Source organism: Phaethon aethereus, assembly GCF_964289735.1.
Source record: "Phaethon aethereus genome assembly, chromosome: 5".
In the NCBI taxonomy this organism is placed as follows: domain Eukaryota; kingdom Metazoa; phylum Chordata; class Aves; order Phaethontiformes; family Phaethontidae; genus Phaethon; species Phaethon aethereus.
In genome coordinates this window covers 40,435,580-40,507,668 of record NC_138579.1, presented here as the reverse complement: position 1 = coordinate 40,507,668, position 72,089 = coordinate 40,435,580, and positions in this window count along the sequence as shown.

Genomic DNA, 72,089 nt, shown 5'->3' with positions numbered 1-72,089 from the left:
GGAGGAACAGAAACAAGACTTCAATTTTTCAGGGTACTGCTTACCTGTAATACCAAACCACCATCCGTAATTTAAGTTTACAGACATTTTCAATAGACTTTACTGTATCCTAAAGATTTTAAGAATGTGTGTATGCCTTCCAAGTTAGAGCAGAAAACGCAAGATATAACACATGTATACAGAAAACTCACGGCTCAACTGAATTGAAATTAGCCTGCATCACAACACTCAAAGGTACGTCTCCTTGTGAGGGTAAAATACATCTAAGGGTCAACTTACCCCACAAATTCCTATTGTGCAGCTATTTGTGAAGCTGTTTATTTCCCTGAAAACTTATGTCTCTAAATTGGGGAGGAAACTCTCACAATTCCTTTTACTCAAGCTGAAGCAAGCTTTGGTATAAGCATGCATAGTCCATAGCCACTGACTACTGCTGACCTTACACAATGGGTTTCAGACCAAAGTTAAGACAAAACACAATGTTTAAGGAACTGATTAACATATATAGATATACATACATACATATACACATTTTTACGCATCCAGAGTGTAAAAAGTAGAAGAGAGAAGCTTTGAAGACTGGCCTTCACAATATTCGTATCTAAAGAAGCACACAGCTCTTCAGCAATCCCAGCAAATCCCTCCTTGCACAATTCGATGTTAATAATGGATCTAAATGCAAATTAAGATCTCACTGGGTGCCTAACTTCATCTTCATACACCTCAATATTTGCACAGATCTGGTTAGCTGTACTCCTATGATATTTAACTAGTTCTGAGACTGCTGGCAAACCAAGTTAAGTAGGCAGCTCAAGTCCCTCCCTTTATCCTCCTGCTCAAAATTCATAAACCAGAAAAATAAATCAATCCCTTAACTCTTCTCCAATATGGTTCTTACAATCCAGAGGGGAGCTTCTGGCTTCCATTCTAATACTTATTCCCAAAACACAGCTGTAAAGTATAAAAATCGATTAATAATGTTTTGATATAAGACAGCTCACCCAGACACTACAACAGGACAGATTTACTATTCTCATCATTAAATAAAACATTCAGAATCTCCAGAGACTTTTTTTGCATAAATGTTGACAGAGATGAGTACTGCTTTTATTATCACTGTCTAAGCTTGTAACAGAAGTATACTATTCATTTCAAATGACCAAAGCCAAAAAAAAGGAGCTTCCCCCGAGCATCAATCATTATTCTCAATTATGAATCACGAAAACTATGTTACGTACTAAAACCATCCTGTTTTCAAACTGTTCAGACTTCTCTGCACACACACATTCCTATTAATTCATTCAACTAATTGATATTATGAAATTTTTGTTCATAGAAAAGACCTCCACTTACAGAAAGATGGTTCCTCTTGGAAATATCACAGACATTTGAAGAAGGGCACAGAAAATTTCTCTTCAGAGATGCAGCAGCTGGTAGAATAGAGACAAAACTAAACAAAATACGCAGATAAAGTGTTCTTGTTCAGAGTTAACTAATTCAAGACCTAGATAGCAAATGAGTTGTTGGCGGGGGGGGACACGACACCTTCCACTGAGAGCATCTGCCACAAAATCTCAGCAGTTTTGAACAGCAGTACTTTCATCTCTCTGCTCATAAATCAACTCCTCCCACCTTCCCTTGTGCTGTTCCCTCCCTCCTCTTTACCCTTTTTTTCTTTTAAACAGTCTCCAGCTCTTACAGTCTGTCCTTCCTCCCATCCAAGTGCCCAGCCCTGTCTCCCAGCCTAGCATCTTCTTCCTCTCTGTTCTTCAGCCCTACATTTGAATTACAATCATTTCCTCCCTCCACCCTGCAGTGGATGCCAAGGCAGACAGCACTACCAGTACCGAACAGATTGTCCCTGTGCTCTCATTTTGGAGACCCACAGCTCACGAAGGCTGGTATTTCAGAGGTAAGTGATGGGAGAAGACATGCTCGGGCACTGCAGCCACACATCAGGGTAAGCTCGGGCCCCTGCGAAGTCCAGCCAGCGTTACAAACGGCGAGTGAAGCAAAATGAGGGTCCTTCTGCAAACTGACCTGCCAGAACAGTAAACCTAAACTGAGCGCATGAAGTCTGTCCAAGCTAAAAGTCTTTCACAAGAAGAGCTTAAATTGGGACAACTTTTCACAGTACAGCCACCTCCCTCCAAGTTCCAAGTGACGGGACTGCTAGAGCTACCCATCTAAATAACTGCAAATTAAGCTAAACAAAATAACGTGGTTTTTTTCTTGCACTGTAAGTCCCAGTGCTCTGACCAGTAAGTCAAGATAGCACTAACAGTTCCAGAATGGTGTTAAAGGCAAACCATCACCACTGCAGACTTGCCTTACGGTGCCAGGCTGTGAACCTCAGCAGATGAAGGACTGACTGATGAGCAACTCCACCTCCTGTCCAGCAGGGCAAGAGAGGGCACGCAGCTGTAGGCAGCCAACTCGGGATACGCTACCCTCATTCATCAGGCAGAGTCACTCAGAAAAGGATCATTTTCAAGTAGTACATCTCAGGCAAACCCCAACATAAAGAGTTTCAAGAACTAGACTGTACAGTTTTATCCAAATATATCAGAACCTGTGCTGCAACACCACCCACCATAGAATATTTGATCAGCTGAACTAAGCAAGACATCCAAGAGATGCCCCCTGTGCTTAACAAGGCAATACAAGCGCATGTGCTGTGCACTGGCGTTCAGATTTCACATACCCATCCTCTCGCACTATTCCTGGGTGAAAAACCCTCAACCAACCATCAAATCAGCAGATGAGGGGAGCCAGGGGCACCTGCTTAAAAGCCTTCAGTGAATTAACATGCAGGCCAAACTCAAGGATGTTCTGTTTAACTCCATAATTATTTTCATTTGCAACTTCTATTGTGTAAGATGCCTACTTTGTCCTCTGATGGCTTTACCAGCTGAGGTTTTTGGGTTTGCTTTTTAAATCTGCTTGGGACTTCCAAGAAAACAGAACAACTATAACTACACTTTAAGTAGCAGGATTTATTATTTTAACAGTTGTTCACAAGTGAGATTAATTCCACTAACGATGGGCAAAAGAACATAAACAGAAAAGAAAAAAAAAAATCAACCTTCACTCAAAAGTGTAACATTTTCCTAAGGTTAGTAATGTAATTCTGTTGGTTTAAATCTTGCAATTTTTATTTTTAGCAAATATCCTTAAATTTTCTTTCCGATTAGAAAAAGCAAACGAATGTAAAACTCCGCTGTGCAACTACATTTTCAGTTCTCCAGGCGTTTGGAATTATTTTCTACTTGTTTTGTACTTAAAATGCCTTCCCAGACATGACAGATTAAACAGAAGCCCATGCATCAAGTAGAAGTTATCAGAATACCTACATGGAAAAAAAAATACTAAACCACATTGAATTTGCATCTGTTTGTCTTCTGCTGCACTTTAATGTCTGGATTTTACCAGTATAGTCTATTTCATAGAATTAAATAAAGGAAGAGGTACAGCATCTCCCTGGAGTAGGGGTTTTAGTGTGCCGTTTTAGCGGCGTAATTGTCAGGACCAGCAAAGAATGTTCAATACTGGTTCAGTAATTCACAGAGGAAATTTGTCAAACAGCAGCCATTTAGGAAAAGAGCCATTAGAGATTTCTGGATAGTCTCCAGTTGCCACGGCTTCAGCTTTCAGCACATGTAGCTGTGTTATGGCTATTTGAACAGAGTTTTTGAACCGTGGTCCTGTACTACGTTGTTCTGGTCCTCACGGGAGGAGACCTCCCAGCCAGGCATTCCCGAGATCCGTATTGCAGCATACGTTTAGAAGATACTGAGCAATACTGAATGTTGCTGAAGCTACAGCAAGTCTGCTCAAATGACAGTTATGGTACAACAAAAATAGTCACATAGGCCACTCATTTGTCTGCCTTTTTACATCTTTGCAAGCCAAGAACCTCCTTCTCTGCACTCTTTTATACTGTTCTGACTCAGGCAAGAAGACCTTTAAGTCAGTCCTAGTCTTGCCCAGATAGGAAGTGCAGAAAAACATCATACATGCAAGTAGGTGGTTAGCGATTCCAACACAGAATTAGTTATTCCCTCCAAGGCTTCCTGAGGGAAACACCAGTCCAGCAAAGCTCTGCAAGATAGTTTTGGGGGTGGTGGGCTACAAATCACACTCGCATACAACAAGAACAACAAAAAAAAAAAAGGTGGAGAGTTATCTTTTTCATTTTGAAAAGTACCAACTCTGCTCTTAAATTCAATAAGAACGAGTGACTTAATGGTGGCTTTTCAATAGCATGCTGGCTTGGACAGCCGGCATTGATTCTGGATCTCACCCAGGCCAAAGCCTATAGGGAAGAATAAACCTGTGGCACACAGCATCATCAGCCAATTTTAGAATGCGGTCTAGATAATGAGGGGTCCTGATACTCCAGGGCTCCACAAGGAAGCGGCCAAACACATTAGCAAAAGTAACACCCAAAATACATTCTCCTTTACGAAAAGAAAATGATCTTTGAATTAGAAAAATTAACACATAGTTTAATCCAGCTATTTACAATAATGTATACTAGAGTATATAAATAACTAGTCTAAATAACTTCTAAACTATTACTGATGTGCTTTAAGAACTAGTAAAACACAGGAGATCCCAGAGCAACATGACAAGAGTACATGTCCTTTAACAATAGAGAAGTGGTAAAAGTCTTAAGAAGTGGTAAGACAAACAACATAATTCTGACACTTAGTAAGATTTGGATATATTGATGGGGGAAAGAAAAGGAGAGGAAAAAAATAAATTTAAGTTAGACAAGAAAGATAAATTACAGTCATGAAGCCACATCAAACTAATATAATATTCTCCCTTGGGTAAATATCTTAGTGAAGCAGCAGGTGTAGGTTATGGAAATGATGCTTCTGACACTGTTCAACATGACCTGGAGACCATAGGTCCAAAATAATCGGAGTAGATAAGCATAACTCCTGGAAAACTTGCTGTCAGAGGACTAACGCAGTGGCTCAGTATAAAAAATGGAAAGCATTTCAGGTCAGTCCAGCTAGAACTTGAGCTGCAGCAAATTTTGCTTAGTATTTTCATTATTAATTTGAGTGACCAAACAGAAGTCCACTTAAAGAATCTGAAAACGCCACCAAACTGGGGGGGTGGGAGTTGCAAGGAGTATGGAGGAGACTATCCTGATTCCAGGTGAGCTCGGGAAATCAGGTAATTCTAAAGTGAACCAGATAAAAGTCCATGCAGATGAAAGCAAAACAAAATGCTGCAACTCTGAAAGAGATAATTGAAGGAATAACACCACCACCCACCCCCAATTAGCCAACTAAAGAGAAATAAAGCAGAAAAGACACTGGGGAGCTGTACTGGATCACAGACTAAGTAAGAGTCATAAGCCTGATGTTGTTCCATAAAGGCAAATATCATTCTGAAAGGCATTAAAGACTACTGAGCACAAGAAGTTTTTCAAGTCTGCCCAACACCATTGTCCTAGCTTGGAAATATCATGTAGATAATTCTTATTATTCTTAAAATCTGGTTCTAAGGTTACTAGCAACAGACTGATAGTGACTGAAAACAAAACCTCATCTTCTTAATACAGTTATGAACATTTGGTTTTCCAAGAGTTGTTTACAGTAAATGGAAAAAAAATGAGTGCTTTTTATGTATAAATTCATTTTTGTGACTTATTTTAAGTGACAGTGTACATGAACAGATTTCTCTTCCCTTCCACCACCCCTCCTCAGATAGAAAAATTCCTTACAGCTTTAGTTTCCTCTTTTCTTGGTCTTCTTGTAAAACTAGCATTAAATACTTTAAATAGAATTAATCAGTGTAGTTACCAAAAAAGTTACACATATACACTCTACACTAATGCTGATACCAGTACTAATTCTACTGCTTTTTCACGTTTGGCAATTCACCTTTAGGCAGTCACAATTTTAAACCGTGTTTCAGTACGAGGGGTTGGGGGTTTTTTTGTTTAGGAAGTAGGTACATTTGGACTCTGGCCGTTATTATATGCTGCGTTTACACCTTCAATATAAAACAATTTAGACTTTACCTATAGTTCTATATGTACACATGTATTTTAGCTCTGATTTTATTTTTGAGCTTTGCTGTGAAACAGCGATAATATTCCAAGTCACACTTTGCCAAAAGCCAACACATATTTACACTGGTACAAGGACACTCAGACCATCTATCAGACCTGAAGTGTCAACAGCACATACCAAAGTATGACACCATCCTTCAGCCTTTTAAAGAATTCTGACTTTCAGCAACGCTTGTTTAGATTTTACACACACCTCCCCCCTCCAATTCTTTCATCAACATTCCTTTCTGCCAGAAATTTCATAATAGTAAGTTATTCACATACACAAGTTAGTTTCCACAAACTGGTAGATCAAAACAAAGTGGCACACGCACTTATAAGGCCATAAAACTAGAAATGGACAACATTCCCCTTTTCCGTTTAAAATATGTGTGCACATTTACTAGTTGAGCGATCTAAAAGCCAGAATAACATAAAAAAAGCAGTCTGAAAACCCAAGACTCCTTATATATCATGTGAAAATATTTGCTGAAGGACAGAACAAGACTTTGTTTACCTCTCCAGGACTATTCTAAATTATCTGTGAAACTAGACCATGAAGTCTGAGACACACATGAGAAGGAATGCAAAACTCCTCGGCTTACAGAAGAGTACCTGCAGCACTGCAAGAGGAAAGGTGGTAACTGCTGGCATAGGTACAAAAGCAGCTCTATTTCTCTGACACTATGAACAGAATGCACTGTTTTCAGGTACACTAGCACCCATTTTCAGAAAGAATCCAAACCACCCCAATTATCTATTTGGTACGTACAATAAATTTTGTAAAGTTTTTAAAACAAATCTTCTCAACAGCTCTTTTTCCTTACATCTGCATTAACAGAGAAAACATTGAGAATCTGGCAAGGAAGCTGGAGGAAAACATAAAACAACATGGTAAAAGGAAACAATTTACCAACATCCGCGTGAACAGGGCAGCACCATTACACCTGAAGGGAGGGAGGTGCTACAGAATATTAAGAATAGTGATAACGTTATCATTACGCTACAGAAGACTGATCTCTCTCCTAATGTAGTATTTTCCATCAGAAAAAACATCTCAAAGTATTCGTCTCCTACATTTTGTTACTGTTTGGGAAGTCTGTACAGTGGTGAGCTCTTAAGTGTCACCACACCAATCTTATATACCAAAAAGTCTTCACAACCACCAACTCCGAAGTATGAGAAAGAAATCTGCGGAGTCTTAAAGCCTCTAGAAGAGGGGAAAAAAACCCCACCACTTTATACAGAGAGACCAAAGATTAAGAGACAGTAGTATTATTAATCTGTGGCAAATCAGCAGTATAATTCCAAGCTCATGGCTCCTACTCCAACATTTCCATTTTTAGACAGCAGTTTTTCTACATATAAGGTAGATCCACCTGATTCATCACAGAGAATAAACACCTGCCTAAACATCTACTGAAGTCCAGAAAAGAAATCCTACATCATTGTGGGGGATTTCAGTCTTGAAAAGATTAGCCAGAGGCCTCAAAGTATCATCAGTAAAACTCGCTAGGATTGGGACTTGCTTTTTGTTTTGGGGGATGGGGGTAGGGGTAGTTAAGCTGCTTTTTCAAAGTATTTTGTCAGAATAGAGATGCTTTTACATTAGACCCCATTCTGACAAATAAAAGCTAGTTTATTACTGTATTTAGATGTCTGTACCTGTCCAAATGCAAGAAAGAGCCATCTGGTTTATATAAAAAACACAAAATATTGGTCTGGTGTGTTACATTTTGTATTGATTGTACTGTTATGATAAACGATGCTGAACTTTCTCCTGTCCTTGCCTGCGACAGGTCTATCATTACCTTGTATACTCTTACCAATATAATTCATGCACTAAACACACACGCTGCAAACACTTTCAGACTAGTAAAATGGACTTAAAATCCTTACTAAATCTAGGTGATAATACAAAATAACTTTCCCTGACTAATAAAGGAATTTATAGCGCTATTTTACACTCACAGTCACCTTTGATTCATTTAAACACACAAGAGTGTTATTGTTAAAGACAAGCAAAACTCTTGCTTTTGTTTAAAAAAAGCACCCGGTCTGTGTAACATGCAGAGGCAGAAAAGGCATGTAAGTAGCTTTCTAAATATTCTCTAAATTTCTCTACTACCTGACAAATCCATAGCCTCTGCATCTTCAACACAATTTGAATTTCTTTGAATGTGTTTTTCTTCAAATCAATACCCAATCTGACACTCATCTCCAAAATTTGAGGGCACTTTATCTGTTAAAGAGTATCCTATATGACCAAAGCATCTCCAAGATCATCCACATGCACATTTGTCACTCAAAAATACTAACTGCAGAACCTTCCTAGAGCAATGCTAGATTACAAGCAGAGGCAAATTATTTGGTGAACATGAGGTAAGAGTAAAAATAAAGTAACAAAAATGAGTCTATCATGACTAAGACTAGCAAAACTCAGTTTCTTACTGGTTTGTGCTGTATGCTCCAAAGCATGTTCCATCTCCACAATTTAATACTTTTGGGTCCATTCCCTGAGAAGGGCTCACACTGCACACCCCATCAGGGCAATACATTGGATTTCTCTCCTATTAAGCTATCACTCTGCACAAACTATTTGGAACTTACCATCATTGAGACTTGTATCTATCCATCAAACTGACGGAAATCAGCAGGTTCAAAAGCTATTAGGAAAGGCTAGACATCATTAAAGCAGGTTTAAAAAACAGTACAAACCTACAGCGTATTTCTGTATGGTATAGAAACTAGGTTTTTTGTTTAAGCTCCCCCTATCAAAGATACCTCAACCAAACAAGAGAAAAATCAAAGCATGTTTTACTTGTTCCTTTGTGGCAAACCTTTGTGACAATGCACTCCCAAGCCCTGAGGCTACAAAAGGAAGCATTTTTTTTCCTTCCAATTTGAATTTTCCGTATTTACAAAGCCAAATAATGCATACTGGACTTCCATCCTGAATATAGACTAAAACACAGATACACTTTTATGTGTGCAACCAATGATTTTGCAGGAAAAACACATTTTACAGAGTTACTTTCTCATAAATTCTTAAATGGCTGTAAGAGTTGAATTAGAGATGCACAGAAGTCAGTAGCAGGGCAAACAAGATACTTTCATGATGAAGACCTACATGGAAAAATGCAGGAATGTGGGGTTATTGTTTCCCTGAATAAGAGCTACTGTAAAACGATGAGACAGGGTACAAGACGTATTCTGCAAAGCAAAGACTGAAGGGGCAAGCTGTGCCTGGCAGTAACTGAACTGCAGCAGCAAAGAAGTACTAACAGCAGCACGGATTTTCACAAACACGTAACAGCACTGACAAGACATGACCACCACCACCAAACTTAACACCTGCCACGCTGCTTCATAAGACACACGTCGCAAAAAAACCCAACACACAAAAACCTCCACAATATTTTAAGTCCAGTTAAAAACCAGTTAAAAGAGATGCCCTTCCTCCCTCCCCTTTCAGAAACACTGCCTCATTGAAAGGAATTCTTTGTTATTTTAAATAAAAAATAAAACACTTGATTCAGAAAAAAAATCAACCACAAGAATAAAAGCTCCAGACTCAAAATCTCAAAGCTTAAGCTTACCTAAAGTACATTACCTCCAGTGTTTTCATCATTATTTCAAAATGCTAGGAGGTTCCCCTCCTTCTGAGCAGCAAAGAAAAACAGAAGGGGAAAAAGGGGGGGGGGGAGGATTAGAGATTTAAATGAGCTTATCAGCTGCTCAAATCAGGAACAAGACTTCTCCAAACATCATGTCCTTTATGTAATTCAAAGTATACTATTTTAGGAACATAAAATATAACGTAACATCTCTGTGCGCTCTATGCTTTAATATACTTTACATTTTGATACTATAAAACTGAAAAGAAACCAAATGTACTCATGTATGCTCCTCTACCACAAAGTACAAAAACATTTTGACACAGCTGTTTCTGATTTTTGATAATACTTACTACTAAAAACTTTTCAATATTATTCTGCAATTCCTTGTCAGAAGTACTTCCGGTACAAACACTGTTTTTCAAACACAAAATCTGAAATTGCAGGTCTAGTGCGCTTCTGCTAAAAATAAACTAATACTGTAAGCCACAAAGCTAAACTGTAAAAAAGCAACCAAATACAGATGGAATAAGAAAAAGACAACAATTATGTTTTATGCCTAGACAAATCAGCTCAAATAAAAAGCATGAAAGAAAGATATTTTTAAATTCATATTTGCCATGATTAGGATGATACTGAGCTGCACTGACAATCCAAATGCCAAGCAAGAGGTACTATTCCAATGCCTCACTGGTCAATTTAGAACTGGAGCATAATCACAGCATAGGTATTAACACGGAATAAAATTGTCTTACAGGTAAATTGTATTTGCAGTTGAGATGACAGAACAGGCAGCAGTCTCTATAAGGCTCAGAGCTAGAATATCAGTTCCAAACCTCAGCCTGAAAGGTTGGTTGTATTGAAAAAGGGAAGAGAAAGGTGTCAGTTCTCTACAGCTTACTCAAGGACAAGGAAGAAAATTTCTCGTATTTTTGCAATAACGGAATTATGGCCCAAAAAGTTTCTCACAGGAAACAATAAAACCAGTAACTGTACTTCTTCAGTTATAAAAGACTAAGCAGCTTTTGTAGGACCTTAAAATTTTGTCTAATGGTGATATTTGTTGACACCTTCCATACTAGAATTTCAAAGAATGTATTAATACACTCGTGCAATTTCTCACATGCACGTTAAAGCTCTAAGGGTCTCAGAAGGTTTCTTACATTGATTTGCTTCAGAATTCACTCATCTAAGGGAAAGGATAAACCTCCATTTTCATTTAATAGGCAAAATTAGGAAACAGCTTAAATCCTGATTATATAAAAATGTTGAAAGAAGGTCAACCACAATCCTCTTTGCTCTGTAGATGAACAATTCCAGAAGTGACATTAGAGGACCGAGACCATTTTGTTCATCATCTGGCAGCTCCTATGGACTGAAGGTATGTAACTGCACAGCTATCCTAGAAAAATGCAGAGCCGTATTATTTGGTGAGCATGGAGTAACAGTAAAAATCGGTAATAAAAATGCAGTGGGGATGCCTTTGGACAAGCCAGTAGAAGTATTATTCATCTGGCATAAGCGTAAGAAAGTTTAAGCCCTAACCATAAATACAGGGGTCCAAATCCTAGAAAATGTATATGCTGCAATGATTCGTGGCTCTGAAGCACCCACTGTTAGGCAACTGCACCGAACAGATAATCAAATATGATAAGCAGACCCATACTACCTGACATTTCTCAGTTCACTGCAGTATTCAGGACACTGAAGGCTATGAAGACACCTGTATCCATTAATTTATACTCCAATGCTTACCGTGGGACAAAAAAACCACAACCACCACCCACAGACAGTATTAGGAATTATTCTGAAAACAACATTGGTCCTTTGTCATGCCACTGTATAAAATTTCAACCTTCAGTACCGAACACAATTCTGCTCTTCCCAAGGCGGGGGGGGGCTATAGCAGAATTAGAAAGTGTAAGAGGACAGCAACAAAGCACAAAAGTTACTGGATTTCCTGAACCAGAAAGTCCTGCACCAGAAGTCACCAGATATTAAGTAAGCCTACAGCTACAAACCTGTCTCATATTCCTCCATTTGCATCTGTTGCAGTGCTCTGCCAGAGGCAGCACCACTAGCCTAGAGGGTTGATTTGACCAAATACAGTAAGCTAACTGTAACAGTAGATTTCTGGACAAAAGACCACAGTTAAGGTTTTAATGTATGAGAAAATATATCCAACTTGTCCAAATATTTAACCTGCTCTTCTGAGTATCTTTTAAGTATCTATAAAAATGGTCATGAGCCTCCACATTCCTTTCTACATCCAAGTCATTTTAATAAAAGCAAAGCTAAAAAACCCCACATTAGCCTTGACTAATGAAGAAATTACAACTGCCTTGCAGAATAAACCAAGAGGGAGTGCTTGGCCCACAACTTCATTCCACAGCAAAAATATTAAACAGCTGCTGCCTTACCTGCTCTTCTCTCTCAAATTTCAGTCTTAACAAATCAACCCCTGCTTCCCTTTTGAATCAAGGACAGATGCAAGGAGCAAAAGTTTGCAAGGAACACACATCTGTCCCCCTTCACTCCCTCATAGGCACACATGTAAATGTTTAAAGAATGCTATAAACTTCTGATTCTAAATTAATCCCAGCTGGGAAGGCACTCAGTCATTTTGGAGCTCATCCTCTTTCCAAACCACCTCTTCCCAACAGCTAAAGCAGCAGTTACTCCTTCTCTGAAGCAGGCAGGGTATGCTGGTTCTCAGCTTCAACCTTACTCCTCAGCCAGCCTCTGCAAAGAGTTCTAGCATGGGTGCTAGAAGGGAGGAAAAGAAAAGTAAAAAGGGAAAGCTATGTTGAAGAAAATAAATGCCTAAAGCAGTAGAGAAATTAAAGGAAAGAACAGAGTAAGAGCACAAAGAAAAAATATTAAACTTAAATTGGAGTTTAAACAATGACTATTCAGTGCATCCTCATATCTATACTACTACACATACATACACACACTTACAGCACCTCTGGGCTATGGGCTTTACAAACACATTACTAAGAGCACAGCAGCATGAGGAAGCAAAAACAGCAGCGGCTGTTCCCCTAAGGTATGACTGTCACAAAGAAATCAAGGTCTTTAGGAGCCATGCTACACCAATACTGACAAGGCTGGTTAAAAAAAAAGCAAAGAAGAAAAAAGATGTTGTCCTCTCCAGAATTTCTTGGGTCACAGTTACACAACTAGAAGCTTCCAAACAATTCCAGCTGTGTGGGACCACGTAAACAGGTTGGCCAAACAACCACATGAGGAAGCAGCTTTCCTACCTTTATTTTGTGTGCATACAGAGTGGAGGAACTGAAGGCACTAACTAAAGGCTGGCCAGGCCAGCACTGCTCTACACACAGCCTAGAGTAGCTGACACGTCCAGACGCTCAGCCTCACAAATGACAGGACACCAATAGGGATGAAGGAGAGGACCATCCTCACACAATCTCGGAAGGTCCACACACACAGAAAACTCCCAACAGCAATAAAATTTTAAAAATCCACCACACCACATCCCTATTTCACAGAATCAGAATCACAGAATCACTAAGGTTGGAAAGGACCTTCAAGATCATCAAGTCCAACCATTAATCCAACACCACCATGTCCCCTAAACCATGTCCTGAAGCGCCACATCCACGCGTTTTATTGAACACTTCCAGTGATGGTGACTCCACCACCTCCTTGGGCAGCCTGTTCCAATGCCTGACCACCCTCTCGGTGAAGAAATTTTTGCTAGTATCCAGTCTAAACCTCCCCTGGCACAACCTGAGGCCATAATTTAATTCCATCCAACCAATTTCTCAACTTTAAAGAAGTCTGCCACCCTGGACTTCACAGTTTAGAGAAAATTCTCCTCTTTTATATTTTTTTAATACACATAAGATGTAAAAGTTTAACTTAATGAGAAATCTTGCTCCTCCCCCCTTCTATTCCTATTGGAAATGTAGAGGCATGGAAGAGCTTGCAGCTCAAACACATGTTAAGACACTCAGCTTACTTCTGTAAAAATACCATACATAAAGCCAAAGCTGAGTTTTCAACTACCCTGACAAGTCAGAAAATTGTTTGTAACTTTTGCAACTTATAACCTTCCTTTGTTTAAAAAAGTATGATTAATTATATAAGTTGAAAAAACCTCAGTGAAATGAAGCAGTACTGGTATTACAGGTCACTAAATAGCATAGCTTCAAGGTACTGAAGAACCATACCAAGCCTTCGCATATGGAAATGACGGAATGAACCAGTGACTGATGACAAATTCACCTAACATATACAAGGCATAAGACTAGAGAGACCAACATGCTAAAAAACCTACACAAATTAACAGGAAGCACTATCTATTAACTGCATTACTACTAACACAAAAGCTATACAGCATCATTCACATTATGATGTGTATATACATATATGCTATGTTATATACATAAAAAGACATGACTAATGCCTCATGCTGATGGGCTCTGTACAGCTAGCATCATACTGTCTAGTAGACACTGATCTTTATCTTTCATCAAATGGAGTAGAGTTAGGTTGTGGTCTTGCATTATGCATAAGCAGTGAATACAATTAGACTGAAAAGCAAGCTGATCTTCTCTGATCTCAGGTGGGAAGTGTGAACTCTGATCTTCACAGGTGACAGCTCTGTGCATTACTCCAAATTACTAGTTAGCTTCCTTGAATCTGTGTACACAATAGAAAACTCACAACACAGTTGTGGCTAATCTAATGCAATCCACTAATGTTTAAACAAACAAGAATATCAAATAAGAGAGCAAAGCAGTTATGTTACTTTGTGTGGCACAGAGAAACTGCAATTAGTTCTTGATTTTACAGTTCCAGAAGGATACTCTAAAACTGGAGGAAAAAAATTAAAATGTCTATAGGAAGAACACAGAACAAGAGAAGGAAAGAATTTGATCTCTCATCAAGGAAAGATATAAAAGAACCACCAGTGACTGAAACACACACCTAAACAAATACAGGCTTCTGTATTTGAAATGAAAATTCAAATACAGAAAATAGAGATGAGGCTTCTTTTCTTTTCAGATAGATGGAATCATGTAAGAATTGCTCTTTTCCAAACTCCCAGAAATGTTTTCATTGAAACTGGATGCTTTCCAAATAAATGCTGCATTTCACCTTGGTGTATCTGGTCAACACAGTTACAGCAGTAGCAGTTGCATGTGTTCTCAAAACATTTTACAAAGGAACAAAGCATTTTCCCTCTACAAGTGTAAAACAAAGCAGAGAAGTAACTCTAATAGTCAACAGTAGCACAGGAATGAGGTCCACAGTTCCAAATTCCAGTTTTACTACTCTATGGTCCTTTCCATTGGGTTTTGGGGGTGTTTTGAGAGGTTGGGATTTTGGGGTTTCATGAGTTTGGTTTTTTTAACTCAGTCCATGAACTTACTTTTTTCCCCCGTTTCACAGATTCCACTTCTGTTCAATGTCTCAGATTTAACTGCCGATTCTTATTACTAACCTGCAAAATGAGAAATATTTTAACTGCAGAAATCCGTTCCTATGAAGTTTAAGCAGCACAGCACATTATACTTAGCAATACGCAAGCGGAGCCATGCAGAAACTCAAAATACCAGCCAGGCCCACAAAATGTTAATATAGCAGGATCAACAAGATATTTTCTGATCAGTGTACACTTGTAATCATACATAACACTAAGTACGTAGTTACCAGTTCTAACTTAATACATTCCACATTTTAAATGTAAAACTAGGAAACGTTCATGCATAGAATGATATATGTATTTAATCTATCAACAGCTCTTCACATTTATGCAAGCTACAGAGATCAATAATATGAGTTTTACTAAATCCACTCAATTTCCAGGGCATAGGATTGCAGTGATTAAGCACACAGACTCCCTCACAGCCTCAAACAGGCTATGCTAAAATCCATTGGTGTTAAATCCTTGCAATCTTTTTTAATCCAGGCTAGCTAGATTAAAGCTAACTTGGGCATACCTAACCCTTTTGAAATCAGGAAGTTTGCAGACATAGCACATGCACCCTCATTCTGGGCCTGCCTAGCCAACAGGTGCCCACAGCAGAAAAAAGCGTGGATCATTACAATCCATACCACTAAGACTTCAGTCATCGCAGACTAAGAAAACAGCGATCAAAGCATAAAATCCTTGCCAGCTTACAGGTAGCCAAAAAATGAATGGGATCCAGGCTTTTCTCTTTTCATTCACTCACACACACTTAATTCTTTCAGTCTCACACACAATGAGATGAAGGTGAAACATTTCTCATGAACACCCATTTCCGATTATAATGGACATATTTAGCTATTAAGAATATTATCCAGTTTTGTTGAATGGGCAACTGCAACTCTCCAGTTCTAGAGTATATTAAATAATCTCCCAACTATCGCATGCCAACTTCTGGAAATTCACCGCACTGTTTTTAAACATAAAAGCAGGAAAAAACATACTAAGCACTTTATTATTTTAAAGATATTAACTGTAGTTATTATTGCAATACCGCCATATAAAAGCATTATGGAAGGCAGTTGCTAACCTGGGAACATACATGCATCAGCAAGATTATCCAATACCCCTTCTGAGGGGTACAGAGGGCCCAATATGTCGACCAGACCCAACTCACAGGGAAGTCTGCTGCCTCCCCGGAGCCCGGGCGAGAGACGTCACCAAGAAACTCCCTGGTCTGGTTCGGCCCACTGATTACTACCCACTGTTGGTCATGCAGGTTGGCAGCGACGAGGTTGCACTAAGAAGCCCAAAAAGGCAGTCAAAAAGGACTTGCGAGCACTGGGGCGACCGGTCAATGGAGCGGGAGCACAGGCAGTGTTTTCATCAATCCCTTCAGTGACAGGGAAGAACGCTAAAAGGAACAGGAAAGCACATCTGATCAACACATGGCTCAGGGGCTGGTGCCGTCGTCAGAATTTTGGGTTTTTTGACCACGGGGCGGTTTACACAGCACCGGGCCTCGTCGCAGCAGATGGAGTGCAACTGACTCCAAGGGGCAAAAGGATTCTTGCTTAGGAGCTGGCAGGCCTCATCGAGAGGGCTTTAAACTAGATTTGAAGGGGGAAGGAGATAAAACCAGGCTCACTAGAGTTGAGCCTAGGGGTGGCATGCCAGAGTTGAAATCGATAGCCCAGCTCAGGTGCATCTACACCAATGCACGCAGCATGGGCACCAAACAGGAGGACCTGGAAGCCACTGTGCAGCGGGACAGCTATGATGTAGTTGTCATCACAGAAACATGGTGGGATGCTTCTCATGACTGGAGTGTTGCAATGGATGGCTGTAAGTTCTTCAGAAGGGAGAGGCAAGGAAGGAGAGGTGGTGGGGTGGCTCTGTATGTTAGGGAGAGTTTTGATTGTGAAGACCAAGTCAAGTACTTATGGGTAAGGATGAGGGGGAAGGCCAGCAAGGCAGATAGCCTGCTGGGAGTCTGTTATAGACCACCCAACCAGGACAAAGAAGCAGATGAGACATTCTATAAGCGACTGGCAGAAGTCTCGCATTCGCTGGCCCTTGTTCTTGTGGGGGACTTCAATCTACCGGACATCTGCTGGAAGTATAACATGGCAGAGAGGAAACAATCTGGGAGGTTTCTGGAGTGTGTGGAGGAGAACTTCCTGACACAGCTGGTGAGTGAGCCCACCAGGGGAGGTGCCTTGCTGGACCTGCTGTTTACAAACAGGGAAGGACTGGTGAGAGATGTGGTGGCTGGAGGCTGTCTTGGGCTTAGCAACCACGACATGATAGAATTCTCGTTTGTGAGCGAAGTAAGGAGAGGGGTCAGCAAAACTGCTACCATGGACTGCCGAAGGGCAGACTTTGGCCTATTCAGGTCACTGGTTGAGAGAGTCCTTTGGGAGACAGTCCTGAAGGGCAGAGGGGTCCAGGAAGGCTGGCCATTCTTCAAGAAGCAAATCTTAAAGGCGCAGGAGCAGACTGTCCCATGTGCTGTAAGAAGAGCTGGCAGGTAAGGCGACCAGCCTGGCTGAACAGGGAGATTTTGCTGGGACTCAGGGAAAAGAGGAGACTTTATCACCTCTGGAAGAAGGGTGATACTCACGAAGAGTACAAGGATCTTGTTAGGTCAAGCAGGGGCAAAATTAGAAAGGCAGAAGCCCACCTAGAGCTCAGTCTGGCCACAGTTGTAAAGGATAACAAAAAAGGAGAATCTCCATCCCTTACTGGATATGGCAGGGAACATTGTCTCCAAGGACGAGGGCAAGGTTGAGGTACTTAATGCCTTCTTTGCCTCAGTCTTTAATAGCCAGACCAGGTATCCGCAGGGTATTCAGCCCCCTGAACTGGAAGACGGGGATGGAGAGCACAATAACCCACCCATAATCCAGGAGGAAGCAGTTAAGGACATGTTAAACCACCTGGACACCCACAAGTCTATGGGACCTGATGGGATCCACCCGAGAGTACTGAGGGAGCTGGCAGAGGAGCTTGCCAAGCCACTCTCCATCATATATCAGCAGTCCTGGTTAACAGGGGAGGTCCCAGAAGACTGGAGGCTTGCCAATGTGACACCCGTCTACAAGAAAGGCCGGAAGGAAGATCCTGGGAACTACAGGCCTGTCAGCCTGACCTCCGTACCGGGGAAGATTATGGAGCGGTTTGTCTTGAGAGTGCTCACAGGGCATCTGCAGGACAACCAAGTGATCAGGCCCAGCCAGCATGAGTTCATGAAAGGCAGGTCCCGCTCGAGCAACCTTATCTCCTTCTATGACCAGGTGACCCACCTAGTGGATGAGGGAAAGGCTGTGGATGTTGTCTACCTGAACTTTAGTAAAGCCTTTGACAGCGTCTCCCACAGCATTCTCCTGGAGAAACTGGTGGCTCGTGGCTTAGACAGGTTCACTCTTTGCTGGGTGAGGAACCGGCTGGACGGCCGAACCCAGAGAGTTGTGGTGAACGGCGTTAAATCCAGCTGGCAGCCAGTCACAAGCGGTGTTCCCCAGGGCTCGGTTCTGGGGCCAGTCTTGTTCTATATCTTTATTGATGACCTGGATGAGGGAATTGAGTGCTCCCTCAGTAAGTTTGCAGATGACACCAAGCTGGGTGGGAGTGTTGATCTGCTGGAGGGTAGGAGGGCTCTGCAGAGGGATCTGGACAGGCTGGATCGATGGGCAGAGGTCAACTGTATGAGGTTTAATAAGGCCAGGTGCAGGGTCCTGCACTTGGGTCACAACAACCCCAGGCAACGTTACAGGCTTGGGAGCTGCCCAGCAGAAAAGGACCTGGGGGTGCTGGTTGACAGCCGGCTGAACATGAGCCAGCAGTGTGCCCAGGTGGCCAAGAAGGTCAACAGCATCCTGGCCTGTATCACAAATAGTGTGGTCAGCAGGAGTAGGGAAGTGATCGTGCCCCTGTACTTGGCACTGGTGAGGCCACACCTTGAATACTGTGTTCAGTTTTGGGCCCCTCACTACAAAATGGATGTTGAGGTGCTGGAGCATGTCCAAAGAAGGGCAACAAAGCTGGTGAGGGGTCTGGAGCACAAATCTTATGAGGAGCGGCTGAGGGAACTGGGGTTGTTTAGTCTGGAGAAGAGGAGGCTGAGGGGAGACCTCATTGCTCTCTAAAACTACCTGAAAGGGGGTTGTGGCGACGAGGGTGTTGGTCTCTTCTCCCAAGTAACCAGCGATAGGACGAGAGGAAATGGCCTCAAGTTACGCCAGGGGAGGTTTAGATTGGATATTAGGAAAAATTTCTTCACTGAGAGGGTGGTCAAGCATTGGAACAGGCTGCCCAGGGAGGTGGTGGAGTCGCCATCTCTGGAAGTGTTCAAAAAACATGTGGATGTGGCACTTCAGGACATGGTTTAGGGAACGTGGCGGCGCTGGATTAATGGTTGGACTTGATGATCTTGAAGGTCCTTTCCAACCTTAGGGAATCACAGAATCACTTTCTCAGGTGCATGCATGCACAGGTATATGGATGCATACAAAACGCATGCACTGCTCAAGCAACACCCTTCCTTTCTTTATAAAGAGGCCAAGACTGCAAGCACTAATTGCAGGGGTTTTTCCTAAGTTTCTTCAGATTCCTCATGGAAACAGCTTGAAGTACAGAGCTATGCAATCCTAATACCAGAAACGCTTTGTACAATCACCAAGTAGACATTGAGGAAATATTTGAAAAAAATGAAAAGCTGGAAAATGAAAGAAAGGAACAGAACTCCATAGATCTCCTGGGTGATCCTCCAGAGAAACGGTACCCATACAGCTGCTGTCTCCCGTTACAGGGAACACAGCACTATGTACTCTTAAACGCGGCCCTGTGAAAGAGCAAGGATCATTGAGGCAAAACCTTTCCCACCCCAACCCACACAACCAGGCCTTATTAGCAGTGATAAATGAAGCCACAGGGCTTCAACCTGTCAACAGGAGAAAACTAGTAGAGATAAAACCAGCAGTTTTAAACACTACTCTAAAAAATACAACCTCAGGTCAACATCAGCCACCTGGGCACAGTGACCATCCCTTCCTCTTCCCTCTCCCTAGTCTTCCTCTTTAAGTGCAGGTCAAGCAGAAATAAGCAGTCTCAGGTTAAGTTGTATGCAGAATTTTACAAGTTTTATTCTGACCATATTAACAAAAGGATGTGGGGAATCTAACAAAACTAAGTTTATGCTGCTGAATGTCTTGCACCTAAATACCTTCACAAATCCAATTAGATTCCATAGTTGAAACATAAGCAAAAGTCAGCTTTATTGGAGCATATTTCTAAAAAAGCTACCTGTTAACATGCGTACGCTTTACTAAAACGTGTAACTCCAACTGTAAAACTTGTCCATGAATTTCAGTAAACAAAACTAGGTCTATAGAACCATAAGTTTAAGAGCTCATGAACAACCAGAACTGCTACTAGTGAAACAAATTAAGTTTTAAATACAACTTTGTATATATAGATTTGTTACGAGCTGGAATTTAATAATTTAAAAAAAATTCTACTGGGAAACAATTTCCATAAGTGTACAAAAATTGCATGTGTATAATGGAAAGGAACTTTCCACCTTCAGTAATTAATACAGTGGTATAACATGGTGACACCATCACTGACAAAAGTAGTTTAATTACTTGGGCATTCTTTATGGAAAGTATATGACAAAAAACCAAACTGGAATCCAAATTTGGAAGGGAGAGAAACTGTTCACTTACTTTCCACTAGTAAGTTAAATTAATAGCTAAGAGACTGCTTTTACTTCATCACTCAAGACAGCCCTTTTTCACTGCCCATGCCCCACTACACAGTGTTTAGGATCAAAATGTGTTCCTTGGGACCACAAACTTCAAAAACAAAAGGAACTTTTTATAGTGTAGTGGAAAAGCAATGGACATGTTTTCTCCTCTGTCTGTAACTTCAAGAGCTACATATCAAAGAAAACCACAGTAATGATGGCATGTAAAAATCAACACTAAAGATGGTGCCAAGTAAAAAGGTAGGATGATTCAAAGGGAAAGATAAAATAATCAAACCAGCCTTTTCCAAGGGTTCCTCTAGATCCACAAACAAACAGGTTTGTTTCCAGTATATACGTCCTCTGAAGGAACGGTTTTGTTGCTACAGTAAATCAAGCCTCAGAGGCTAAGCAGTCCTCTGCCGACACAACACAGCTTTGCTGACAGTATTTTGGAAGAACAGATTTAAACTGACACTTTCGATACAACAACATTGTCCAAAACAACTGCAACAACTACAGGGCAGAATCTCTCAAATAAGAAACCTATTTGTTTTGTTAGGCATCCCACCAACTGATGAACTGATGCTACAAGGGAGGGGTTCTTCTTTAGTAGCAGTGTTTATTACACTGCTTGTCAGTTCCAGACTGGACTTCCTTTGCACATCCTACATCTATAGCTTTCAACATTCATTAATAAACAGATCATTAAAATCTGTTCAGTGGAGGGGGCTGTGTTTTTACTGTCTGGTTGCAAATCAGCTTAAACTGATCTAAGTTCAGATCTCAGTGCTGTTCTCTCTGTGGTTCATAGTAAGTATTCTGGTCACCTCCCTTCAGGCAGCACTACGGCTTGTGCAACATGTTGAGTTAATTCAGGAACACGATCCATCTGAAAACTAATCCACCCCTGCCCATCTTTGCAAAACCAATACCCCTGCTCCCCATCCCTCCTCCCCCAAACCCCCAAAACCACACACTGCAGCCTTCCAACCTTCTCAAACCAGGTCATTACACACCCAGAAAGCACTTGCATTTGATACAAGGCAGAGGGCAAGACTGCACGGGCAGAACTGCAGCATCTCATGCTTGCAGCATCCTTTTTATCTTTTCCACAAACTCCCTAAAAGTATATTGTATTTCTCTGTGAAAGGATAGATCATATACTAAAAGTCAGTCCTTTTCAAGAATGAGGCACAATCAGAATAATCATCCCTTTCTTTCTTACAACATGAGTTTAGTTTCACACGTAGATTAAAAGAAACCACCTACAAGAACTACTGTGTTTTAGAAAGTGTGACAAAACCAGGCATTCTGTCACAGCCTGAACAGAGTCCAACCTGCTTTTAGGAACACTTCTACAAATACCTAGTAGAAAGGGGGAAGGGAGTAGCCATCTAGTCCCCTTGCCTCTCCCTCATGAAAAAAGCTCTCACATATAGAGGATGCATTCAGTGACAGACTGGGATACAGTCTGGCACTCGGTGGCAGCCAGCCTACCCAGGTAAACCATCCTGCTGGCAGACCACCCCTTCTGTATTGCATAAAACAGCACGAGCCATCAGCTGTCACAAAGCCAACACTGATTTTCTGGCAACTAGCACTACTCCAGAGGGTGACTGGCAGGCGGTACAAAGTGGAGCATGCACTCTTACCTATCCGACTTCCTGAGAAGACAGGCACATGCAGCTTCAACAAAAACTCCCAGTAGCTGTCACCACCAGCTTCAGACCAATCATGGCACGGTGAAACCTAGAAGCAGAAAGACCATGGGTATGAACAGACTTTGAATGGGAGGTGAATGGGTGAAATCTTTTTCAAAAGGTAAATGGTAGTATGGAAATTGTGCTTGTAAGAAGCCAGAAGCAACAGTGCAGACTTACAAAACCGTGAACGTACTAAGCTTTTGTAGCTAAACTTATTTACCTCAGAGAGTCTGCATGAGAAGTTTCTCACTATAACAATCTCAACCTTTCTTTTATCACCCTCTCTCTGAACCAAGCTTTTTTCTTCCAGAACACACTCCACCAGGGATTTGGAGACCAAACAAACATTTGGTCACAACACCTGAAAGGAGACATTTAGCAGTACCATGGCCTGCTTTTTTCCTCACTATTCAACATAAGCCTATCACACACGTCAAACAAGGGAGAGCAGGAGTGAGTTTATCTAAGACATCAGATGCAGTCCTCTAAGAAGTCTCCAAGAGTAGCAAGAAAAAAGTTTCAAAGCTGGTCCTTCCTATTTACCAGGACCTGTAATAAAGTCTGTATTGTTTCAGCATTAGCCTTAAGATCTGACCTCTACCTATTGCTACAAAAGGCTTGCATCTGTAGGTGATAGGAGCCCTCTAAAATTAGACTGGGCAAACATATGTAACCATGGAGATTTATGCTGCAGTCCCAAGAACTCCGCAGAGGCACAAGCTGGAGGTAGAAGCACAAACCGCCAATGAATTTTTGTCCTCCTCTACTCCCACCAAGCTCACATGTTACAGGAGATGTGCGGTGAATCATATCAAAGAGACAGATTAAAGTCTAACTCTAAATAAGGAGACTGGAGGGGAAGACCTAGATCACTTCTCCAACCTTGTTTTCCCCAAGCTAGTTCACTGCATGGCTACATGAAGCCCTCATGCTGCCATGAGGCCGAAAAGGCCCGGGACAGGATAAGCAGACAAGGACAGCTGCTTTCAGCTGCAACGCCCACGTCAGCGGCATATAAAACCATGGTACAGGCGCTATTTATTTCATTATAATGACCGCTGAAACTTGATAGATTGATGAGCAGAAAAAATTTTAAGTCATCCATTGCTACTCTCCCAATGGTTACTTCTAGACAGTGCTGAACAAAGTTTGAATACTTGGTGGCCAGAACATTAGATTCGACCAAAACTCTTTAAGAAGTGCCAGACAGCATTATCAACAGAGATCAAGAAAGTAATTTTTGCTATCTTCCTTTAAGCAATTAATAATACAGCTTTCATGGTTAAGATTTTTTTACTGCAAGTTCAGTTCAGGCTTCTTTACAAAATAGTGTGTGAAATTAAGACCTTGGAAAAACAAGAAGCATCATCGAAAGAGCTGTAGTACAAAACAAACAAAAAAAAAAAGCCGTTTCCAAGAGGTACAGAACACCAAACTCAACTTTAAAAACAACACAACATTCCAGGAAGAACTGCATTTTATCTTTATTACCAACAAACTGAGCCCGTCTCTTTCAAGTAGAATCACATTCTAATTTTGGAGTAGAAAAGTTCATTTATAACTCAGACTAATGGAGCAAGTAAAAGGTTTAAAACCTATCTGCCTGTGATTGCTACTGATATTTTGGCAAGTCATTTGAGCAGCAGGTAAATAAATAATGTCCACAGGCAGTAGCCTTCTGGTCAAGAATAATTTTCCCGGTTTTATTTAGGGCAAAATTCTTCACCTATCCCAGCATTACTAAGATGCACCATAATTCTAACCCATAACTCTCCATTTTCTCTGCTGTTAAATTATAGACCTGCTGTGTAAAGACAATTTTTTTTTGTAAAAGATTGCCTGTGAAGCTCAATTGTGATTGGGAAGGCCGCCTACACAGCAGAGTGAGTGAGAAAAAACACACTTGCAGAGCTGAAAAAACATTGGTGTAGGCGTACGTAAGGGGGGAGGGAAGAAAAAACATTGGTTCTACTGAAAATGGCTATTTTCTTACATCACCCTTGGAAGAACTAAAATGTGTTAGCTGAAGAGAATTCAAAGGTTTGCTATATTCCAGATGTCAATATGCAAGATGAGGAATCCTTGCAGATTCTTTCCCCGGTTTCAGAATCTGCCACCTACCCAAGGAATGCTTCACTTCCACCACTTCTCTGCCACATCCTGCAAAAGCTGTTTTCACAGCACAGCAAGTCACCTGCAGAACAGCAGTTCAAAGCTTTAGAAGCTTTATATAATTAATAACACTAGGAAGTATTGAAATTGTAGCCAAAGCCTTTTCAAAAAAAAAAAAAAGGAGAAACTCTAAGAATAACTCCCATCTATTCTCAGCAGAATCTAACAGTATTTGAAACTGCTGAAAAAATAACTACAAGAAGGTCAGATGTTTCTTCCTCATAGACAGTTTAAAAAAAAATCTTCCCCCGAGCCTACACAGCCTTCAGTCCATTCATCTCCCAAGAAAAGCAGGCCTTTCAGGATGTCCCAACTAATTCAGATTTGCAAAAGAAAGAAGGAACAAGCATCAGTGGAAAACACCCTTCTCACTTGTCCTTAGGAAGGCACCACCAATACACCTTGTAATTTCCAAACAAAGAATTATACGTAAAGTGTTCTTGTGCCATCATAAAGCTATGAAAATATTTAAGAGGTCTGTCTTTCTCTTCATAATAAAAACAAAAGGCTTTTGACATACATGTGTTGCTGATTATTACTTTAATTACTACCAGAGGAATGAAGACAGCCAGGGCAAGTTTCACCAATGAACTTCAAACATTAGATGATGCATTGCAGGGAAAAGAAGATGATGCTGCTCCCATGGCACTGGACACTAGCCTGCAACCTCTTTTGCGAACCCCAGTCACAAGGAGACAGGATTTCAGCACCTAATTCCCTTGAGTGTTTGGACTGGTATTTTCAAAGTCCTGTGCCTAGCAGATGACTGAATTCCTGCACCCACAGTACACAGCCTACAGAGCAGTACTGCTGGAAGGCCACCTCCAACCAAAGCTTCCGCAGGGCTCTAAGTTTCACCTCCAGCCAAACATATGCCATCACTGAAGATGCTGAATGCCAGAAACTGATAAATAACATTACTAACTCATTTTTTTATACATCTTTTTACTCTATGATTGCTGAGCACTACTGGCTATTACTCATACACATCAAACACAGGTAAGACAGGGTTTTAAAAAGCACCAGCAGTAGAGCCTACAGAAAAAAGGAGGATCTACTGAAACAATGTATATGAAATGGTGAAAAACACAGAAGCAAGAGAAGTAGTATGGCAATGCGGAAACAAGTATAAAAAAATAAAGTTGCATAAGAAGTATTAAGAATTTAAATCTAAGGGATTTAAAGGTATATATACTGCTACTGAACTTCTAAAGTATAGCCATCTTGACTTTCACCTTGATGAATAGTGAAATGCTATTTCTGACACATTAATAAAGCCTCTCTACATACTAATAACACATATAATTCCAATAAACCAAAAATGCATGAAAATACGATACAACAAATGAATCACATACATAGAATTTGCATCCTAATAAAGCGTATCCTTTCATGCTCGGCTTGTCAAGCTAAAGAACATTTGGCCTCAAGAGTCACTGCCAGAATAAATCTCATCTCTTGTATTCTTCCATAAATTTCACTTTTAGCTAAAATGAAATTTTATTTCTCAGTGAGAACAAAACAGCTCAGGATAGTTTGGAAGGCTGCCTCTTACCGTCAGGCTTTAAGATCTCATCAGACTAAGACTATTAAGAAAGAAAAAAATCCTAGAAGAGCACAGAAGGCTGTCAGGGGATTCGTTGCTGCTGCTGACATCGAATATTTACCTTTTGCTTTTCAGACACTAAGACCTTCAGGAATTTCTCAGAGATATGCTACTAACAAGGAAGAAAGCTGAACTAGTGAAACCTTTTTACCTTCTCTTACCTTCCTGTAAAACAGCAGTATAGAAAAAGAGATTTGAAATTTAATTATACTTCAATTTTTGAATTGAAGGGAGATTCAACTCAGGTGGGGGGAGTGCCTGGATTTTCTCATTTTGTGTGTTGTTTTTTTCCTCTCATCAAGGGTAAACTAGAAGTCTGATGCAGATTTACAGCTTCATAGAAATTCAAATACCTTTGGCATGATAATTATATAGTATCAATCAAAATTAGTAACATTGCATTTAATTCATTAACTCCTTTGCTGCCCTGTCAATAGGAGTCAATTACTGTAATTCTTAACGTTTTTCTCAAAAGGCGCAATGGAACAAAATTTCATTTAATTTCATTTCACCTGAAAAGGCTTCTTCTAATGTTCACACAACATAATTTTAGTGGAGTAAGTCATAACCTTTCCTGATTATTCACAGTCACCATGGCTTACACACTTTCACACTGAGGACAGTTTTTCTAATCTATATGGCTGTAATAGCATATAAACGGCTTTATGTTTACCTTTAATGTAACTGCACATCCTACAAGTGAAACACCTGTACCAAGAAGACACTGCTGACTCCTCATCTATGAGCTAACGCTTTTGTCCAGTACTGAACTAACCAAACTGAAACATCAAGGAATTTATAGAGCACAACCATGAGAACGTGAACAAACTTTGGAGTTATTCCTGACAACAGTAAGCACTTTGAAGAATGTAAATACTTAAGTTTGAAATGGAGAAAACCAACAACAAATGCAAACAGAGTCTGCTTTCCCTTTGCTGCCCAATATTCCTTCTTTAAAAGTTAGTTTTTCTCTTCAGAAAAGTTGTCCTATTGCTTGTTTTTCAGTCTAGCTTTGTGTCACAGCTAAGCTATAGAAGGACAGGATTTTCCACTTTAGGAGGAGCTACTGCTGCCAAGTAAAGAACTAGTAATCGGTCTATGGCAGACAATGCTGGAGGAGCAAGGTTAACGGGCAAATTCAGCAAGGAATTTGCAAATTCGCCATTTGAAAGCTCACTCCATTTCCATTTTGCTCCCCCCCTCTTCTTTCATATGCAATTTCAATCCATTCAGCTGCTGTTAAATGAAAAACTGAGCTGGTATCTCAACTGACGTCTGTATTTGGAATTTTAAAGCTGTTTGTCTATGAAAACAGAGGAAGCACCATAGAGAATATGCTACTGTTAGGAAGCTTTCCACTGATAAGGGTTCAAAATGCTTTGTAGATAAGGTAAATATCATTAAGCCAAATACAAAGAAAGGGAAATCAAGGGAAGAGAAAGAAAAGGGGTTGCTCAAGGTCATCCAGTAGCCAATTGGCAGTCAGAAATACTAGTCTTCCATCTTCTAGCACCCACAGCAAAGGACCATAATGACTTTCCTTATATGAAGGCTTTCATCAGCACTTGATGAACTGATAATACACATATAATGTAAGCAACAGTACATTAGCTAGATAAATTGGATGCCCCAAACAAGAAGGCGGAGAACTGCCTAAAAGCGAACAAACTAAAAGCCATGAGGCACTGCTACTGAACAGCATCCGTGCACACCGCTCAACCAGTGGGTTTCCATTGGCATGTACTAACATCTGTTAGCAAAGAAAATATGAAATCACATTTCCCCAACCTTTCACAACACACTGTCATATTGCATAAACTCCACTACTTTACCACAAAAGGTGTTTAAGCCAGGAATATTCAAATGCAGATTTTGGTTAACTGCATACATGCCGTGAGCACCACTTCCATCAGCCTCCAGCCCCCTGCACAGCACACCAGAAATGTACACCATACATCTGTTACAGAAGAAAGGTTCACAATAAGAGTTGTATAGCTGTATATGGCCCGCAAAATTCATTAAAAGAGGCATTAACTACATCAATAGTTTCAAAATATCCAAAAGAATATGAAAAATTCCACTTTGCAGAATTTATTCAGTCTTCAAAAGCTTTGAATCCGTGTCAAACTGAAAATCCTAGTAATCTCTAAGAAGTTTCACACTCCATAAATCATATCTTCTATCCCTAATTCAAAATCCAACTATAATAAAACGACAATTCTTTACCTAGGAAATTTTTTGCATATGTAACCAAACTTCTGGTTTCCTACATTCATCCACACTGCCTGTCAGATAGAAATAATGAGTTCTGCTGTATCTATTCAAGGTATTCTGTCCTTCCGCACCCAAGATTTCCATTTGCAGTGGAGAAGCCCCTTTTACACTTCCATTTCATGAGAACCAATAATCCGCTATTCCATAAAACACAAGCACCTTATGTTTCCATCCCTATTTGACTCGATTGGCAGACTTGGTAATTTCCATTAGAGTGGAGGCTCCTCTGCCCATTCAAGGACCTTCATGCTCTTTGCCAGGTTAAGATCAAATTTAAAGGGTTCTTTGCCTGTTTTCCCAGGAAAATGACAAACAATTTTGTACTCTTCTCAGTAGATAGCTCATTTATCCGCATTTCAAGATATACTGTTCTATAAACAATAGTTCATAGTTATCCTCTTGGTTATGCAACTCCTCAGGAAACAGAAAAAGCATTTTTCTGTCTGCTTAGATGGCATCAGTATTAGTACAGCTTACATGAAAAAGTTTTGTAAAGAATTTATTGAAAACAGGCACAGTCTAGCAATTTGACCACATGTCTAAGAGTTCTGCATAATTTAAACAAGCAATTTTACTTGTCTGTTCTGCAATTTTCCCATTAATGAAAATACTATTTACTTCACAGGGGTCAGAATGATTAATTTCCATGAGGAGCTTGAATCTAAAACAGAGGCTAATTTGATAGATCTCTGAGGAGAGAGGGTGAAGGGAAAACAAATTAGATTTTATATTCATTTTCAAATGAGAAAATATTTGAGTTGCAGAAGAACCAGCTACTTTTGCATTTCCAAGAATATTAGCAAATTACACACAATAAAGAAAATTCAATGCTAGTATAATTTCTCTCAAACTACATGCCCAGCCATGAACAGCAGCAGACTCTTCAACACCAGAGTTTTATCTGAACAGACAAGTTTTGGAATCTGCCTTGATTCTTGTCCATTCCAAAGTTTCTGCAGTTTCACTAATAAAATGAGATATAACATTTTGAGAACGTGCTCATTTATCCGTGGGAAGAAAGGGAAGAGAGTTACAGAACACTCTGAACATATTACTTTTAATAAACCCAAACCAAAAAAGAAATGTAAGAACGTACCTCATGAATCCAGGGACTATTAATATAGCTAACTATTAAGGATTCATGAAAGTCTATTCCTAGCTTCAACTGCTCAACACAAGGCCAGAAAAATTAACCAGTCCACATCAGTGTACTACATAATTATTCAAACACTATTCTTAAAGTGGTCTCCCTATTACAGAACCATTTGTGCCCAGGCTGACCAGGCATAGCTGAGAATCTGATCCACACTTTTTCTTCTTTTGTTAAGAATAAAGTGATTTTGAATGTATGTCTGTCTGCACAAGATTCTCTTATTTGTCAGTAAATATGCAGAGCATGAATTCACAAATACATACATTTCCTGCTTTTTTTAGTACAAGCAGCACCAAGGAATTAGGCTACTTCAGGTAGATTACTTTAGGTATTTTGAATTAGTTTCTGGAATAGGTTTGATATAGACTCAAGAAAAACTGGCTTTGTCAAAGCAAGTATCTGACACATTGACGGACAGCATGTCATATGATACACACCACCTTTGACAGAGCCCCCGACACTGGATGCATCATTAAAAGTACGATGGCCAGAAAGTAAATGAGTAATTACAAGATACAAAATTGAACTGAAATTAGGGGATGGATATAGAGGGGAGACAAGGGATTTTTTTTTTGCCATGGGAGGGGGGGTGGGCACTAAAATAGCGTATTTGTTTACCTACAAGCACTTTAAAACATTTTGTAATTAACACCCATGGATCCAGAGAAAAATCCACTGTTGAACAACTTCACAATTTAATAGGAATACCAAAAAAAAAAAAAAGACACCCTTGTTTCTAAAGAAACTGCAATTCTAGGAAAGAAACTAAAATAAGAAAATTTTTCATATGGGAAATGAGATTATGTAGAAAGAAAATGGCAAGGTTATCCATTCTTAATGAAGTACAAGAACATTTCCATGTTGCCACAAATTGAGATTCTACACTTCAGTAAGTATTCATTAGTGTTGGGGAAAAACATATCCTAGAAGTACAAGAGCAGAAAAAAGTGACTTAAAAGAATGCTGTAGCATAAAGGCGATAATGTAGGTATTGCTATGGTTTTTGTTTGTTTAGCTGCAGAAAACAGAGTTTACTCTTACTTTACAAAAAGATACTCTTTACGGAAAGGTTCATGAATGGTAGTAACTGTGATCCTGCAGCACCCGGCCAATATAATCAAACAGCAATTACAGCAGCTGCAGAAGCTACAGACATTACAGAATATAAAACTAAAAGGGTGTGTGTGGGGCATAACACTGACAATTAGAGAGGCCAGTAAATAAGGATTGGGGTCCCGTCCCCCCCCAAGCCACCGAACCTCGGTGGCAGAGGCACGACACCTCCGCCAGCAGCAGCGCTCCTCCAGAAGGCAGCCACGCTGCCCTTGGCAGCTCATCTCCCCCACAGCAGAAGCACCCCCCTGACCCACCAACCAAAGGCACCCACCAGCAAATACACCCTGTATGCCAGAGATTTCCGTCAAAGAGAAGGAAAATCTCTCATCTTATGCCAGGTTAAAAAAATTCAAATATAAAAGGAGAATTAGTAACAGAAGCACAAAAAAAACCTGTACCCATACTAACGAACACTGTTTCTTCAGCAATTTCACAATCCAATAGCATCCGGTGCTCTAGTCCATTGGAGTCATTCTCCATCAGTCAAGAATACACAGGAACAAATCAATTCTTCATCCGCTTTCCTGTACCCTTTAGGGCAGAACATGACTACTCTAAATAAAAGCCTTGATAAAAGCCTGTTCCAGTGATTCATTCAAATAAACATGCCAAGAAAGGTTTACATTCCACCAGTTGAATGTAAAAATAAAAAGTGACTATAAATCTTGAGGGGAAAAGATTAACACACTATTCTTTAGAGTTTTTCATAAAAATATCTGTCCTTTCGTATCAGACAACAGAATGTTGCACAGCTCAGCGAGCTATACTAACAGGAGAGCTAGAAATCAGCACTATTAGGTAGAAGTTATTGACTCCACATGACATGTCATTCCTTTGACTACGTAGATATAGGTACAAGTCTTTAAAAAAAAACGGTTATTCTCTTACATTAAATAAGAACAAGCTCGGTGACAAGTAATCATTCTGAGATACTGTCCACATTATTGCTATCTAAAAAAGCCTGTCTGCATGCCTGCAGTGAAACCCAGCAAGCCCTACTGAAAATTTTTCAATTTCAATATTAGCTTCAAAATGCTCTGTCTTGAGAACACACAAAGCAAGCTTCAAACTGTTTCACAAATAGGAAAATACTTCACTGGAAAGACCATCTCAGTTGTATTGCGGCCATTTGAATTAACCAACAGCAGATCGATCCCCCCATATATTGAGACTCATTTTGAAAATCTATAGGATTATTACATGATCCTTAACCTCCACTGACAGTGTCCACAAAGAGCCTAAGGCAGGCCTTAAATGATTTTATCCAATCCTAACAACACGGCAGCACCAATACTGCAAACGCACGATGGTTAGCTTCTGACGGGATTAGGAAAAGCATGGGAAAGAAAACATTAGTAATCCATCACAAGGAATTCTAACAATCTAGAGCAAGGACATGGGGCACAAGCACAACTTTAATAAATCCTGCTTATAAAAAAACCAGACATACCGTGACAGCTGATTTCAGAAACATCCTATTAAGGCCATACAGGGCCAGTCGAACCCATTACAAAGCATGTGCACGCTCATGGTGGGGGAGAGCTCTCTTCCCCTCCTTCTTTGGAAGTGTTGGCTTTCAGCAGGATCAAGCCTTCACTTCAGCCCATGCTGAGGCTGCGCACATCTCTAGGTGGAAGGTGTAAGGAAGGAACAGCCAAATGGGAGCAGGGGGGGGGACAGAAGCAAGATGTACCCTTCCAGGGGCTGCACAGGCTCATGCCACTTCCAATACCCTGACCTTCCAAGAAAGGAAATTCTTAATTTTGCTAAGAAAATACAGAACCCATCCAAAACTGCTACCACAGCAATTGCCAAGAGAAAGGGCTGAGCTCTGAGACACACCAACAAAAGATCTAATCTCATTTGCCTTTATTAGTTACCCCAGACAACTATTCATGCATGTTGAGAAAAAACACACCTGAATTTTAGCCAAAATACTAATTTTACCAAGTACAAGCAAGCTTAAAATCTGTCAATACGCTCTCAAGTTAGGTATGGATATAGTTTGACTCTTACTCCAAGAGATTCAGCAGAAGCATTTGAAAAACACGCCGCAGATCTCGTTACCAGACACGGCACAGTTTCCTTTTTTAGCATGACTGATGTAAGGGGAATTGAAGATGAGCTCCCACAGTCCTGATGTCCCATAGATGAGAGACAATCAAATCAGCCCAGACTGGTGCACTCTGTTAATGGATCTTCTCCTGAACTGTGGCAAGTAATCTCGTAATTACTATGTAAAACTTCTCTGCTGAACTAGTTTTTAGAAAGGTCACAAATGGTTATCTAGCAATTATGTACAAGAATAATTTGCCACCCAGTTTCAAATATTTGGAAAATATAGTATTATCAGCACGTTGAATGAAAAGGTATTTGAAATTGAGAATAAAAAAGACCCACCGTCCCATATATCACCTCTGTATTTGGGTACGGATAGTTAGCAGTTGTAGTTTTGAGTGGGTAAACAGAAAGGTCTTTTCTTGACAAGGGAATGTTTCCAAATCTGAAGACACGCATTTTTATGCTATATCAGAGGGTACCACAGATTTTGTAAGATCATGACCTAAAAGGACTTCCCCGTCGCCAGCGTCTCAACCACCACAGCCACATCACGCCACAGAGTTAGGAAAACGCCGCTCCGCTGCACAGGGAAGAGACCACACGCAAACCCACACTCGGCACAGGACTGCGATCGTCATGCTCGCACAGCACTTCAGAGACACACGGATTTTTAACACATTTTTAAGAATTCTACAAACGTTATCTCCAGATATATCGGTTGCACACTGCTTACCCAAAATAGCTGGTAGGATACCCTAGGAAAGCTGTCAATAACAACACAAAGTTTACTCGAGAAGAGAAGGGACTCCCATCATGATGCTCACTCAGTTCTTTCCTTACATTGCAACAGGGTCCCAATATACAGTCTCCAGCTGTTTTCAAATACAAAAACACCTTGATCATAAGTATTCCTCACATCTCCTTGCTGTTCTGAAATATTTTGGTATCAGTGAAGCACAGGTAATATCCTCAACACACGAAAATCTCTCCTATCACAAACCTCACCCAAAACACCCAACTGTTTACCTGGGTGCACTTCTCCAGAGGAAAGTGTTTGCTTTTACCCAGAAGAATGCTCCTTGTGATGCCTGCACCAGGCAGCAGGCTGCAAACATGCCTTCGTTGAGGACAGGACAAAAATACCAATACAGCGCAAGACTCCAAAGGACAACTACCTTCTCCAAACCGTGCCACCAGGATAGTGTGTGCTCACAGATGTGCTGCTTTGCTGCTCTTCTTACTCAAGCACGTCACTTAGCTTTGTGTTATACAAGTTACAGAAAATAAACATGTTGTCAATCAAATCTTAACTGTGCATGGTAATTAGAGGAAAACTATTAGAGCCCATACAAAAGCACCGTTTCAGGAAAAAGAAACAGCCATAATTTGCACACATCAGAGGTAAATAAAGAATGTCAGCATTCCTAAAACAAAATAACCCTTCCAAATAGAGGTAACAAAAAAAAACCCCCACTCTTCAGATGAGTGGTGTCACCACTCAACACCAGTCCCAGAACCCTTGCTCCTTATGGCAGGCAACGAGAAGCACCACCAGAGACACCTGTGAGGCCTTGGGGTGACCTTACCCCTCAAAGTAAAACCACAGTAAATTCTGTACCAAGTCAGTTCACTCCAAGAAAAAAAAAATGCTTAGTGTAATGGAAGACCAATTTGGCTGCATAGTAATGAACACAAAATAAACCTAGCTACTGAGAGAATATTATAAAAACGCTCCTCTTAGAAACTGCCCACCAGCACGTATGTGCTGTGTTTAAAATTAATTTTCCACCAATTCAAATTCTGATTCGCATTCATTAATTTGCCAATAATTGTGCCTAGATCTGGAAAGGGATGAAATGGGAGGACGGCAAGATGCCAAACCCCTTACTTGAAGAATTTACTAGCCAAAGCCTACTCTCTTTCTTCAGAATTTTTTGTGGACTTCTACAAGTTTATAAATATGTCCTTATGTTTGAGAAATACAACCTAAGGCTTTCAAGCAAGTTTACCTTTAGCTACAGTTGTAAGTATTTTCTTGAACATACTTATATTCACAGCACAAATACCACACTGCAGGACTCGCAAGAGGATTCTTTTTGCTGCTGTATTTTTCTTAAGTTGATTTCATAAACTGTTTCTCAGTAAAACACATACATAATATCTGCCTTAAAACAAGCTCGCAAGTAAAAGGCCCTACCTTCCTCCTCCTTCCTTTCAGGCCTTAGTTGGCAGATGGTCAAGAGGATGTTTATAGTAACAGAGGATGTTTATCAACCAACCTGCATAGGTTAAAGGGGCTGGTGCCTTAATAAAAACATCTGACAATGCCTTTTAGCAATCAAAGTACTGAACGTGTAACGCATTCAAATAATTCTATTGGAAAAATACTTGGAAAATACTGCTCCTGCACTCACATCTGCAAAGCTGCCTTCTTGCATCCATCTAGGTGTAAATACTCAAAATACAACCTCCACTCAACCTCTGTCATATTTAATTCAAGAGTAAGTCTCAACAGCACTCTTGGAGTTAACAGTCCCCAATGACTCTGCAGGTTTGAGAGTGAAATACTTAAAAATTCCTGGTCATCTTCAGGTTGCAATTTTGATTAAACAACCTTTTTTTTTTTTTTTTTAAGGCGGAAAGTGAAAGTTTAGTAAAGTTATTAACCAGGTCACAGTCAGACTTGCATAAACTTTACTATGCTAATCACAGGAAAACAAAAGCTATCCTACCACACTGGATTTGCACGGGTTTCAGAAGACATTGTTCAACCTTACAGGCCAGGACTAATCCATATTCTACGTATAACTTCCTTAATGGAGTCTTCAAGCATTTCTTCTTACTGTACTTTTGTGAAATAAGAATGATGCCATTTCAGAGAGACATAACAGAGGTAGGCAAGCTGAGTGTCAGAGGGTCTCTTGTTGGGCACACTCAGGACCCTCAGGGACCCCCAAGGCAGCCAACTCACAGCCTAGTACCACACACTTCCATACATGCAAGTCAATTGTCCCCGCTATGGAATCGTACTCCATTGTGCGCTGTTCTATTTTATCAGGATTTCAGCTAGTCCTCAATTACTCACTACTGGAAAGGAACCATCTTAAAAAAAAAAAAAAATACATCACCACACACTAAGGCCTGACTCCCCGAAAGGATATATCTGCCTAAAAAAAAAGCACTTGGACACGTACATCCAAGAGGCACACAAAATCCTAGTTTTGCCCTTTGGGGTTAAACTGTTAGAGGGTAATGCCATGCTCATGTTAGCCTGGAGCAAGCAGGATCTGGAAAGGGCAGGAATCTTGGCTTTTCCCATTCTCTGCCGTCACCAACCAGCAGCTGGTGACATGGTGAACGAGTTCAAGAGAGCCAACTCAGCTGGACGCTGAAATGCCTTCTTTGGCAGTTTGGCTATAACCAAAAAAGCAGCTTTCAGTCAGCTTTGCTGAATGGCTACCAGAATGCCCATGCTAGCAAGAAGCTACATGGGAAAGTGCAGGGGAGTATAAGACCACAGTTTTTGGCAGTAACTGAGTCAATTCAGACTGCATTAAAATTGCCCGGGGAGCTACAATATTAATCATCTACATTTCCACAAGTCATTTTCCCAAGCCTCTGTTCCTGTTGAGATTTATTATCTTATGCCCAACAACACCTAAAATAGGAAATCAGATCTGGGTTTTCAACCAGGTTCCTCTTCCATGACACCACCAGGTACACCAGGGCCTAATCCAGCACATCCAACACATGGCCATTAAACCAGAGCCTAGTCAAAGTACATCTCACACAGATCAAGATGACTATGATCCGCACAGAACAATTAATACAGACTCTGCTAGTCAAAACTTCAGTAGGTGGGTGGTAGTACCAGTTATAAAGGGTAAGTAAACATTTCTCAGATTTGACATGGTCCAACCGATTTTTTTTTTACATGTACTTTTCCTTTAAATCCGTAGATCCAAGTCCTGTAATATATGAACTTAGTATGCATTGAGATGACCATTTACAAAGTGACTGCTCACAAAACTGTCTACTATAGTCTTTCACCTTTAAAAGATGTTAAACTATATTTTAGCTCCTAAAAACACCCCCCAATATTAATTTATAAAATATTTTTACATTTTTGTATTATTATACTTCTAAAAATAATCTTTTAAACATACTTCTAAAAGAAAAATACCACGTAGAGAAAGCCATGAAATAACAATACAAGCGACATATGTTCAGCAACTTTCAAACTGGATTATAAGCATAATTGTCACACATATATGGCATACTAACTGTAAATATTAAATATATTTTGCTCTGGGGAACAAATCCATGTTTTTAAAACAAGGGAAATTAAAGTCATATTAAGAATGTTTAATTGTCTGTGGTCTAGCTAGGGTAACTAGCATACTTCTCAGTGGGTATCATTCTTACTGTTTGAAATACCAGTAATTTCCCTGTAGACCAAAGCAGATCTTATCAAGTGACTACTATGCCTTGAAGAGGCCATAAATTAATAATGGTATGCAGTGACTTGATACTGTATGAGGGGAGGGGGACAGGGGAAAAGGAATACTCATGATGTCAGTGAATCGCAATTCACTTCTGAACAGTTTAATATGCCATCAGCAGTTTCACCAGCAATAGACAGAAGAAACAGGTAAATGACTTACAGGCTCCTGTGTGAAAATACACAGCTCAAAGTTTCCATGCGAGTCACATCATGTCAATGCCCTAGTATCTAGAAGTCATCATTAGCTCTAAAGTTAGTGACAGCAAGTTACATCTTTAAAAGAGTGGCCTGGCTTTACAAAGGGAAGCAAACTAATCTGTTAATTTTAAGCCTTCTAGCATAAAGAATTGAAAGCATAGCTGCTGCAGTAACAAAGATACAGAAGGTCACCTAAGCAGCACATATACTTTATCAGGGACCCAGAAATCTGAAATACATACACATGCCGACGCCTGTACAGCTCTATACTCATTTGTGCTCTAAAGAGAACGACAGATGGAGAAAGATAAAATCAGATATGCAGAAAATTAAAAAAAAAAAATCACAAAAAAGCAATGTTTTCATATTTCAAAGTTATAGTAATATAGGATTCAGTTTAAAAAGCATTTGAAAACATCCTATAAGTACACTCAATAGAGGGCTCACATCAGCAAGAACTATTACTTATACTTGAGAAGTGACATGTATTGGAAGGAACTTGACCGTCACGTGTACCAAAAGAGCATATGATAAATTTAGTTTAGTGAACTATTGGTGCTTCAGAAGAACAAAAGATAACAGGACACCACAAACAATATGCAAGTGAAGAAAATGTTGTATTTCTCAATTAGATGGAGTCACAGGGAAAGACCTGGACATGTAGCTTACATGGAAAAGAATGTCCCAAAGAATAAGTTATCATGTAAGCTAACAGGTCTCCTTCAGACCTCTACATTATCTTACTCCGATGTTGGGTGCTCACCGCATCTTTCTGCGGCAGATCTGGCCAGAACAGAGGACTGGATTCTAGGAAACAGGCCAGGATTGTACATCATTCAGATAGAAGAGCCACTTTGGGGCATATTAACACAAGAGCTACCTTAAAGAAGTGAGCTATGTAGAAACAGGGCATTAAAAGACACTAAAAAAATCTCACCATTGTGATAGAAGTTACAAATCAAGAGTGATCAAGGAAAAAAGGTTTCTTTTAGGTGCAGAGACTATGGCATACATAAAACAAATTGACCCTCAAATCTTTAACTTTTCCCTATTTTGTTGCTTATACTTTTAACACCTTTTTCCAAATGTTTCATATCCAGTGCTGGATGATGAAACAGCACTCGCTTTGTTCTGTTTTTAAGGGCAACAAGTGCTGGGAGTAAGCATTAAGGACAGCAGAAGATACCTGATGAACTCTGCAAACTCAATGCAAACCTTGCCAGAGATCCACGTACGATCTTCTGGCTACATGCTCTGGGCAAGAAGAATGTTTGGCCTTCACAGCTAGACAGAAGCTGCAGCTCAGCTGCGGTCTCAGTTCTTGCTGGAGGTGAAGCATTCAATACATCTTGCAGGAACAGCAGTACCCAGTTTCACCGTTATGGAACAACGGTGTTTCTTTCAGATACCTTCTGCTTACTTTTGGAAGCCCACATATAAATCCATTCATGCACAAGACACTGACAAGTCAGTCCAGAACTGGTGGATATTTGCATTTCAGATGCCCCAGACATTTTATTCACAGCTCTCATTTGCACCCTCCTGCATTCCACAAGGCCATTGCTGCCCCAGTCATTTATAGTAACCAAGCTATTCTCACCACCTTTCAAACTATGGGCTGGTCAACTAGCAGTTCACCACTGAGAAAAATCACACCCAAAAAAACCATTTATAAATAAAGGGGCTTTTTTTCCCCTCAATTTTTTTCCATATAACCAAATCTACATTACATTGCCTTAAACCCATACTCATTTCTAGCTTTACCAGATTTCCTAAAAATGTAAGTAAAATGCACACTGCCACCTTCCTTTTCACCTACAGAAAAAAACAGAAATATTCAATGAATGACTCATTTTTGGAGGCCACTGCAGGACATCGCTGCAGCTTATTTATGTTGACTCCTTTTCCTTTTGGGGAGGTGAAAGAAGGGAAGTAATTATTTGAATTTTCAAGCAATCCAATCAGTTTTACTCCGATATGTACATTAATACAGACATTAGTGTCACAGTAAGGAAAAAGGCTAAGTATCAACAAAAAGTTAAATCACACAAGGGTATTTTAGCACCAGGCTGATTGTGTCATTCTAACCTTTAATTAGAAATCTAGAAGATACATCAATTCAAAATGCAGCCTTTTGACACGCAGATAAAGCGGAAGTTATATTCCTAATCCCAAACTCCAAACAAAAAGGCATTACAGTAGTCAGCAATCCTGGTCTTTTCTCCCATGAGCTAAGCAGAAAAATCCTAGAACTGAAACAAAATACTAAAATCACAGCAGCAAATGCTGGATTTGGTGGACTTTGCAAGCACCATAGCTTGATGTCACACCTAGAGAGACTGCAGGAACTGAACATATAAGGTATGAATACATTAAAGCCTGTATAGTTGAATCAAGAAAGCAAACAAAAGTACTGTTTCTAAATGCAGAGATAATTGGGGAACTCCAGTAGACAATGGTAATTAAAAAGGCAACTTTACATACACTTGACTCAACATCACTAGCATGTCATGTTACCAGGCATGCCACCCTACCTGGCTTTACACATGTGCAGCAAGGCAAAGGTTGTGTTTACCAAAATTACTTCTAGTTGTATGACACAGATACCAGTGCCTCTGAAGCTTTATACCTACCGCATGATGATCTTGCCATTACCAACCAAGCCACTGCTGGGAATAATGCATTGTAAGCCAAGAAGGAATTTGGAAACGCTTAAACTTCGACATATAACAGAAAGGGACAAGTGCAAAGAAACAATTCTGCAAACCAAGCTCAAGGTAAAAATCCTGTCCAGTCTCAAGGGGAATGCTAGAGTTGAGAGGAAGTATTTGTACATTGCAATATTTCTATAAATACCTTTTGAACAAAGTGCCTGATCTTTCTTTCCCTACAACTTATAACATGATAAATGCTGCCACCTTAAGTAGTACTCTGAGCTCAAAGAAAAGAGGACAAGCCTGAAAAAAAGAGGGTTAAATTGGAGCAAGTTGTGAAAAAATACATAGAGACAGCTACTTGCTATGTAAGCGTGAAGACTAAGCCATACACAAGTCCTCCTTTTAAGAAAGTGCTCAGAAAAGGTACACCCCAAGAAACAATCATCACTTTAACATGCAACCTTTATAAAAGGTTCGATTGCCAGGTCTCATGAGAAAGGGATAAGCTTTGCACTGGCCTTCTGAAGCAGGCAAACAACAAGAAGAATTACACAGCATTCACATGTGAATATAAATTAAAGGCTGTTGCAGGTTTTTGGCTTTTGTAGCTGGTAAAACTGGTCACTCAGCTTATACCAGGTTAAAATTAAACACAAGCTTCAGATACAGGTAACTTCCCTGCTTTACAACGAGGGAAGCCAGTGCCCCAAGAGGCTTGCCGGTCGTCCTTCACAGTTCCACTGATGTCTCAAAACAAGAACAGAACACCAAGTGTCAACACTTCTCAAACTGGCTTCCAGAAACAAGACAAATTCAGGTTATTTTCTACCTAGGAAACCTTAGGTAACAATATTACTTAACCCTTGACAAACTACCACTTTAAAACACTCTAAAACCTAGACTAAATTAAAAAAAAAACACACAACAATCAAAAAACAGACCCCTGCAATGCTCATGAGTAATTTTTCTTATGGGAATATTCTTGCTGTAGCTAACTGGACTATCCACAAATTAAACACATGCCCTCATGCTGTTACAATCAGGAATTAACATCATCCTCAAGACAGATACCTTTTCTTAGATAAAAAACTAACTTTAAGCAACTTCTCCATGACCTTAAAACAAGTCATTTGGCAGGAGGAATATCCAAAATAGAACATGCTCTTGCAATATGCACCTGCTCATCCACTTGCATTACACAAGTTGATTCATTCATTCTAAGAAAATATTAAAGGTGACTATAAAATTATCATACTGGCCTTTGAATACGAAAGTATGCACTAGCTATAAAATATCCCAAACCCCTCCCCCAAAAATACCTGTAAATCAATAGACAATAAGCAATAATATGTATACGGGTCTTGGAAAAAACTCGCACGACATTTTACTTTGCAAAGCAGTTCACAGATCTGTTCGGACTACCTTTAACATATTCATTTATTAATTCCTAAAACATTGTACTAGCTATTCCCTGCTTTTAATTGCAGTTAAGCTCTGTTCTTGACTGTTAACGTAAAATAAAATTCCTATTAAACTGTACAAAACAGCAAACATTTTAACAGAACAATTCCCCCCCCCCCCCCCCCCCGGTCAAAGGAAAGCATCTTTGCTTTGGGTCAGCCCTAGATAATTAGAGTATTATAGAATATAAGGAATTCAGAACAACTTTCAGGTACTCTGATCAGGAAATTCTGCCTATTGTCAAAGAAAAAAAAAAAAAAGGTTGCTGCTTTACAGCTAAAAATCAGAGACTTTCGTGGTGAGTTTTCCTCTTTTTTCCAAGATGCCTGACATCGTACTGAGACAATGGAACTGTCACACCTGACAAAGGTATCAGATGCAGCCAAAAGTACATTTGCAAGACAGAGAAAGTCATATTCAGAAAAGCAGCTATTTCAGGTAAACAGCAACGCTTAAATAGGGGTTGCAAAGAATAAAAGAAACTTATCAGCACCTGCACTGCAATATTGTTTCCTCCTTACCACTGTCACAGAATACACAATCACCCATTCCTCAGTACTAATGAGCTCTATATCACACAAAAAATACTCCCAGGTTGTCCCAATTCTGTATGCAGGAAGAGACTGCACTAGTTGTCTATCGAAATCTGGATGTTCTATAGTAGGATTCAAACTGCTGAATCTACCGAAAGACATTAGCTGTAAGACGACAGGTTGAGCATAAAACCATAAAGAAAAACCGTTTTCTTACACTCTGTTTCATTAAACCTAGAGCAGGAAAGCAAAGTCTGTTTTTACTTGAAGGTGTGTTTTCAATGATCTGCCTCCAATTCTGAAATACTAAATATGCAATACACTAATTTTAGCTACTTAAATTAAAGCATCGGTAGGAAAATCCCATCCCAATCCTATTTTTTAATTAAAAAATACACAAAGAAAACAATGTCCTGCATATTGCCTAGTTTTCCCTTTATAAGCACGAGGTTTGGGGAAAAAATTTTAATAAGTAAACAAATTGAAAATGAAAAAATTTCAGTGCAGTCCAAGGAAAATATCACCCTGTCTAAAAAACAGTGTATGGTAGGTCTTTCACGAGGGGCTGAAACCTTCCAACTTGTTTTGCCAATATAAAAGAGCTCTTTTTATAACTGTTAACCAACAAATGAAGCAGGGAACATCACTTCCCCATCCAAATCTCTCCTGGTTGAACTGAGAAATCCACTAGCTATACCAGACCAAATGAGCAGCGCTCTTTATTGCCTGAAAACAACTTTCACATGCCTCTCAAGTAAGATTAAATTTATCAATAAAAAGCTCATTGTCAGTGACACCATGCTGCTACTGGTCCCAGGTGTATGCTCAGAGATAAGAACAGGTCCACTAATGTGGCATAAGAAGGGCTAATGCGGCTCCACCAGGATCACCAGGCAGCTATTTGCTCCAGCTCACATAGCTCCTGGCAGCTACTCCCAGCCCTGTATAAATAAAATTCAGATGAATGCCACTGTAGTTAATATTTTCAGGTTTGGGTTTATTTTATTTTGTTTGTGTTCCTCTCCCCGCCGATAACTGATCCCAGATTTTGCATTTGTAGAAGATAACTGCAGTTTCCTTTCCAGTCCTACGGTCCAGGCAGCTAAGGGTAAACACAGATGAACTAGGAGATAGGCTTCTATTCTAGGATAAACTAATGAAACATCATGAGTAGGAGTTATAAACCCCTGATACTCCCTCAGCATACACCCTGGGTGTGTGTATCACATCAATCAGACCTGGCACTCCCTATGGTTGCAGTTCTGATCTGAAATTCAAGAGCAAAATTGTTGTGGTTGGACAGAAATGAGGCAGAGTGCCATATTCATCTTTCTCGCCTCACCCTTAGAAGATTTTGGAGCAATGACAGAGCTGTAGGAAGTGGTGCACGAGTGCTCCAAACTGTACCAGAAGTTCCCTCCGGTGCCTCCCAGAAGTGGAACATGCAAGGCACACTCAGACAGATCTCATATTGTTTTTGTATATTTTCAAATAACCAGAATTTCACTGAAGTCATACCCTGTCAGCTAGCATGGAACCTATTCACAGTATGTTTTAGAGTAAACAGATGAGTCACTGAAATCATCACGTTCCTTGATATTGTCATGCATTTCAAATTCCCTTCCTGTTCAGGAGAAAAAAAAGCAAACAGGTTAGATAGATTAATAAATATAACTGTTTGACCACAAATAAACCCATGCCTAGATAGCAAGTGCCTGTACTTCACTCTCCTTTTAAAAAGGAAACAGATCTCTCAGAATGGAGATTTAAAATACATGTCGAAAGATGATTGCTGTCATTGTTCTAACATCCTTTACATCAAAACAAATAAGTATCTATTTAAGAATTCTAGTGATCAAACTACAAAAATGCAGGTAATGGAAATCAGCCAATAGATTTGGATTGCAATAACCCCAAAAGTAGGCTAGTTAGTGCAGAAAACTAGCTTGAAGCCTCTACCAACTTCAGATTCTTTCTGTGCAGCATCCATACTATGGATGATTTTAACTCCTGTATCACTTAGGATTTTGTCCCTAATTCTGAGAAATCCTGCTCTTCCCCATTTAGGAGTAACCTAAAATGTGACCTTATTTTGTTCATACCCAATTCTGCTGTACTGTTGTAGATTTCGTTCCTCCGCATGCATTTCTGCATCCCTCTGAAGAAACCTTACAGAGCAGTCTCTTTTCCCACCTATGCTACTGCATTGTTTTATCCCTTATAACAAATGGTAAGAACACCACACCTGGAGGAAAAAGCAGATGCAGACTGCAGAAGAAAGAGCAACAACACATGCCTTTTACCAAATACAATGGCAAAATGTTTCGAAGTGACAGAACTCATTTAGAAAATGAGCTACAAAAAGGCCAACTTCTAAGGCATATAGACAAACTGGGTTTAGAGATACTAAAGAAAAGGGGTGGAGTTTGTGTGTTTTGGTCTTGAAGACCTTAAACACCATGTGGCTTTAGTTGTTTGATGGTTCACAAAATTGTCAGTGAACCAACAGATGTGCTGTGATTGGGGGCTACACTCACATCTAAATGTTTGAGTGTTTCAATGGTATTACCGAAATTTATCCCACAAATAATCCACAGACCAAACATACAGCCCATCCATAACAAAAACAAGCCAAAAAATTTTGAAATGCAAGCATAGAAAGATGTTTCCGTAAGACACAGGGGCATTCTGTAATGAGGATACCACACTGCAACCCCTCAAAGAGACCTAAAATTTTGATTTGCAATTGCTTTGACTCACATTTGAGAACCTGAAGATTTCTGAGTATTTCCTAGAAAGAACTTTTGGCAAAAGTGGGAAATCCAATGCAATGGATTTATTTTAAGGTGCATCTCAATTGAAAAACTGACTAGAAAACCCTGGAACTAACACAAATTTTCTTAAGGGGAAAAAAAAAAAGAACATTATATATTTCTTTTTCAATGGTATATCTGACACACACGAAAGACTGCAAGAAGCCTTGATAGTGTGAACCTCACTGAAAAGAGAGAAGAGTCAACAGTTTGAGAACTGTCACATTGGGAAAGTGACAGAAAACATCTCTTATGGAAGGAAGGTTTAAAAAAAAAAAAGAAACTGAGGACTGCTTTAAATATCAGACATCCTCTTTTATAAAAAAAAAAATTGTATCAAACAGATAATTTTACCTACTATGTGATGAAACAGCATTTAAAGATCTAGTTACAAGCAAAAGGTCTTTAAAATTGTCTGCATCTCTGGCTTCTGAAGTTGTATGAATAGATGGGAACACAATGCCCAGCATTACAAGCCTAACGTATCCGCAAATCTATAAAAATCTGGATTATAGAAACTTTTACAATACCCGAGTTAAACGCTTTAGAGCTTTGCCTCGGTCACCTGTGAAAGACAGGCTCCAGAAATGATGTAAGGGTTTGATTAAACCTCCTCAGTTATAGACAGACAGGTTCTTTCATCTTGTAACCAAGGTTTGAATACGGGCTTGGACACCCACACATCTGGTCACACAGGGGATGTGTTCTTTCTTATTACTTACATTTCAAAGTCCAAGCCCCACGTGTTTCCTGTACTACAATTTTTTCCCCACATAATATTAACTAATAGCTCCCTAGAAACATCAACATAAAATTTACTGCCAAATTAAATATTGTTCTCCAATTTAACAGCTTCCTTTCTCTTGGAATATCTCTTGGCAGTTACAGTTGACACTGCCACATTTACACACCTCTGGAAGCCAGACAGTCTTTTCTACTCCCCTCTGTTGCAAAGGGTAACAAGATCAAGGGCTCCAGTTTACACACTAGACATGGCAACATAAATTGAAGATTCATATAGGAGTTTCGGCATTAAACTTAGAACAGCTTTTTGATGGGGCAGTCTCAACCTGATTATTGTAACAAAAAAAAAAATCACACAATTGGATGCATGTCAAATAACAAAAGGATTCTACAATTTATTAGAAGTCCTTTATCTAACCAACAGACAATCCAAGATGGGCAGGAACATCCAGCCTAGTCATTCGACCACAAAGCACAAACCAGAGAAAGAAGAACATCCTACTGAAATTGGTCTCAGCAGAGCACTTTGCTGCAACACAAGAAGAAAACCAGATACTGGGAGTCCACAGCTAGAATGCTATAGTTTTCCATGTTCATGGTCTCAGGCAATGTACAAGCATGCCTAGACCACCAACCTAGAACACAAACTTAGCAACTTACTATTGCTCAAGAGCCACTTTTATCTTTATGTAAAGGGAGCATATTATTACTAAATCAAGACAGAAATGGATTTTTTTCTTTTTATTAAGTAGTAGGCATTTCTGCCCTCCTGCAAATACTGTATTACCAAATGCTGGGAGCAATCATTCAAGGAGTAGCATGGTATAAGGACAACGACACTTCCCAGATACCCGTGTTTAGACCAAAGTTGGGGAAACAGTGAATAATTAAGCATATGTTTTTTTGACATAAGCAGTCTTAATTTTGACTAGCTGCTCCATCTCTTTTAATAAGAGGTGAGCCAAGCACCCAGGCACATTTCTAGATATAGTCAGGTGTTAAGTATCAAAGCAAAGGGGGAAAGAGGAGAAGTAAATTGAGCAACTATGGATAACACAAAACATGCAGCCTACATTTTCATATAATAAATATCACATATGTCTTACCTTACCAAAAGCAAGGACAATATGAGGTCATAAAGTATTAAATGAGTGGTTCAGGTAAAGCAGAAAGAGCGCTAAAGCACAAGTGATCCTTAACAAGTCATTCTACACATAATCAAAAGTCAGTTACTTAGTTCTCCACTGGGTCATTCCATCTGTGCATTGCTTTTTAGATAAAGTATCTGCTGTGACTTTCACTCCCAGCACTGAGCAAGCCACTGAACTCTGAAGTTCAGTCCCAGCTACGTTCTCCACAATTACAGTGGAAGTCTCCCAAACCTGCCTGCGTCCCAACAAGAGCTACCACAGAGTCTAGTGCTACACAGCTCTTATAGACCCCAAGAATCCAGAAGCCTTCATTACTCACACAGGAACAAAATGCCAAGATGAATACAGAACATCTTGTTTACTGGACAGAACAGGAACACCAAACACACTGCTACAGGCTGCCTAGAGAATTTTTAGAAACTCCACCCTTGGAAATAGTCAACACTTATCTGGAAGTAGTCCTAAGAAACCTGGATTAACTTCATCCTGGCACTGGACTACATGACTTCTAGTGGTCCCTTCAAACCATTACTCTTAAGATTTTAAATATATTCAATTTTGAACATGCATGTGACAGAAATATTTCCAACAACACAAATCTTTCTTTATACTAGCCAGACTATTAGCAACTATACTTAATAATCCACTAGATTTTATTCCATCAACATTAAAGTATCCAAGTTAGACTACAACAAACAAATAGTTTACCCCTACAATCATTAGTCATGTGTCTTACTATATCAATAGTTTTTCCTACTTTAAACTTACTGCATTACTAACAGATAGTTTCTTCATTAGACAGCACCAGTATACATCAGAAAGGCCAGAGCAACATTAGATCTGATCTAATTAAAGTGTTGGACAAGAGATTAACAGAAAAGAAGGAAAATCTAGATCCAATACTTCTCATTTTCAGGTTCAAGTCTTCTGATTTCTATCATAACTAATTAGAAAAGCAGGCATTCCTAATTAATTTTCTCCACATTCCCTGCATTACAGTTTTTCATTAACTATGAAGCATGCACTTTGTAGAATCCAAAAAGGAGACCAAAGCAATTCTGGAAACATGACTTATGCACCTAAGTTGTATGCCAAATGTGTACTTTAGTGCGAAATCACAGTACTATTTCAAGATGCACCTATGAATAAAATTCTTTGCCTTGAGGTGTCATTTACTATGACCATACACTTCAGCTTTAAGCCATACAAAATTACATTCAAACTGCAAATTCATGGCAATAGCCCATCCCATAAGAAAAAGATGTTTTGTCAGTACTTGCTCTTCCTCTTAGATCAGATCAGTTTAGTTGTTGTGAAACCTGAAATAGTCTTACAGCAGGAGAGAGCTGACCAGTTTGTTTCCCTACTCCCAGCAACAGGAAGAAACAATGTCCATATTCCAGCTTAAGTTTCCTCCAAGCAATTAAAATTTTAATTTAACTTTAGTACTAGTGAGAAGGTCCATGCATTGTTGCAGAAAAGCTGTATCATTACCTCAAGTTTTATACTTAAAATCGAGCATTACTGCTTATAAAGCAAGCCAGACCTAGTTTTTTTAAACCATCACTGCGTTAATGAAACCTATACTAGCTAACTCAACTCTGTGTAAGTAGTTGCATGCTTTATGGAAATATGAAAAGATGAACAATTTCTGATTTTACTTTTACAATATATATCAGAATAATCAAGTGTCTGTGCATATCTCTCTCTCACACACACACACACACACAAGAAAAAATAGATATCCTCCTACTCCCAGAATCAAAGCTTTACTCAGAATAGCAAACACACAGGGAGGGTTATGCAGAGCTTTTAAGTTAGGCAGAAGTATCTTGACCTCTAAAAGAAAACAACAGAAAGTGAAGCCATGTGAGATTTTGAAGAGTGTTTACTCTGAGGATCTTAAGAGCACAACTTAAGGTGTTTTTTCTCTAAGCGGGCAGAGAAGACCAGAAGGGACATACGACTGACATAATAAAGGACTTAGGACTAACAACAGCATTGGAAGCAGGAAGGTACATGGGGGATTTTGGACATAGTCTGAAAATAGAATGTTCCCCCATCTGTGATTCTCAGCACATTAGCTTGTGGCATGCCTTTTTATTTCTAGTCTCTCTTCACAACAGAAAGCCCAGAGAACTAGTCTCTCCAGGCTTTAGAAAACAGAAACAAGGAGCACACTACCAGGGGTCCTCCTATATACCTGGAGATGGGGGTGTGTATGTGTATATGTACACACACACCCCCCTTTAGCGTGGCACAGCCATCCTAAAGCACAAAATCCATTGTACAATTGATGCTTCCAGCCATCAGGAGCAGCATGCAATTTCACCTTCTCTTTCATGTATCACAGTTTCCTGTGTCTATTACCTCTCTCCCTTTCCATGGCACAACCATTTATGGCCCGAACACTGGGCACTAATATATTTAAAAGGCAACTGGGCTGAAGGCTCATGGGAGAAGTGTTTATATTATGCCTATATCACTTGTTTGAGCACCAAGTTAATACAACTAGTTTTCCCCCTTTAAAAATATATACTGTTATTATCCAGTTTCAAATGAGTTAGTGAAACCAATGAATCTCTTATTTGAAAACAGTGAAATTAATTTTACTGCATAAACTCTTGTTCCCATGGGTATGAGAGGAAAAATACATTAAATGGCCATTTCATTCAGCACCTTGACCATTAAAGCACAGAACAGAAAGAGTAAGGATACATGTTATTTGAGAAGAATCCTTACGAAGCTTTTGGTTCAAGGAGGGATTTCCTTCATTGTGTTTTTAAAAATCCATGAAACAGGGCTGAAGCGCCAGCTAATCTTCTTTCAGATGTCAGTTCAGAAGTAAGAGGAAAGATTTGCTTTCAGCTTTGAGCAGCTTAGCTTGCAGGTCCCTCCCCGAGAGAGGCTTGGCTATTACTCAAATCCATCCAGCCACAATGAAGTGCCCAATTCCCCCCAATATGACGATGAAACTGAAGAAATGCACTATATAATCACCATGGCAAACACCAGAATAAGGATGCATGCATAAACACAGCACATCGCAATTCTCTCTTCTGGTGAGCTGCAAGATCTCATGCAACAAGCTGTGCCACCTGACTGTCTAAAGGCAGTCTGTCTTCAGCCAGTCAGTAAATTAATGCTTTGACACGCCATACCATACAGATTTCCACAAAAAACCCCACCACCCTCAAGATGATTTAGACAGAAAAAGAGTACAAGAGTTGTATTTGAATAGTCGTTGAGCAATTAAGGAATGTGAAGACTGTGCTCAGAACAGCAGCTACAGGAAATACAGGGTGTAGCATGAAGTGTTTGATTTAATTGTGAAACACAGTACTTGGATTTCAGGAATAAGAGTACCAAAATGTTCCTCAAGGCACATAAAAATTCCCTGTGATTGTGATTTTAAATCACACACACTAAGAATTAAAACACTATTGAATATTTCTATTACCATAGTGCATAGTAAATTAAACCAAAATAGGACCTACTTTGTCTTAGGTGCAGCAAAAACAAAGCCGGTTCCCAAGATAATTGCCTAAACTACTTGTCATACTGCAAGCATTAGGCAATTGATACTGAAAGTGTGTTGTCTCCGCCAGAGGGGAAGATGCCATATAGTTAAGGATGTACAAGTTCATCCTCTATTGTGCAACGCCTTGTTTGGATTGCTTGTTTCTATCTGATCTCCATAAATTCTGTAAAGTTATCATTTAACTGTGCAGTACACAAATCCCTACATTTCAGTCAGTTTAAGCTGTTGCAGTCAGAGCCCAGGAATTTGTCGTCTCCCTAGTAACACACACCTGATCCAGAAAAGACTCAAGGATCAGGCACAGCAATGCAGGCAGGAGAAAGCAATTTCTGGAAGTGACTTTAAAAAAATCCTTACCCACGAGTGAAGGAAATCTGCTCCAAACAACTAAATCCTCAGGCTTTTAAGCCCCCTCCACTCCAGCAACATTCGTAAGTGTTTCCAGCCAGCCTAAGCCAGACTACTACATCCATCTTTGCTTGATGATGGTAAAACCCAAGCCAACTTTGTAATCACACCAGGAGCGGTGTTACCAAGGAAGTTACCTCAAGGCATCCCTGAGCACTACCTCACCACACTGGGACCTGGTGGTCCTCAAGCAGCACTGCCTGAAGGGACCACGCTGCAGGACAGCACTATTCCTCTGCCCTGTCTGTTAAGCATCGCTGCAGCTCCAGCTCACAGCCCAATTCCCAAACCAGCAGCGGGCACTGACCTCATTCTCCCTTTGAAGACAACCCCTGGATTAATACCAACAAATGTTGCTGCTAAGATTCACACAGAACATTCGAGTCCTTAATGTTTCCTGACTACATCTAAATTTAATTGAGGAGGAGGAGGGAGACGGGGGGGGGGGGGCGCAGAAATCAGTCCAGGGCCACCATGAGATCAAATGCCATGCAACTCCTCATGCTGCCTGAAGGTGCGCTTCAAAGCACACATCTCCCCAGAAAAGAAAAGATGCAGCAGGACTGCAGTACATTCAGTACATCCAACAGTCCTCTGAAGTGACAGCACCTATTTCTACATATGTATTTCAAAAAAGAAGAGAAACAAGAAATACAGAAAAAATTCAAATTATTCTCCCTTGTTGTTGGGAAGCACTGTTACCACAGACTCCTTCTAAACTCCCTAGCAAAAGAGATGTTGCTCAGGGTTTTGTTTGTTTTTTTAAAATACATAAATATCTCACCTTTAATCAGTTACAACAGATCTTCTAATCAAATGCTGTTCTAATGCTCAAACTCTGAGCTATTTTCAAGAAACAAGAAAGCTGGTCTTTCAGCACCCAGCCAGTTAACTGTATTTTTTTCTGAGAAAGGCAAAAAAAGAAAAAAATTATTTCTTTCCCAACAACTGGTATACAATTTCTCAGCAAGGCTTCCTCAATTCATCTCTATTATTCCAACTCGGGGGGGGGGGGGGGGGGGGGGGGTGTCCCCAAAAAGGGTGTAACAGAGTAGCTGTGAAAGGCAAGCTATTGATTATGACCACCATCCATGATGTGAAAAATGAACTGTCATGAGAATATTTAATGAATTAGTTCTGCAAACAAATGGAAAATGCTCTTTCAACTCCAATACTCTGAGTATTTACAATCCCCTAAAATGATCCCAAGGGCCAAATTACTTTACAAAATTAATTAGTGAAAAATCCCAGTGAACCAATTTTTAAATGTATGCAAGAATTATAAAGCACATTTTTTTCCCTTCTGCTTGTAAGTAGCAGCTGTCCTATTTATCTTTCAAGCTTTTTACTCCATACTGTCAAAGTTTGTGTGTAAACAGTCCCAGAAGTGGGAGAATGTATTTTTAAAGAGGCTCAAAAAAAAAAAAAAGACCACGTGCTTCAAGAGTTTAAGATAAGCATCAGAAAATAACCTTTAAAAAGAGGTATATAACTTTCATATTGTTTTGAGCTTATCCCCATAAACACTGTTGGCTAATTCCATTTAACTACAGAAAGCCAGGTTACCCTCCAGGAAAATAACAGATTAGCCCACGCTTACAAAAAGTGATTCTTTGAACTTTTGAAGATATGCATTTCACCTCCACAAAGACTTCCCCTCCCCAACAGCATCTGCCACGCAGCCCCCCTCTATAAGGCTCTACTGCCTGGCAAATAAGACACAAAAATAATGCCCAGCTGACAGTCACTTGGCCAAGTGATAGCACATGAAACAACAGGCAATCAAAGTACTAGTGAAATAGTTTAATGGTTATACTGCTGCAGCGCAGTTTTCGCACACCATCTCGGAGTTACACAAAATAGTCTGCTGGCTCTGGTGCCATGCAGGAAGGGGCCTTGCCTTGAAATTATGGCATATTATACATACATACACACATCTACGTAAAAAAACTAGCAAGATTTAGCAATATTCAGATATTTGTGAATGGTAACAACTGAAGCAAATAAAGATAACACCAGGTCCCTGAGTTTTCAAGCTCCCATCATGAGAGAGAAGTGCGATTCCCTCCTCTCACAATGTCTTCAGCACTCATTTCTACCACCCTCTCCTGCAAAAGACATTGAAAAAAACAATCTGAATGAAATCTCATCAGTTAGATTCACACACACACCCCCCAAACGGATAAAGTCAGATTAATTCAAGCCACATTACCCAACAGTATGCTATTGCCACAAGCCGTAACCTGACAGAAGACTGACTTCCCCTCCACACCCCGTCCTTCTGGGTTACCTCTCTACCGGCTTAGCTGACCCACGCAGTGCCAAATCAGACACTGGCTAACACAGGGAGGAGGGAGGAATGGGGAAAGATGAGGGAGTGGATAAGTAGTTATGGAGGGGTTTTCCAATTCTCTCATTATGGGGTTTGTTACTTATATATTGGCATCTCTGATATCACTTAAAAGTAAAACCTGACGTACTCCACAAAGCACATACCCCGTAAAGGAAAAGGGAACCAATACAGATAATGCTCACACACAGAGAGTTAAAAAAAGGCTTTATAAAAAGCAAGCAGCAATGGTTTTCAAAGCAGAAAGTTAAAACTGTGCAAGGCCAACTTTCATTGGTTTTTTTGATAGCTCATCTTTACAATCAGGAAGTTTCTAACTTACTTGCAGCGGGCACAAACACAATGTTTCCCAGACCCCGCTGAGTCTCACGCTTTTGTTCTGATAGTAGCTTCAACTGACCAGCACATGGGGCTTGTAGTTCATTAAAGACAGATTCATTTTTTAAAAGATTACAATATTAATACTACATTTCAATTTCAAGCAATGGCAGAAGACTACGAGACGAAATAAAGAGAAATAACAAGTTTTCCAAGTGGGCACAAGAAAGTTTCTAACAGCGAAGAGGAAAATTGGTGCATTAAAGTTGTATAAATACTACTCATGTTGCTCAGGAGGAAAAGCTAAACTTTCCCTGTTAACATGTAACAAACATTATTTTTAAAAAGCCTGTTTGGCATTATTTGGTACACATTAATTTTGGCCTATGAAACTCCTCATGTTTACAAGGAAGCATGCCTTGCAGTATAAACAATTCCCTTTCAAAACCTTATGGCTGTTTGTCATTACACATGAAGTGTTAAACGGTCTGTTGCAGCCTACTGGTTTTTTTCCCTGGTTGTATAGCATTGCCCCAAGACATGTCTACTGCCCAAACTGAAGTTTGTGGTCTTTTTATCAAGTAGCTGATGCACACTGAGTTCATTTTCTCCTACCATTTTATCAAATATGTTGCTTATGTTAAACTTCATGAAGGGAAAAAAGTGAAAATATTCCAAAGCAAATTTTACCTTAAAGTTGTTAAGACTGTGGAAAATTTTCACATGATATTGTATTTTCTGTCCATTGTCTTACCTCTGCTTAACCTGGACTTACCCTATCTGAAAACAATTGCAACTCATTTGTTTTTAGCATGGTACACAATCATTTTGTTACACTAACATCAGCTAGACTTAAGCAATATTGGCTATGCTAACTGACAAAGCTCAACACTTAAATTACAGCACTGTATCTCTGCTAATTAACTAGCTAAAGCTTATATGAACACTTTTTTGGTTTTGTTTGTTGCCCAGAGAAGGAAAGAAGCATGGAGCAAAGAAGCCAACAATCATAATGTAAATGAACAGACTGATGAAGTATTTTAATTTCACATAATTTATTACTGTTATAGTTTAAAAAATAGCAAGAGTCAGGAAGAAGGCAGAAAGCTAACCCAATGAAATGGTAAGTGATAAACTTCTAATTGCCTCTTGGCCACCAGTCTCTGAACTTTGGCACCACTGACAATCATACAATGACTTGAAATACGAGTTAGTAATTACTGTTGGTCTCCGTATACAACAATTCCAACATATCAGCCAAATCTTTCATCAAGAATGAATATACCTTTTCTTTTCCATAATTACTGTAAACATTGTCCTGCCACTGACCAAGATTTCCTTACTATAGAAAATTTGTATATTTTCAGAACAGAGCACTCTCTGCTTTTACATTCCACCAGGAGCAGACGAAGTCCATCACAGCTGAATGCACTGATTGTTAAAAAAAAAAGTCCATGTCCTACTGCAACAAAGAATAAGTTTTAAATGGATTAAAATATGTATCTGCCCCTGGAATCCTTTTTGACCTCCACCTCATGAAATCTACAACCCTCTCAATCTGTTAACCACGCAGGCAATAAGAATGACAGCATAGGAGAAACAGCAGGTCTTGGCACTCCGTTACTAATAGAACGGACAGATTTTAAAGAAAGTTCGGACTTCATTCACAAGAAAAAGCCCTGCTGCTGCTGTTGCCCTGTTGTCACAACCTGAAAGAGACTGAACATAAAAAGCCTTCTTTACAACAGTTCAAGCCATACCTTTACAGTCTAGTTTACCTCCACTTTCCTCATACTCTCCTCCTTTTTGTTGCATTTTCCATTTAACTTTTTGCAGTTACTTGAAAATTTTTGTTTCACCACTCATTTTCCTTGTTAAGATCTTTGTTAAGAGAAATGTTTATTCCACATTCTATGTATTGGAATTTATATATTCCAAACAAGCAGAAAGGCGTCTTACATCTTTCTCATACCATAAAGGCCTGTAAAAGCATTGCCAGATACATACAACATAATGGAGTCTTATCTTCTCAAAAAAAGTGTAATGGTGACTCGCTAAATTAATTTTTAACAATTAAGTGCTATTAACACTCTGAAGAAAGAGTGCAGACAAACCTAAAATGCCAATGAAACATTTTCATACACGTACATAAATCAAATCTTGTAATTTAGATTTTTGTGAATTAAATCACATGGCCAAAATACAATCTACAACTGCCTACTGGCCTCCAACCACAATACATGTTTAGATTACAGGATTTCTACCCTTACCAAACCCCCTCTGAGAAACAGTCTGTGAAACTGTGCCACTATAAAGGAGCTGAATGTTTAGCAACTAAACCAAAATGCATTTCACTTCAGACAAAGAAAATTTTTATGTGCCAAAGAAGAAGGTAAAAGGTTTGGTTTTGGATTCCCCCCCCCCCCCCCCCCAAGATGTTCATATACTTGGGCTGCTTCATTTCTTCACCCACTACGAAGGTATTGTTTAAATATAGTATAAAAAGTAATATCACTTTGTGTTTCTCAAAAACACAAAGGTAAATTTCCTGGGGAAAGCACGAATTTATTGTTCAGTGGCACCAACTTAGGATTTAAAAAGATTAAAAACAAGACCTTTTGGTAATAGGTTAATGTTTTTACCAAAGCAATCTGTTCCTTCTCTCAAACTACACTGATGACAAAACTTCTGAAGAGGAAAGTCTCCTGTTCGTCACAAGCCTCCCACATGTAAGCTCCCATAAAAGTGATGGTTCTCCGTTATTACTGGTTTTCATTATATTCTAGTGTTACTACTGACAAAAAATGCTAGCATGGATGTTAAATGCTTGCTAGCCACCTACATTCAGCTGACAAACCATGTGTTATTTCTCTGGCAGAACTCTTACCAAGGGAAGTACTCCACAGTCAGCACCTTGGTAAGCAAGTTTCTAACTTCTCCCACTGGCTTCTGCCTCCAGCATATTATTTGCACCTACTGTTTTGGGTTTTTTTAATACCAAAAAACTAGAAATAAAAGTTCTTGAAGAAGAATTCCACCTAGCACTCTTATTTCAGATGGCACATTTAAACAAATCCACTTCACTGCCCTGTGGCACGTGAGGGATGGCCAGAGCAGCTTTCTCCATTTACCTACTGCTTTTCTGCTGGCCAGTGTCATTGGCCCTCCCAAGCAGGTCTTTCCACCACACCCCCCAGGAAGTTTCCTACCAAATCCCAGCCCAGGTTCCATCACCCACAGCTGCCAGAGATGCCTCCTCAGATGAGCCTGCTCAGGAACTCCTTTTCTGTTAAAAAAAAAAAAAAAGCTGGGTGCATGTTAAAAGCAAAAGCAACTAAAACACTCCAGCCAAGAGGTTACTATGGTAAATGATGATCAGAAAAGATGGGGCAGGGTGGTGGGGAATATCAGTGTCTGAGGTTCAAAACCAATACCCACTCAATTTTAAACTTAGAGGGGCAGAGTGTTGCTCTCAGTTGTATGAGGTTGAGCAACCAGTACTGAAAAGCCTGCAAACAATTTCACCAGTTACTGGTGCCTTTAAAAAACCACCCACATAACACTAAAAAGCAGTACTACTTCATGGAGTCAATTGCTATATACCAGCTGCAAATGTTGGTAAAAGCAGAATATGGCAAAACCAGTTTAAGTACAAAAAAAGCCACCTAACCAAAACTGCATACAGATACCCCACACTTTTCCTTCCAATCCCTCCCCCCCCCTTTTTTTTTTAAAGATAGATTCCTTCATGTTTTGTTACTGTTTTGGAGGAGCTAAAGATTAGGGGGAATTAGCAGAAGAAGTTACGTTTAAATGTAAAGACAGCATTTGAAAAAGAACAAAGCCTTAAGTTTTCACAATGCTGTGAGAATTACATTGCCAATTTTTCTCCTCCTACCTTTTATTGTTCTGTGTGATATGATCACTTATTACACACACTCGTTAATCAAAAGCTTCTCAAAGCTTTTCACAAACATCTAGTTAGGCCTTGTAAAAGAAATAGTAGTATTCCATCTCTCCAAAGACAACTCAGACAGGGAGCTGATCCGAGACAACACCATGTCTCGAGCAGAACCTGCGTATCTATTCCCCACCGCTGTGCCGCCTGGCACTCACCTGGGTGTGCTTTCTGGTCTCCCTCAGAGAGCACTAAAAACATTTACTACATACACTTCAACCTGAAACTATTTACCAGACCGATCTGACTGCAGAGAAGCTGTTCTTCAAATAAGCTGCTGGGTTTTCTTTGTATTAGAACCAAAGCATATTACACAAAGCATTCTAATTACAGCTGAACAACCGTGCCGCTAAAAACCTGTCTGGCCAAAACAAGCTCTTGAACCCAGGAATGCAGGTTAAGATTTGTAGGAGCTGAACGTGTCACAAAAGACATTAGCTTCATTTGAAAAGAAAGTTAAGATTTCTGCCCCTTCCTTTCCTTGAAAGCACACCACAACGAAAACAGGCCTGTGTTACAAACCTAAACCCAGGTTCCATTTCAGCAATATTCTGATGAATATTTGGAACTTTGAAAGGTCCCTTCCAACCCAAACAAACCATCCTAGAATCACTCTAATATTAATTAACACTACATAAAATGAGTAACTTGGAACATCAAATCCATCCCCTGCATGTGAAAACAGTAGAAGACAAAGGTTGTATTTTGAAAACAAGGCACTTTGCTGTCTTCCTTACACAAGCTATTGTCATCTCTGCATATAATAAAAGTGACCTTGGTGGTCGTGTTGTGCCCTACAGAGCAGGCATTCAAAGGAGAACCTACTCAAGGCACAAAAGGAGAGGAAAAAATCTAACCAAACCTCACTGTGCAAATCCAGGTCCCAGGCAACCTTGTTTCGTACAAGGACAGTTTAGCTGGAGATATCAATATCCCAAACCACTTGCTTACAGCCAAGAATGACACGAGTGAGACTTAACTTAATGGCAAAATCAGCTAGGTAGGCAAAGAGCCAAGCACTCGCACAACCCCTGCAGCTGAAATTGGGAAGATGGAGAGGAGGAATTATCTGGCAGTGGGATAAGCACAGGGTCTTTTTCAAAGACATCTTTGGTCTGTCTCGATGTGGTGTTTTCCTCTGAGAATTTGAGAAGTCATACTGTGATGGCAAGCACCAACAGGTGTAGACATCTCTCTCACCTGCACAAAGGTATAAGATGAAGAATTGTAGGGTAACGCTAATGAAAGTACCCAAACACTTTAAACCACTTCACATCCTCCCTCCCACCTTCATAAAGTTTTCTCAAGACAGGCAGAAAGTTGTCTCTAATAAAGCTTTGTATAGACAAAATCTGCTTTTTACCATTCTATAATGTTTTATACTTTAAAAAGAACCACATGCCTAAGAGTAATTTACCAGATATTAAACTTAAAATTAAAAAGGCAACACCCTTTTCTTTATAGTGACCTGACCAATAAGGCAAACAAATAATAAAACTTCAAAAAAAGTACAATAAAATTTACAACATTCATTACACTATAGTCCAAGCTGTTATTAAATAGCTAGCATTGCAGCTGAAGATGCAATATGCCAATTGAGAGTTTAAAAATACTTTTCATAATAAATCGAAATGCAGTCAAAACATGAGAAGATGTGAGAAACACAATGAAACAAGAAGTATTTATGAACCCGAGCGTCTCGGAACAAGCCTAAGCATCCAATCCTTATTCCACTCCCCGCCACTCCTTATCTAATCAAGGTAGAGTCTCACAATACCTGCAGAAAATGCAAACATTCAATTATTAGTGAGCTATTATGCAAAGGCAAACATCTTGCCTCCAGTTCCAAGTTTTGACAGCAAACTGTCTGTTATGAATATTTTGGTGAGGAAAAAAAAAAAGCAGCTGGTACCCTTCCACACCAACCCAGAGGCTAACCCTGGCTATAGCCCACGCCATCAAAACTCACTTTAGTTTGTCACAGAGCTGAAAAGACTAAAGCCCGATATCCTGCTAAACTGAGAGACAAAACCGTGAATTCCTAATGCAACAGTGCATTCGACACCAGTGACTAAGCACATTTCGTTGGCTTTTTTTAAATAGGATAAGAATACCTCATGTTCATAATCCAATTACGAGCATCCACACCATCTTCACGGTAGCACCCATGTCTACACTCTGGAAAATTATTTTTAGCATATTCATTCAGAAACCAACCCTATCTTTTCTATTTCACAGCCAGATAACATGCTATTCTGTATCAGCCACAAGATTTGGTTATCTAGAGGGCTGGACAAACAAAGTTCAGCGATTTACTTTAGAAAAAGTAATTTCATGTTTAAGTGAATTATCAACATTAGGGGAGACTAAGTCAAGTTCCACTTCATAATTACTCATTTCTATGAACATGTGTTGACATTTTTCAGCATATGGCCACTTTTTCCAAAGCAGAATCTCAAGTTACATTTCACGTAAGTGACTTAAACCGTTTCCCAGCACTCGTGTTTTACTCGTATCTCTACCAGACATAGGACTGCAAGATTTCCTGATAACCACCCACTTGGAAGCAAGGCATAGAGAAACCAACACAAACCCAGAGACATTCTGCCATTCTTACTTTCCAAATGAGCATACTTGGTGCCTAAAGGCAGCCCGACTAAATAATAGCCCGAACACTTTTTTTTTTTTTAAGGTACAAACAGGAAAGGAGGAGGATGCACATCCAACGTTACCACAACACTGTTGCACCTCCTTGTCCTGGTCACACAGGGCCCCTACACCACAATCTCCTTCCCTTAACAATACTTACATATTGTGACTTTGTCTGCTTTACACCTTTCTTTCCGCAGCCAATGCACACCCATTCTAAACACCCCTCCAGTTTAACACACTATTCATTTCAGAAATACTTGCTAACTTCATGTTTACTTCTAGTTTTAGTCTAGCTCTCATTTCAAACCATCTGTAATAAGAAACAGTCCAATAACTCACTATAATCAAATCTTTTTATCATAAGGTAAAAAGCGTGAGAATATTAAATGCAATGGCATGTACAAAATTGACAAGAAAGTATGGCAATCCACAAATGTAAACAAATACAGGACATCCTTTCCATAAGGAAACCAAGGAACAAACAAGTTACACAATGCAATTTATAAAAAGCAACATTTAGTGTTTAGTGAAGGCGCAATACAGTCATCTTTTACAGAGATACAGCAAGCAAAACAAATACCAAGCAGGAATATGAAGAAAATAAAGAACTAAATGTGCAGAAAGTGCTGTGTGCCTTTCAAAAGTGATTACCATTTTGATACAGTTCTTTTACATTACTTTTGCTTGCATATGTTCCCTCAAAAATGCACCATCATCAGCACAAAATAATAGATGTCTTTCGTGATGATATGCTGTGCTTATCACTGGTTTAAAATGAAAAACAAAATTTTTTACTTTTTTAATTTAATTGTATAGGCCCTAACAGTGATACAGCATTTTCTTGTCTTACGTATTTTTTGATAAAAAAAATCACCAACCTGTCATAGTTCTCTGCTTTCTGGAAATAACTATCAGACACGGAAAGGAAGTTGATACAACAAAACTGCAGAAAATAGTTCAGGTTGTTTTTATAAACGAGAAAAAAGGAAGGAAGGAAAGGAGCTATTCAGAATTTGGAAGCTTTTCTAAAAAGATTTCAGAATACAGTTAAACTAATTAGGCTTTACTTTTATACAGCTAGATTTTTCTATGTTAAGAAGATATGCAAAGCAAAATTCTGACACCATAAGCAGTAAAACACCGACATTTCACAACTGCATTAGGCTCATCAAACACTGCGGTTGTCAGCAGAAGGTGCTGTGTCTCAGCCACACCACCTCAGTCCTCCCTTGTGTCCACACTAGAACGTAGCAAGCAGCAAGTTGGATCAATTTGCTGCTCTGGCTGAGAGGATTAAAAAAAAAAAGTCAAAAAAAAGAAAGTGTGCAGATCCATGAGCTGATCTGATTCACTGTCTATATGCCAATATATTAGTACTGTTGCGAGAAAGTAAGTAGAATGCTTTGGTAGAAAGAAATTATGCAGCAGCAGTGCAATTTTAGGTTGCCTCCACTATGAAGCCTCACTTTACACATGGGGTCCTGTTTTATCTTCGGACGAAGCCAAAACTACACAGGACATTTTCCAACTGCACACACCGTGGTAGTTGCCTTCTGAACACAATGCACATTTAAAGAAAGCCTGGAATCGGTCAGTTCTGTAACCTACCACAAAGATCAAGTCTCATTTTCAATACAGGTTTTAAACTTAATTTTGGGACTCTTCGCCAAATTTTAGCTAAATTACTTTCTTGCTCATGGTTTCAGAACAATGTATTTCCACTAGGGAAATCAGAATCTGTATTAGAAAACCATGTAGTAGGAAATTGGATATTTAATGAAAACATTATATTCTCAGACATCTCAAATCCCATTGCATTCATGAAACAACGTACATGATTTGCCCTTCACCTCATCTTTTGTGCTCACGAACTGTTAGTGCATCATACAGCTACCACAAAACTTCGGGTCAAGGAACGCAATGACTTTAGCATTATTCCCTTTTGAGATCAGAAAACAAATGCTGAACTGGAAAGCATCTAATAACTCCAAAATTCTACTTAAAGACAGTAGCCAAAGAACTTAGTAGAACTAGTTAACGTTCACTTTCAAAATTTATTGCTTGCTCAGCACACTACTGAAATGCTTAGGAGTTTTTTGCTTGTTTTTGAAAGAAATCATCCACAAATTTCAGTATGTCTTGGAAAAGGTTAAAGTGTCTAAATGTGAAGAAACATCAAGCAACTATGGCTGTTATTTTTCAGCATTTCTATACTGAAAGACTAACTTTTTTTTTTTTTAAATAACAGACTCAGTATTGTTGTTTTTTCGTTCCACTTTTTGTGGCTTAATCCTGGCATCAAAAACCTTCATCCAAATGATACTTCTTGGCAGGCTACAAAGAAGTTGGTGCTCCTCTGCCACAAGGCAGCTCTGTGCTATGTGGTGACTGATGCCAGTAAAATATTGCCCCAAAGCGAAGCCTAGTATACAGAAGTGTATGCGAGCATCAGAATCCATACTCTGAAAAGTCATTTCTCTTGATGAGTAACCAAAGTTTTCAAAGGCCAATTCGCTGAAATCCAGTACTTACACAACTGCAAGGTTAACTCAAAAGAAAGAATTTACAGAGTTTTTATCGCCCCACACTTCAATTTTAACTGGGAAAAAAAACACTAAAGAATGGAGAAAATACAAAAACCGCTCATGGACAGGATGAGCAAAAATAGAGTGAAGATTCCACTGCAAGATATTTCTCTCTCACATGCCTTTAAGTAATTATTGCTTTCAAAGCTCTTTGTCTATCCTTTGACATTGGAAACAGATGAGGAATTGTATCTTCAGCTGAAAGAAAGATTGGTTCATAGAAAGGACAAAAACCAGCACTGGAGGTCTGTAGATTAATTTTTTCCCCCCTTACAAATGCATAGTAAGTGACAGTAGTTTTTCAGCTCACCTTTTGCAGAGTAACATACTTCTGATAGGACCATCAGTAGCAGTGTATTGAAACATTACAATGAAACACAGTAAGAGACACACCATCTTCTATTCCGTCACTCCTCAAAAGCCCATTTGCTGAAATCCAGTACTTTTCACACAGCTGCAAGCTTAACTCATAGCTCAAGCTATTAGATGGACTGCTGCGCAGATTTCTATGAGCAGATGATATTTTCAGGAACTAACAGACTCGTTTCAGGAAACAGACTCAGTAACCAGAAGGGAGAATAAATAACCTTCACAGGTACAGTATACAGCAGAGTATAAAGACCATAAGAACTCTGAAATATGCATATATGCATACATAAAATACATGGTTATGTATGCTTATAACAATATACATGGCTATAATAATGTAGAAGCTGGTCTTGGTAGAATAGTGTTTAGCACATGAACCAAGTTCTCACATTGTTTTGCATTACATGTTCCTATCATTTTCCTGGAAACCGGTAGGGAAAAAACCCATCACATTCTCTTCCTTAATTCAGCTTTGCTGTTTTAAATTCATACGTGGTTTTTATGCATCTATAAGCTAAATGAATCCGGATCAAACTACCTGGATAGAAAAGATCTTCTACCCCTACTCTACACTCCAAAGTAAAATAAATCACCATGCAAAAATACAGGACTGTGATCCCCCCACAAAAAGAAGGCAGGCTGTTATAAACTAGGGCAATAAGTGAAAGCTCAAAGCATACGATCACAGTCACCACAGTTGTATGACACATTAAAAGTCTTCTGCTCATTACCCATGTAGAACTCTCATCAACTCAAAACTTCCCTGTGTAAATATCTGTTATATTTTCATGCAATTATGCTGTGGCAACAAGTGGACTTAAAAGGTCATAACACTCTTTTTCGTGAGGTCAGCTTTCTGCTTATAAGTTGTTTTGGTTTTTTTTAAAAAGTAGTGAAAAGCCATTTTTAGCAAAAGGCAACAATAAAGTAATTTATATGTTGCCAAATACAAGCTAAGACATTAATCAGAGCAAAATTACAACTGTAAATAAAAATCACTGTAACAAATCATTCAACTATTTGCATACTCAAGATTAAAAGATATGTTTGAAAATTCTCCCTCAGAAATAAGATAAACATTTTGTTAGGCTGTTACAAACATTTCAAAGTTTCAAATAAAAACCTCACCTACCCTAGAAGTGCAAAGTCTAAAAAATGGAACAAGTCTAAAATTTTAATTCTTATTATCAGTACTGATCTCAATCAACATAATTTGTTATGGAGTATAACAAAAAATAACAACAGAAATTATCTTTCGCAGAATAGCACCATTCTGCATTAATTGGTCATGGCAACAAAGTCTTGCTTTTAAATCCATCCGATAATGAAAACTTTACAGAAATCTGAGAATACAATGCTGATCTTCCTTAAGTCAGGAAGCCTTAGTACAGTATACAGATGAGACCTTGAAACAGCAGAGCTGTTCCAGATGATCAGTGAAGATGAAGAGTCATGTATGCCTAGCAGGCTTCAAATTTTATGATTTTTAAGTCTTTCTAATTTTTTTCATTAAGTGGACTACTTTGAAAACGTTTTAAGAAGAAACACTGCTTTGTTTTTACCAACTTCACAATTTCAGAATCTTACAAGCTATCCCTAAAATTTAATATGTAGTTTTAGAACACAAAAATCCTTATACTAAATCTTTCAACCTCACTAGCCAACTGCAGCTTGCCAAGGGAAGTTCAGAAATAGAACCATTCATTAAATAAATACACTGTTCTGCAGGAGGCAGCCCACAGAGATTCAACTCCAATGCTAAACCCCACGTAGTTTCAACTGCCATGATTGCATGCCCAGTGAGGCTTGACCTCATCCACAATTAAAATGTACATACATTATATTTATTTGTTTTCCTGAATGTGTCAGGGATGCCTCAGATTACCAGAATACATTTCAAAATAATTTTATTGCCAAACCCATTAACTAATGTCTTCCTCATGCTAAAATTTCTTTACTGGCACACAAAACTCCAAATGCTAAGAGAAGGCTTCTTGAATATAGTTTTAAAATCAGAATTTTGTTTTATTATAGCCCATTACACATAGTAACATGACATACTGAGACAATACTACTTCTGTTTTAAAAACTCAGATTACTGTAGCAGTTTAATTGAAATGTAATTATTAACATTAAGCTATTACAAAAAGAAATACATTTAAGTTATTCTTTTATCAGTGAAGAACCACTATACAACTATGGTTTTAATTATTTTTAATATAGGTTAGTCATATCACACTCTCTATTTCTTCCCCCAACGTTTAACAAGAAATAAATAGCAGAAAGTAGTACTGCTCTTTACAGCGGGGGGGGGGGGGGGGGGGGGGGGGGGTGCATACAGAAATACAGTAAATATTCATAAATGATAGTAAGGCTTTACTCAAAATCCAGGAATAGCACATAACCTCTTAAATTTCATATTCTCCCAGATTATGCAAAGCTGCTGTTTCAAGAAATAACTGCAGCCAAGTAATCCAGAGGGACCATTTTGCCTCCCAGTAACTTCCTGGTTGAAGTAGTCAATTCACAGATTATTTTCAGTTCCTTATGGTCATCTTGCAGTTTATGGTCAGCCTGCAGTTTACATGTCACTTCCCTAGTCACAAGTTGTCACAACTAACAATTAGCATCAGCAGAGCAAGGCAGTGGCAATATATAAGAACCTTGTAAGCATCAGTTTCAAAATGAAAGGTAGATAACAAGAGAACTAGTATTTAATTATGGAAACATACTTGTAAAAGTTTTTTGGTGGGGAGTTTTTCCCCCTCCCTTTCCATAATACTAAAATATTCAAGTATTGTAGTAATCTTATTTAACCGCAGACCACCTCATCTATGAAAGCTGAGGCAGATTCCTAGATGCTAAAACCACCAACTCTTCTAAACTACCACCTATTGAACTACAGCAAGAGTCTCAGGACCTACCTGGGTATGGAGTGTCAGAAGTAGTAGAGGACAAGCAGGAATCAAAACATAAAGCAGGTAAATGGAAGGTATTCAAGTGCACTGGAGAACGACACATCCAGTTAGACAGTTTCCTATCTTCCTCAGGATTCAGACAGAAGCACATTTATACAGCTGCTGTGGAGTGAGCAAACTGGCACGTTTTTATGGATACTGCCATTCTGTGTTTTAGCACTTCAGCCGCCATCAAAAAAAGTTTGACTGATACCTTAAAAGCAGCAAAAAACTCCAAAAACAAGAAATGTATGCTTGCTGACTATCTGCAACAATGATCTGGGATACAAGAATTCATTTCAAAGAAGCAAGGTAGGTACAAGAAATACCACTGGAACCTACAGAACAATGGAAGAAGCATTATTATATGACAAAGATCTCCTCATTCTACTACTGACCAATAATTATGTTTGGGAGAAACTCTTGAGAGATTACTTATGTATTTTCTCCATCAGGCGCTATTTTGTAATATAAAGGCACCTAGAAATAAAAGAGTAGATGCTTTGGTAGAAAGCAATGTAGCCACTGACCACAAAAAAATTTCTTTGTATACAACTAAAAGCAGTAAGTGTCTTTGTTATTCCCATGATTTCATGCCTAAGAACAGGTCAGAAAAGAGGATTTTCTTTTTGTGGATACCAACCTGAAACTTTGGAGGATTTGTTTGGTTTATCTTGTAGTCATAATTTTTAATTTTTTTCCACAATACAAAAGAACAGACTTGTCTCAGAAGTGTCACAGGGCATCATACTGTACTGGCAATTAAATTTCAAAAGTGAAAAGTACTTACACAGAACATTATCATCCATGAAGCACTAACTGCATTAGGATTATTATGCGATTTTCCAGAATATCATTCTGGAATTAACATATATCACTTGAGACACTATCAGAAACAACTTAATTCATCTACTACTTCACAAGTATTATATTTGGCATTTTGCAACCCCAGAGCCTACCCAACAGAGACTTCCTCTTTTGTATGTCAGCTAGACCTCTCAGAGAAACACTTCTAAAGGCAAATGGACAACAACTATTCTGAGCATCTTCCCCTTGCTAATAACATAACATGATGCCTCCTCTCAGATATCCTCAAAACCTAACGCAAATGATTATTTCACATGACCCTACTGGCTTTCGGGACATGCATACTACAACCTCCTCACTATATAGTACAGCTCCGACCATCAGCCAGCTACCGGGATAATGGCGGGTCAGAAACACACCCGTGTATCTGCAGCACATTGATTTATCCAGCCAGCAAGGGGGGAGAAGGAAGGTTCGGGGAAGGCAGCACCCTTGGAGGCTTCCCCACCACCTGAGTGCAGGAACAGGCCACAGGGAGCTGCCCCAGCTGTATCACAGTACTACACACAGTTACACTTAACTGCAGTCACATACTTTGTTCAACAGTTTAAAGCGTTCTAACGAAAGAATCTGTTAAGTAAAGCTGAGCTTTACAGTACTTGTTTCTTTCAGAAACTCCATTAAATCAGCCCCTTATTACACAGCAGCCATGAGGAACTGTTTACAAGGTATTAAAAATGCACCTTCATAAGCGTAGCGAACAAGTCAGGGTGCGGCTGCCTCACAGCTGGCAGGGAACACGCGTCTTTCAAATATTTCCAGTTCTACTGTGCAGCAGCTTGGGTTTACGGCAGCATAATGCAACAGGTTAAAACGCATTCAGAGTTATCTCATGCCATTGCCACAACTACAAGGTGTGCCTTTTGGCTCTGCTAGAAGTACTCTTATTATTCATCTAACTTTACTTGCCTGTTCAAAGGAAAACATCATCTTTCTTTGCACTAAGACATAAACACTCCAATTTTCATAAAGGGCAGTCCAACCATTTAGGATTTGCTAAAGGAGACAATGAGCATACAAAAGGTATCGAATGTAATACACCCGAAAAGTTCAAGAATACACATGGAAGTTTAGGAGAAGCTCTCAGCAAAATCTCTCAAGAGGTCTTAAAGAAACCAAATTTTCATAGGATGAGAGAGAAAAATTACCTGGAAATTATAACTGATCAACAAACATGAAGTGGGAGATAAGCAGAAGCAATAAGCTTTTTTAAATGGTGACCAGTGGAGAGAAAAAGGAGGGAAGAGGATGATGCACTGATAACCTCTCTCAGTGATCTACACTTGGACCTATGCTCATAACATATGCATCAGCGTGGAATAAACTGACAGATACAGGAACTTTTGTAAAACTTTGCAAAGCTAAAAACTTTGAGACTCACATTCAGAATTAGTCACAATAATCTTATCTGAAAGTCACTGTGGATAGCTACAGAAGGTTTGCACAGTGATTGTGAAATAAAAATATTAGATTACATCTCTTGCAAATAAATGCAATAGGAATGGAAAAAATAACCTCAAGTGAATCTACATATTAACAGGTTTCACATTTGTTGTTAACCCTTCAGAAAAAGACTTGAATTCACTCTGGATAATTCACTTGAAAATATCAGACTTACATCACCAAAAGGCAAGTGAAAAGAATTGGGATATTTTAGAAAGGAAAATGAAACAGAAATCATCACCCCATACAATCTACCACAGCTCTTCTTGACTACTGTTTGTCACTTTTGTCTACTCCTTCTATTATGTTTTTGAACAATGTGAGTGACAAACAGATACAGCACAGCTTCCATACAAACAAAAATTACGAACAATTATTGCCTTAGAGGTATTTTAAAGAATATATTTAGAAAAAGACAGACAGCTAAAATCATGAGCACAAGCAGGAAGTAGTTTTCCATGGCACACTAGGATTGGTGAAACCCCAGTAAGACAAATTTCTTTTTAAACTCTGATTAAAAGCTATTTTCTTCTCCGCAAATATGTAATTGTGACCATAGGACATCAAGGCCAGAATTATAGTTTGATTCAAGAAGCAAATCCACAGAAGATCAGGCACTTCCTAATGTAACACCCCAAATCTGCCAGCTCCAATTTTGGCAGTTCTGAAGCTAGAACACACCACTGTAAAAATAACTGCTTGTAATACACTGTTTCTTACTTCCCCCCCCCCTTTTTTTTTGAAAAAGGGAGTGGGGAGGAGCTGTTAGGTACAGTTTTAGCAGTATTTAAGGCTTATATTTCACAGTCCCCAAAACTGATACAGGTAAAATAGTTTTGATTAATAAACATCTGTCACAGATTACCCAAAGAACTGTTGTTCTCTCATTTTTCAGTACATAAGCTACTCAGCATTTCCTGAATGCTACCAGAACTTTCTCTCATTAAAGCAAAGTTTTCTAGCCACCATTTGGGGCCGGGGTGGGGAATTTCACAAGGGTCACAAATGAGTCACCTGAAACTACAGACTAGCAACCAAAGATGAAAAACATACTTCATTACAGAGCTCCTACAAACCTGAAACAAATCCCACGCATTCATGTATCATCACAAGATTCATATTAGGTTGAACTATGCATGTAATGAAGAAATAAGTTTTCAAAATAAAGCCTGCGATACTGACAAGAAGTTAAATTCTTTTTCACACACAAATTTTCAACTGCTCAAGGCTTGCATTCAATCCTTAAAAACATCACTTGTTTGTAAAGCACGTAATTTAAGATTATGCAATTGCGCTATGGCTGCCCCAAAATATGTGCTGAAAGCACCAAAGCGTTTACAGACAAAGCTTGCCAAACAATCGTTCCACCAAAACCACAACTCAACCACTACTTGAGCTAAACTTGTTTGAACTAGACTGAAATACAGATGTAAAGTACTACCTTCATACTAAATTGCAAAATAAATGCCAGGAAAACAAAAAACAACACACCTGTTGGAATGCAGTCTGCCATGCACAGATCAGGCAGCAATACCTATGCCATTGCAATAGAGATTTGAAAGAGGAGAGAAAAAAGGCAGATCAGTAAGTTTCATTACAGGAACACACAGAAAATGCGTAACTCCCTCAGACCACTGATATTGTTTAGGTGGGTTCCAGCCCCTGAGAATTGCATTCAGAAATGAAAGGAGTGATGCACCCCCAACACAGAGGCAGGGAGGAATGGACAATCAAGGAATGCTGCCTACAGATTTCAAGCAGAGCTTCAAACGTAACAAGATTATTCTCGTCTAATAATTGGGCATTGTGTAAAGAAAGAGACTTTGTCTCATCCCAGTTTCTCTGTCCAAATGACCCACAGCAGCCTCAATTAACATCCTTATTGCAGAAGTATATAAAAACAAAATAATTACAGAAGAACTGTCATGGCTGCGAATTCTCTCAGAATGAGACAGCTGCTGCACTACACTCACAAAGTCGCATTTGTTACAACCTGTGTTCCTTTTGTTTTACAAACAAAAATTACACCAGCTTTGAGATTTTCAGATAAATTATTTCCTTTTCAAGTTTGATTTGCTGCTCTTTAAAAATACATTTACTATCTTTGCCAGTCTTCAGAGAAGGCAACATACAAAGACCCAGAAACACCTAAAGTTACCATGCTATTTTTAGGATGTGGTTTGATGAGCAAATCTTTTGGTGCAGCTTCTTGCCTCTCTACTGCCTTCTCAATTGTGCAAGCATGTACGAGGTGGAGGAGGGTAGAGAGACAGCAAAATGACTCAATGACTTGTGCAGCAGTGACGTATCTGGGAGGGAGACCCAGAAGCAAAATCTAGCAGAGAGCAGAAAGCCAGGGCTCCATAAGCTGTCACCATCAGTAAAACAGGCCAGTCATAATGCAGTTTCAGGTGTCACTCGTGACACATAAGGCACCCTAGTTCATCAGTAAATTGCATTAAGCTGCGAGTCCCATTCCTAGGCTGTCAAACAAACAGATTTGAGAAACACATATCTCAAAATCAAAACAGCAAAGGAGAGCAAGTGAAATCCTGGCCTCCCAAACCTGCACTTAAGCACATTTCAGTCTTAGGTGCTTACACAAGCTTACAGCTTTCAAATAAAAAACTATATTCTGTCTTAACCACGTGTTGTTCCTTTGGGCACATAAGTTTGGCTCACTACCATTCAGCAAAGAAGGCCATTTGGTACACAACAGATTAAGGAGGGATATCTCTGTAGAGTTTAGATTAGGTAGCAAATACCTAAGAAGTTTTGAAAATTCCCAAAATACCTTTCTAGCAAAAACAGCCCAAACTGCAATTAAAGACAAAATAGAAGCTATTTTAGGGAAGAAAAACTGAAGTCACTACAGTGAAGAGCCTAAGTACTCCCCAAAAGAAGGCACTAAGGAAAGAAGTTATTAACGTTTTTAATAATTTTCTAATCCGCAAGGAACAAAGAGGACCTAAACTATTGTTAGCTTATCTGTAACACCACAGTGTATGTTAAAACCACCATTTCTCTTCCCTCTGCTGTCCTTGTTTTAGGAATCAAAAAAAATGGACCTGCACACAGGCAAATTACTTTCCCCTGCTCCATCATGTAAAGCACAGAAACTCTTCATGTTTAAAACAAAAAATTAAGCCAAACCCATGTTAGCATTGCATTGCAGGAATCACATTTTCTTCAGTAGAAATTAAAGAGCTTTAAAGTGTAAAGTCACTGTACTAAGCCAATTTTCCCATAGGATGATCTTTCCTGGCCATCAAGACCCTTCTAAATTCCTACAGTGTATTTTTTTAAAAAGTCATTCTACTTCTGAGTCCATTAACACCACAGAGCAGGCAAGAACAAAAGGTCAGAAACTGTTACAATGAATCGCCTACAGCTATGAAGCTAAAGAAGTCATGAGAAATAGCACTGAAAAAGCCAGATATGGTTTAGCTATACACGGTGGAGTAGCTCTTCAAAAGAAACAGGAGATTTCGTTCTCAATCCCCTTCTGTTCAAGCTTCTTCACAACGTGAGCTTTTTATTGTATGCCAAAAAATTATCAGGCGAAACTTTAATATCTGACAAGGAAAAAAAAAAGCTTTTCAAATTCAAATGA